The 60,948-nt window shown below is 38.8% G+C and overlaps 4 protein-coding genes and 1 pseudogene across 4 annotated transcripts in view; 1 reads left to right on the plus strand and 4 right to left on the minus strand.

The window, feature by feature from the left end:
* LOC115729282 (FCS-Like Zinc finger 3-like) overlaps window positions 1–118 on the minus strand; it is a 10,549-nt gene extending 10,431 nt beyond the window's left edge. The window contains exon 1 of the mRNA XM_048276021.1: window positions 1–118. This exon is cut by the window's left edge and continues 169 nt beyond it. The gene's annotated coding sequence lies outside the window, so the exon portion shown is untranslated.
* Window positions 119–18,073: 17,955 nt separating this feature from the next.
* LOC115729283 (ATP synthase subunit delta', mitochondrial-like) lies at window positions 18,074–21,894 on the minus strand. Its single transcript, XM_030659774.2, has 2 exons — window positions 21,488–21,894; window positions 18,074–18,622 (listed from the first exon to the last, which is right to left on the minus strand). The coding sequence occupies exons 1-2, from the start codon at window positions 21,758–21,760 to the stop codon at window positions 18,278–18,280; spliced, it is 618 nt and encodes a 205-aa protein (XP_030515634.1). The 5' UTR covers window positions 21,761–21,894; the 3' UTR covers window positions 18,074–18,277.
* Window positions 21,895–22,599: 705 nt separating this feature from the next.
* On the minus strand, window positions 22,600–26,642 carry LOC115729281 (annotated as a pseudogene).
* A 14,349-nt stretch (window positions 26,643–40,991) lies between these two features.
* Window positions 40,992–44,961, minus strand: LOC115733281 (ATP synthase subunit delta', mitochondrial-like). Its single transcript, XM_048276083.1, has 2 exons — window positions 44,609–44,961; window positions 40,992–41,531 (listed from the first exon to the last, which is right to left on the minus strand). Exons 1-2 carry the CDS (start codon window positions 44,885–44,887, stop codon window positions 41,187–41,189), a joined length of 624 nt encoding a protein of 207 aa, XP_048132040.1. The 5' UTR covers window positions 44,888–44,961; the 3' UTR covers window positions 40,992–41,186.
* Window positions 44,962–53,414: 8,453 nt separating this feature from the next.
* LOC115732799 (probable dolichyl pyrophosphate Glc1Man9GlcNAc2 alpha-1,3-glucosyltransferase) lies at window positions 53,415–57,832 on the plus strand. The gene is made up of 4 exons (XM_030663487.2): window positions 53,415–54,221; window positions 55,443–55,649; window positions 56,021–56,258; window positions 57,317–57,832. Exons 1-4 carry the CDS (start codon window positions 53,496–53,498, stop codon window positions 57,721–57,723), a joined length of 1,578 nt encoding a protein of 525 aa, XP_030519347.2. The 5' UTR covers window positions 53,415–53,495; the 3' UTR covers window positions 57,724–57,832.
* The last annotated feature ends 3,116 nt before the right edge of the window (window positions 57,833–60,948 follow it).

Below are 60,948 nucleotides of genomic sequence, written 5' to 3' on the forward strand. Positions count from 1 at the left end.
AGCAAGGAGCTGCTTTGAGAAGCTGAGCTGCGGAGGGTTGTCCAGGACTACAAGAGGAAGGAAAAGAGCTCCAGAACCGTGACGAAGAAGAAGAAGAAGATGGAGGAGAAGGCCGTCGGGAGATTGATTGATTTTGGAGAGCGAGCGGGGGAAGCGTAACGATGGAGGTCGGGTGGATTATATAATGACAGGAGGGTGAGGAGAAGAAGAGCTGAGTGTTGCGATCCTCTGTGTCGCGGACCACGCAAACTCTAGAAAAAGGAGTGCATTACCAAAAAAAAAAAAAAAAGTTACAACCTGCCATCATAGTATTGGAAATTACAATTTTTCTCATTCAGTTACTTTCTAACGAAATTCTTTTTTATTAATTAGGACTTTCATGACATTTATTGAGCATATTAAATAAGTGATTATTCGATATTCAAAAGCACGAAGATTTTTCGTGTCAAATTTCGCACCTCAATTTTTTCTATTGATTACGTAATAAGTGCCTCCTTGTACTTATTAATGAAATTCAAAATAAAATGGAAGGTGGTTTTTTTTTTTAATCCCCCGATTCCGAGGGATGGAATCCTATTGGCCCGAGGTTTTGAGGAAGTGCGTCATCCATCTGATTTCCTGGAGAAGTCCTCCAAGAATGTGGTATTTACTGCTAGGTCCTCCGTGTGCTTTGGCACTTTTTGCCAAAAAAATAAAAAGAAAAGTTAGATGGCGCTGTTATATTTTATTTATGTCCCCTTTTTTCGACCACTCGCTTTAATATCGATCCATGCAACCTAGACGCTCGCAGCGGAGCAATTATTGTAGTACTAGCTGTAATGCGTGTGACATAGTCCTAGAATCTAGGATTTAATATATATGCTTTGGAGCTTTTGACTCGATCCGACGTCAAAATGTATCGAGAAAGGTGTCGCCCGTTTTTTTTTTACATGACTCGGAGACCTTCATCCCATCCGTTTATTGCAATTGCGCGATCGAGACCCTAGTTCGGTTACGCCTGCGTCCGATTTCGGGTCGATCTGAAAAAATTACTGGGGACAAAACGCATTTCGACCGAAACTACAGGGGCTCAAAAGCAAATCGAATCAGGGGTTGGGGTTCAACGGGTTCACGCTGAAATGGCGTGTAGGCGAGAATTTCCCTGGTGGCGGGTTTCTTTCCTCGGGCCAATGGGGGGACCCCACGGAGCCCTGTCGGGGCCCCACAGCAACAAAACCGGGACTCGGAGCTGACGAGGATCGGGGCCCACGCGGCCCCTCCGACAAAAATAAATAAATAAATAAAACAAAAGCGAATCGAGACTCGAAAGTAAGAAAAGTATAAAAGAAGACGGGAGAGGGAGGGGCCCACCTGACGGGCGACCACGGTGTCGCCACTTGCCGAAGGTCCTTGTCCCGCGGGCCCGGGACCGCTGCCCGTGTCCCCCGGTCAGTTCCTGCCCGGGACACGTGGGAGCGCCAGCTCGAGAGAGGGGGCGCATGATTTTGTCGCACGTGCGACGTGGCCTCTGGCGAGCTAAGCCTGTTGGGTGCGTTGAGTGAGAGCGACCATGCTGTGGTGTCGCCTACCGGGCTCGCGTGGCGACCTCCAGTCGCGATCGGGAAAGGCCGCTTGAATTGACGGCAGATGATGATGCCACGTCGTCTCAACGTCCATTTAACGTCTTTGTATGTGGTTCAGTTCAGGCACTTATTTTCTTGGCCACCCGTGGAGTTCAATTATTTGCGAGACGACCCTTGACATTAAGGACTCGGCTGATAATTCATTTCGTTGAACCGGGCCAAAAAAGAAAAACACGTATTAAGTAACGTTACGTGTCCATCGTGCATCTCCGATTTATGAAATTAATCAATAAACTAAGGGGGAAATTAAAAATTATAAGATTAATCGATAAATAAAGGCAAAAATTAAAAAATGTATTACGTGTCCTACACCCTCCTCGATCGAGACCGATTTATGGAGTTAATCTATAAATTAAGGAAGGAAATTAAAAATTAAATATTTAAAGAAAGGTGGGTCTTACTTAAAATCTACAAAAAAAAAAAATTTTTTAACCCAATCACATATCATGTTGGTTTTCATAATTCAATTTTCAGTACACCTCTTTTAAAATATTTCCCTTTGCGCACCCTCCAACTACAAGCCAAAGCAGCCCGACGTCGAAGCACGAGCGGGTCCACACGTGCGGGCTGGGGAACGTGTCAGTGACTCGACGTCGACAAAGCATCACTCTCGGTCTTGGCACGGTTTGCCCAGTCAACCGACGCGAGTCATTAGTTTATTTTGTCGATGTTCTCTCAGATTTAATCACCCTTTTTAATTTCAATTTTTTTTTGGTGATTTAGACATGTGTAGCACCAAAGAAGAAGGCAAATTGGCCTTTGTCAACGAGACGTTTGATTATATGGCTGAGAAATGATTTTTTTTTAATGGTGACTAAGACTAAACGACACGTCTAAGTCTGAATAAACCGAACTACAGAAAACGAAGTTGACTAGAAGTAATACTCTGTAATGATTTCACCGAAAGCGTTCGACTCGACCAATCTTTAATAATGCACGTAATTCATTCCGAGACCAAAAATAGGACCTCTGAAACTACTCTAGCCGAAAGAACTTTATAGTAAGATATAGAATCTGATGCATTCACGTGATCGGTCTATAAGAGTGAAGTTAATGAGGTTGAAAATTGTTGATCCTAGGGCTCGAACTTTCAATAACAGCCATAACTTGGAATCCAAACTGTGGAAGTACTCCTTTTTCTGCTTAGTTCGAGCTGCCGCCTTCGTTGAGTTTTTCGACTTTAAGAATTTTGTTTTTGGAAATATGCTTTTACGTTAGTCTTATGCTATGCGTTGCTGAATTTGCGCTACTCATTCAAACATCTTGCCAAATTGATCTCAATATAGCAATTTCAAGGATTTAAAGCTACGTTTGGTGACCATGATAAAAGTTGGACTATTATAAAAATTTATCATTTATTGTGTTTGGTTCATGTTCAAGATAGAATATAGTCGGATATAATAGAGATATAGCCCGGAAAAAAATATCTCATTGTGGAGATAACATAAATGTGGATAAGATTTATTATCTTCATGGCATAAAAGCTATTTTTCTAGAAAAAAAAATTATTAAAATAAAAGACTAAAAAAAATTAATATAATATAGTAATTTAATGTAAAATAATATTTTGATTGTAATATAAAAAATAAAAATAAAAGAAAAATAATAATGGACAGTATCCTTTTTTTTTTCCTTTTTTCGTATATATATTTATTTGAATTTGTTTCTATTCTATGATATATATTCTCTATGTATATAAATATTCAGTATCTATATTAACTACATATTTTAGGTATATTATTATAGTTACCCCAATTTTAAATAATTTCAAACTTGAAACGACTATAGTAGTAAAAGCTAGTTGCAGAAAAAATTTAAACTCAAATGTGAATAAGATTGATTGTAAAAAAGAATGAATAAGATTGGCCGTAAAAAACAAGTTTTGTATGTATGTATGTATGTATGTATGTATGTATGTATGTATGTATTGTAGAGCTCTCAATTGAAGAAGGAAAATTAGCTAGATTGTCCTGATAATTAATATGATTGCGCCCATCATCATGAAATGAATTGTCGATTAAAATGGAATTCATTATGTCAAGTATTATTTTAATCAAATTTTAATCATGAATTAGGCAAAATTTTTTAATTATTTTTCCTCTGGTTCATCTCTATACATCTGTAGAAAATGCACAGTTTTATTTTCACTAGTCAAAATTCAAATAATGCTCGAATATAAACTCACACGAAGCTACGTATTATTAGAGAACTCGGTACATATTTTGGATATACTTTCTTCTCTCACATAATATATAGCTACTAAACGAAAGGGGTCCACACCACATGTGAGAGAGAATGAGTATGGTCCAGGCCACCTAGTTATTTTGTGTTTTATGGCGAATTTCTAATAATTTTTTTTGTTTTTTCTCTGTCTTATATCCGATATTCATCTTTCTGACTTTTAATCTACCTCTTTGCAGAGCACGAGAGTCGAACCCCGCACCTATTATGCTAGCGTCCTTACCCTCCCAATCCCTTGCCAGTAGGGCCGCATGCCTATTGGCATCCTTTGAAGTTGGGCATTGAGTGTTTGGCACATTCTCCTACATTTCATTTCATTTCCGAATAATGAAAATAACATTCTTTTTCTAACAAAAAAACATGATAAAATGGCGTTGTAATATTTCCCTTCTCCTTGGTGTATTTTGCACAATCCCTTGCATACACTGTTGTACAGAGCAAGTTGAATGTACTGATGTACCCATATAAGATTTTTCAATAAATAATTCAAGTAGACCACACTATCGAAAGGTAGAAGAGAAGCAATGTATTTATTAATGTTTCATATGTCATTGGAATTGAGCTCCCTGACGAGGGACGGAGAATTGTCACGCTCACCGAAAACTTGTCGGATGCTTAAAGAGCTCTAGACACTTTATTATTGAAAAGGAAAAATGATACAAATGTTCTATGAACTTTGGTCCAATGTTAATGTGGTCTTCAAATTTTTTTTTTTTTTTACGGTCCCTAGATTTGAGTCCAATACGCAATGTTGTTCCTAAACTTTTAATTTATTTAATGTGATCCCTAAATTTTTAGTCCATAAAGTATATGAAATTGTTTAAGGTTGTCCTTAAACTTGGATTGCAAAAATGACAATATTGAATATTTTCATATAGTTTAGGGACTATATTAAACATGTACCAAAAATCCAATGAACACAGTAAACAAATTAAAAGTCCAAAGACCATATTAAATATTGAGATAAATTTCAGGGACCACATTGAGCAATTGGAAGTTCACGGAGCATGTTGTACATTATGCCAAAGTTTAGAAACCATTTGTGTCATTATCCCTTATTGAGGCGATGGATCTAGCTTCTTTGTGTAAATGTATGGAATTCATGTACATGAGATTTTATGTCGGATCCTCAATTATGCCTTGTATTTTCGTTAATATAAGTGACCATTGGGAACGACTCAAAATTTTAACGCATGTGTATATTTGCTTTTGAAGTGGCATTTAGGGTACACTTGCTTCATTGGAAACTTAACGATAAGGAAAATATATTTCATGAAAAATATTTTCAAGAAAAATAGCTAGCTTTCATTTGTTTAGTGGTTTAGCGAAAACGATTTCAATCTTGCCAAAAGGAGAAATCGTTTTCCCTTCATCTAAATTTATTGTTTTCAACTCATGTAAACTTTTTTCATAAATCAATTAGTTTTTTTTTTTCTGAAATAGTTTTGCTTCAAATAAAGATACTCTCAATTTTTATGATTGCAAGATATGGTAACAAATTTTAATGAAAATTCAAGTAAAAAATTTACAAGTTTATGAATTTTTTTGAATGGCTTTTGCATGACTTCCCACCCCAAACATTTGGTTTGGAGAGAAGCCATAAGTTCAAGGAACATAGGTTCCCAAATTATGTTACATCTGAATCATTCATATATATATATAAGGTAACATTGTAATTCTAGATCTCTCTCTCGATTTGTTCTTTTTTGTGTTTTGGTCATACTCTCTCTCTCTATTTGTTCACTAATTTCCTAACTTGACATTTTCAAGTAAACGGTCTACCTCTCAATTCTCTCAAAATCATTTTTTTTTTTCCTTTGCATGTGACCCACTGAGTTTTCTACGGACCGAAAGGATGCCCACCAAGTTTAATTGCACTAAGATGGAATTAGTCTAGAATTCTTTGCAAAATCAGTTCCACTAGATAGAAGCCAAGTCAACCGTTAAATCAATGGAAGTATTTTCCTTTGAGATGCATTTTATGAGAATGCCTAGTTTCTTCAATTCCCAACATACAAGAGAAGCAAATGAAGTCCGAAATTGACACTTACACTATATTCGATCAGTTATCTTCATTTTCGAGTCCTGAACGAACTTAGAGTTACTTAAATGCAGAGGATGAGTGTGTAATAAGTCTTCAATGTCTCTCGAAACTTTCACAATTTTTAATTATTTTTTTTTGTAAATTCATAAGTAATACTTTTATAGTTTTCTGAAATTTAAATTAAACTTTTTTTAAAAGAATTTTCGAAAGAAAATAATATATTTTTTAATTTTATATTAAAGTATAAATAAACATGCCCATAACATATATGAAAAAAGATCAAAGAACTGTCACGAATAAATGCCACTTGGATCACGAATACGTCGAACCTTATTTTTTCCTACGAATTCTAGATGAATGGATCAGCTGTATGGGCAATCAGGTATGTGCCCACTAGTCTTATTTAATACCACGAAAAAGGAGAAACTTCAATTCTCGACAAATAATAATCATGATAGTGATTATTTCTTTAGCAATGATGAAACAATTATAATGATAATAACAACGTAACCACCTACATTCAAAGCTTCAATTTGATCCCCATTTTACTTGCTTATTTTATATTGAATTACGTGATCGTTCGTTAAATTTTGGAACTACTTTCAATAAACTGAATTTTCAAAACTCTTTTAAACATGCGATTCAACTTTTGCAATTCCATTCATGTCACTCTATGAATCATCCGTGAAATTTAGATAACACACTACGGGAGCTGTTATGACAATTTATCCCCGCGTGACGTGGCATGTCATGTCTCGATCCACAATATACTGACCTCTTAACTAGCTGATGACATGACTTGATCCAAATCATTTCAAAGCATAGCAGTGTCAAAAGCCCGAAGATCTGATTAAGCAAAATTTGAAGTGTGAATATTAACAAGCTTTACACCCAACACCGCGAATAAAATTGCTTACCTAATATCTACCTATATCTAGTGTCAATGAAGATGGAGACTGTACTGCAGGCAAAGGCGAGCAATAGATCGAACAATTCTAAAACCTCTCGATATTAGGTAGATTGACAATCTGTTAGAGAATATGATTACGTCTCGTTTAGTCGTTATTCCCTCTTTCTTTGGTTAGGAGAGTCGTCATGCAAGGAATTAATGCTAGTAAGTACATGAAAGGACTGATTTTTTTCTTTTTTCTTTTTGGCTGAGAAAAAGAACAAGGACATACATACATCGGCAACAATCTATTAATGACTAGTTCTTGCATTAACCCGCGACAGACTAGTAAAAAGCCTAGCGTGCTGTCAGTTTAAGATATTGTCGGCTCGCAATACTTCGTTTTTGCAAATATATTATTGTGGATGACTTGCCTTCAACTAGGATGAGAACGTGAATTTCACTTGATCGAGAAGTTAATATGAGAGAACAAATGGTAAATCATGTCGCGTAGAATGCCAATAAAAACCTCGTAAATACAGCGATGGTTCTTATTACATGAGCATGTGCAGCTGTAATTTTTCTGTTTCATAGGTCGACGAGACTTTTAATTGATTTAGAAAAATCATATCAACCGTTGTTTCATATGAAATCGAGATTGGTTTATACAATCAATCTACATGTTGGAGAGGCAAATTTAGAGTAAATGTTTTAACAAGTAAAACCTACTAAATGTTTTAACAAGTGGGTCGTACTTTTTTTTTTTGTCCAAACAAGTGGGTCGTACTTAAAACCTACTAAATGTTTTAACAAGTGGGTCGTACTTAAAACCTAGTAAAGTTCTACCAAAACACTTATCGTACTAATATTAATAAGTCAATTGTCCGTACACGTTCTTCAAAATATTTCTATTTTCGCCCCTCCAACTGCAAGCCAACAGCCCCCACATAGAAGCACGAGCGAAGGTGTCAGTGACTCGATAAAGCAATTATCAAATGTTCTATTATTGCCTCGCTTTGCCCGATTAATCTACGTGAGCCATTAGTTTATTTTGTAGATGTTCCCTCGATTTGAGCACCTCTTTCCTCTTAACTTTTGCGTTATAGACATGTGGAACAGCAGAGAAGAAGGCAAGTGGGCCTATGTCAACCAGTTGTTTGACAATTATACAAGTCGAGCTGATTTTATACAGAAAAGAAGGGGGCTCGGTCCCAATTAAGGTTACATGATCTGCATTTAAAAAGTAATTAGTTACAATCAGGATACAGAAGAAATATAGTTACAAAAACACTCCAAAATACATATGTACAAAACAAATGACAAATCCAAATAGTACCAACAACACAGTGAGCTACGGTACGATACTGCGCCTCTATATTAAAACAAGCTTCAGTGAGTTCCTTGGCACTCCATGAAACAGGACTTGTGCTTAGAAAAACACGAAAGCCCGAGGTAGACTGTTTGGTATTGGAACACCCGGCCCGATCTACATGCCCATAATCCGTCAATGAAGTGGGAGAACACCACTTGATGAGTAATCCTTGGATGATGTGTAGCTAAATACCAATATATACATTGATGGCCTGGAGATTAGATACTCTAGGTTGATGAATGAATAGACTAACCAAGTTCATGGCCAAGCTGATATCAAGTATGGTTACAGACGCGTATACTAGCACACCAATTATTTGTCAATAGGATGTCAAGAAGTGAGAAGCTCACCATGTGACGTCCTAGGCAATTCGTCACTCCATTGATAAGGCTTTCCAAAACCTCTCTCTCTTTGCCACTGTCATGTCCTCAATCCAAGCGAGGCTGGCGGAACATCCTATACAGAATTGCTTGTGACTAAGGCTTACGTTACCTACTTTAATCTTTCCTTAATCATAATAACTGGCATATGCAGAAGCTCTAAGTAAAAACAATTAAGCCACCATACCGGCATAAGTGCATGTCAAACAAAAACATCAATACGGCAGACATGCCTAATCAAAGGATATGGCCTTTTCATAGTTCACTAATCGGATGCAAACATTTCAAACAACGCACTTTTATTCAAAACTCACCATCTACTCCTTATTACACATTTACATAACTATTCACTTTATTTACAACAATTACATAGGATGAGTACTACGGAGAGTAATCTATCCACGGTCTCCAACATTCCAACCATCTTGGGTTAGCTCATCTAAAAAATAGTTAATCAACGGGAGTAATCCAAAACTCCTCCACAAGTAAAATCCCTAGGCCAAAAGATTAAACCAACTATAACATCACAGAATTGAGGATTGTCTAAGACAACCAAACATATCCCACATCAATGGTAGATATCATAATCCTACCAAAGCAAGTGTGATCCTCATAAACAGAAGATCTTAGAATCATATCCAAAGCATCATATCCAAATCCTCTACTGCAACTCATCAATCATCAGAATCTAACACTCGCATCCATAATCATAGAAAGTTTAATAATAAGGATAGAGATCTACTTGTCTCGACTAAGCGAGAATTCAAACGAACGATGAGACAGATAAAAAGACAGATGGACGGAGCGAGATGCTGGACGGCCAAAGGCGGTAATGGTGATGGCGTGGCCACTAAGGCGGTGGATGGACAGTGCGGGTACTATGCGAACGGCGATGGCCTCGGGCGGATAGATGGCAACGGAGTACGGCGATAGCAAACAGTACGGGTCTAGGGGCGGTTGGACGGTGGCCGGTGGTTCTAACGGAGTAACGACAGAATTTTTGACAATAGTTGCTGAATGAACTGACGACGATTTCTATTTATAATGGTCCGGTCGGCTTAGACCAGTCCGCGACTTGCAGCAGAATCAGCTTATGACATGTCATACTTAATCAACTACTTGCAATAGAGTCGCCTTATGACGTGACATGCTTACGATCAGTAGCTTGCATTTGCTTGCGGTGGAGTCGACTTGTGACATATCATGCTTAATGATTTGTTGTGCTTTCGCTTTGTCGTGCTTACATTAGTTGAATTCCAATTTTCATGCAAAATGATTCAAAACTGTCAAGCACTAACCTGCTCCTACTTTAAGCGGGTAAAAGTTGTGACCTACAACCGCCACGTGGTAAATCGCCTTGCCAGGTGGTGACACGAGGCCCCACGTGTCCTCGTGCAGCCATGTGTCCCAATTCAATCTTCGCTTGTCCCAATTTAGTACGTACTTGACCCGATGGGACCTAATTTCAACATGTCGTGTCCTCTAAAATAATACCAGGTCCATAAAAATTCCTTTAAAATCTCTTTAAAATACATTGGAGTCCGGATAAAAATCCTTATAACTTATCTAATAATCCGAACTCATTAAATGCTAATTCACCCATAAGCTGGTGAGGGTTTTCTAGTCATTACAGTTCTCCCCACCTTAGGAAATTTCATCCCCAAAATTTCGATCTTTGTCCTCTCAAAATAGGGAGATTCTTATGGTGAATTTCTATTTACTCAATCATGTGGCTTATTACGCCTCATTGTGCATTCTAATCTCAATTGTCACATCTCGCAATCTTAACCTATAAACAAGCTCATCATCTACCTCAACAATCCGGCAACATCTTCATGCCACTTTCATCCGTCTTTCAATCACAATTCCATAATCACTCTTTTAGATATTTTAATTACTTTTCAATACCATTATCATTTTCTCAACCCGCCAATTTAAATGGCGTCAACAAACATCAATGGACTTACCACTGTCCCATATTTCAAAATATCTAGGCAAGCTATCTATCACTCTGGACACAATCCTCTGTCACTTTTGATGTTGTTTCCATATGCCAAGCATGCGGTCTATTTGTTACGGTCAAAATATTTCACTCCATTTCACAAAACCAAGTTTGACGAAATTCCCGGATCTCTAGTAAATCAATCTCCAGGCATTCCGTGATGCAATCTAGACCTCTGCAGGACACATTACTACGAGCAAATACAAACCATACATCCATCACATAAACAGGATCTTTTCCGGCAACAACCTCTGAGGTATCACAACAAACTTTTACCAATTCCCACCATGCATTTCTGACATTTCTTGCCAATGGCATCTCAACTCATTCATCATCATTTGCATTTCCATTTTCAATATTCAAGTTGCAATGCCATGTTTATCATTTCCAGTTCATTTGAGTTTATAACTCAATAAATTCATTTCAAACATTGAAATCAATGCAATTTTTATTTCTAGAAACCATTTTGTTTCAAAAAGACAATACAACTCAAACTCAAAACCATTTCGTCTCAAAATCGAAAACGTTCCGAAATCTAAAAATACTTTGGATTTCAAAAGCTTAAAAATTAACTCAAATTTTCAAAATCGTTTTGATAAGTAATCGAGAACGAAATTAGACCTAACACAATACTTAAACCCACTCTTTCAATATATAACTCGGTTCATACCTGTTCCCCCGCCACTCTACTCCAAGATGGCAGCCAAGAACCGCCCATTGTACAAGACTTATCTCTGCGCCGGCGTACACTCCTAGAGTCGGACACAAGTCGAGTTGTACAGTTCATCCTTTCCCCCCACCACTTGGATCCAAGGCGACGCCCGGGAGCCACTCATTGCACAAGTCTTATCTACGCCCCGACATACACTTCTCAAGTTGGACACAAGTCGAGTTGCACAATTTATCCCTAAGTCATATACTTACGGAGCGAATCCTGTTTCCACACGTCCCATACCATGTTTCCACGATTTTTAAGTATCTCGCCAGGTGCTCATCCCATACCAAGCCGAGATTACTCAAGTCCGATATAAAAATAATGATATGATCATGCATGCATGTTTTCAAACTCAATAGATTTGATGCAATTAAATTCATGCAATGCATGTTATTCAATTTTAGACCAGGTACATCATAAATTCACAACTTGGACTCAACTATATCCATCGAGTGATCATCTCTCAAAGATCCATAGCCTATATTCATCTATACCACTTGATCACTTTCATATCAATCATATTTCACACCACTCAAGATCAATTTCTAAATTCCATCAAATATCCAGCATAGATTTAAGCCTATAATCGACAAAATCATTTGTCTTATTCCAATCCTCCTTAATCACATATCCAGAACTAATCTTTAACTTCAACAATTCATACTTAGAAGTGAATCTCAATAACTTCACTAGAGACAAACCATTGCCATCAAAGTCTATCTTCCAATTTCTAGTTGATTGTCTTGCTATATCCACAAATAGCCATAACAATCATCAAACTTAAATAATGATCAACAATATCTTATAAGTAGCATAAACTACCACTAATCCCCGACAAACATAATTACATGTACTTGTAATTTTAAACGCCTACGTGCCTACCAAATGCTTCATCCACTAGTGCCCCTTATCACTCCATGAAACGCTCCGATACCAAAAGAGAATGTGACACCCCAGGCGGTTTGCCACTCCATTGGGAAGGCTTTCCAAAATATCGCTTTCTTCGCCATTGTCACATCCTCAATCCAAGCGAGGCTAGTGAAATGTCCCATATCGAGCCGCCCACGACTAAGGCTTACGTTCTCCGCTTTAATCTTTCCTTAATTAGAGTAATCGGCGCATGCGTAAGTCCAAAATAAAAAAAATCAAGCGGCGATATTGGCACAAATGCATGTCAAACAAAAGCATCAATACGGATGGCATGCTTAATTAAATGGTATGACCTTTTCATGGTTCACTAACCAGATGCATACATTTCAAACAACACATTTTTATTTAAAACTCATTCATTCAAACTCACCATGCACTCCTTATTACACATTTACATAACTATTCACTTTATTTTCAACATTTATATGGGAGGAGTACTATATAGAGTAATATACTCCAGATTTTCAGAATCATCATCCACGATCTCTAGCACTCCAACCATCTTAGGCTAGCTCATCTAAAAAATAGTTAATCAATGGGAGTAATCCGAAACTCCTCCGCAAGTAGAATCTCTAGGCCAAACGACTAAATCAACTATAACATCACGGAATTGATGATCGGCCAAGACAACCAAACATATCCTATATCAACGGTAGATATTAGAATCCTACGAAAGGAAGTATGATCCTCATAAAGAGTAAATCTTAGAATCATATTCAAAGCATCATATCCAAATCCTCTACCACAACTCATCAATCATTAGAATCCAACACTCTCATCCGTAATCATAGAAAGCTTAATAATAAGGATAGAGATCTACTTGCCTTGACTAAGCGAGAATTCAAACGAATGATCAGAAGGACGAACGGACGGAGTGAGATTCCGGATAGCCAAAGGTGGTCACGGCGGTGGCCCGGCCATTAAGGCGGTGTACGGACAGGGCGGGTGCGGCGCGAACAACGACGGCCTCGGGTTGATGAACAATGATGGCTTACGGCGGTTGCGGACGGCACAGGTCAAGAGGCAGTTGGACGGCTTTCAATGGTTCCAGCAGAATAACGATAGAATTTTCGACAATAGTTGTTAGATGAACCGACGGCGATTTCTATTTATAATGGTCCGATCGGCTTAGACGACTTATAATGTGTCGTGCTTAATCAGCTACTTACAGTAGAGTCGCCTTATGACATGTCGTGCTTACAGTTAGTAGCTTATAGCCGCTTGTAGTGAAGTCAACTTGTGACGTATCGTGCTTCTGCTTTATCGTGCTTGATCGGTTTGTCGTGTTTACATTAGCCAAATTTCAATTTTCGTGCCAAATGATCTTAAACTGCCAAGCACTAACCTGCTCTTATTTTAAGCAAGTGAAAGTTGTAACCTGTGACTGCTACGTGGCAAATCGCCTTGCCACATGGTGGCATGTAGCCCCACACGTGTCCTCCCGCGGCCACGTGTCCCAATTCGGTCCTCGGTTGTCCTAATTTCGAACATACTTGACCCGATGGACCTAATTTCAACATATCGTGCCCTCTAAAATAATACTAGGTCCATAAAAATTCCTTAAAAATCTCTTAAAAATACCCTAGAGTTCGGATAAAAATCCTTATAGCTTATCCAATAATCCGAACTTATTAAATGCTAATTCACCCATAAGCAAGTGAGGGTTTTCGGGGTCATCACACACCATCGTTAATGGACAATAGAGTCTTTGAGGCTAAGGTCAAACTTGCGCAAAAAATCCTTGACATACTTGGCTTGGGATAAAAGCATACTGTCAAACTAGTGACGAGCCTCAATGCCAAGGAAATAATGAAGTGTTCTAAGATCCTTTATGGCAAATTCCTATGAGATTCAAGAAACCAAAGACATTTATAAATGAGGAATATCACAAGTAACAAGGATATCATCATCATACACCAAAGATACAGACAACTCAAGAAAAAGCAGAGACGAATAACAAAGAACCGATTTTACTCCTTATGAAACCCAAAGATGATAAAAAGCCGCTGAAGCAATGAAACCATGCATGCGGAGCATGTTTCAAACCATGGATGGCTTTTCGGAGATGGCACACGTGATTCGAGAACTAAATATGAGAGAAATAGGGAGGTTGGTGGATATAAACTTCATTACAAAGGATTTGTGCAAGAAGGTATTCTTGACATTAAGTTGATGTATGGCACATCGTAAAGAAATAACAATAGAGAGAATAACCCAAATTGTAGTGAGCTTAACAACCAGGCTAAAGGTCTCACCATACTCTAGTTCGACCCGATACTTAAATCCCTGTGCAACAAGGCAAGTTTTGAAGCGTTCGATAGTGCCATTGGATTTTTCTTTGACCTTAAAAACCTATTTGCAATCGACTAAATTCTCATAAGGATCAAGTGGTACAAGATCCCACTTGTGATTGGTACCAACTTATTAAATTTATATGCCATGATTGCTTTCCACCGGGGTCAAGAATGGCCTTAGAATAGCCCGTCGATATCTCTTCACGAAAAGAGTGAGAGAATTAAAAAAAAAAAACTTTGGGTTAGAAATTCCAGATTTGAAACAAGTCTGCATAGGATGAATGAGAAGAAGAAACGGAAGTGAAGGAGCTGAACATAGATGTAGAGAGGATTTCCGAGTTTATTGTGGGAGGAATTCTGTCAAAAAGGAGTCAAGTCGGGACCAAACCCGTCAAAATGGGTAGTAAAATTCATTTCTTAACCCATATATGATAAGCTGAGTTGTTATATAAGTTAATTATGTTTACTAAATGGGTCGCATAAATAGGTTTAGACATAATAAGCATGTTAAATGAGTCATGAAGGGGTTGTAAATGGGATCATGAATCGGTTTACAATTTACTTAGATCAAACTCACCTTTACGGCTCTATTTTCATTCTATCTTGATCTTGCGCCCACTTACACTACACCTTCACCTTAGTTTACATATGGGTTTTCCTACACTGGATTAAACATGGAAGTGCTCTAGGAATAAAAATCAAGCCGGGCATAGATCGTCAAATTTGCATGGCAATAAAACGGGTCAAATGGGTCTGTTTGGATTGGACCATTTATGGCCCCAATCCACCCCCGTTTGATAGACCTAGTTTTTCCTCTTTTTCTCATCTCAACATATGTGGAAAGTACACGGTTTTTTTGTCATGAATCGAATAATTTCGGATTGCAAACACATTCGAGGCTATGAATCATCAAAGAAATCGATATATATTCCGAGATATACTTTATTCTCTCACATAAATTACTACATAAGAGTGGTCCACATCACATGCGAGACAAAATATGTGTCGGGCCACCTAATTGTTTAGTGCATTATTGGCAAAATTCTAGTAGTCTGCCCGTCTTTTGGAGTTGGCTATCAAGTTTGGCAAATTTCTTCTATATTTTTCTTTCATTTCCAAATAATAGAAATTAGTTGGTATTTGTTTAGTCATTCAGATAGTGACTGGGGTTTTTTTAGCTCCCAAAGAAACCAAGCGGAAGAATAATTGGGCGGTGTAAAAAAAAAGCTTATCCTAGGATTTGGAAATGAAACTACAGCCCTCGTTTTCTATAAACCACCCCCCTGCAAAAAAAAATAAAATAAAATAAAAAGAAACATGATGAAAAGGTGTTGCAAATCCTTCCCCTCTCGTGGATGAAATTACAAAATTCCTTACATAGACGGGGCAATTTGAGTACATTGATGTATTTATATACGATTTCTGAATCAATAATTCGAGAAGACAAGACAATGGAAAGGTGGAAAAGAAGCAATGTATTGTTATGTTCAGTGAAAATTAAGAGCTCTAAACACCTTATTATTGAAACAAAGAATCTAGCTCCTTTGCGTAAATATATGGTATTCGAGTACATGAGATTTTGTGCCGAAACCTTAATTATGCCTTCTATCTTTTATTAAAATAAGTGACTATTTGAAACGACTCAAATTTTCAAAGCATACAAATGTCTGCGTACAAATTGACCGGTAATTTTCATGATTTGGATCTATTAAAAAATTTTAATAAAAATTCAAGTCAAATTTCAAAAGTTTATGAACTTTTTGAATCAATGCTTTTGGAGAGAAGCCATAAGTTGGAAGGGACATAGGCTCCCAAATTTATGTTACATTTGAATTATTCATCAACACAAAAAAGAAAGTATAGGAGAATTAAGTAATTTTGTAATTCTGATATTTATATTTTTCATATCCTTCTTCTGTTATGTTTGCCCAAGAAAATCATAAAGGCAAACCTTCAAGTCAACAAGGTTGAGTCAATGATCACCAGTCTTTTGATTTCTCTCTCTCTCTCTCGACCATTTCAAAGTAAACGGTCTACCTCTCAATTCATTCAAAATCTACTATTATTTTCTTTGGTGTACGACCCACTGATTATTCCCTTCGTCCACGAATGATGGCCAGCAAGTTTACGTGCACTAAATAGAATTAGTCTAGAATTCTTTGCACAATCAGTTCCACTAAATAGAATCTGATGAGATAAATTCGATTGTTAACAACAACAACAATGTAATGACGTAAATCAGTAAAATAACCTGTTTAATTTTAGTAAGGTTTCAAGTTAATCACAATTTCACTTGCTTACTTTTTAGTGCATTACATGATCTATCATTCAAATTTGGGACAACTTTGAATTAATTGAACTTTCGTAACTTTCTAATCATTAAGCACAATTTGAAGTGGGAACGTTAACATTTCAATATCTCATACTAACAGTTATGGAATATTTATATCTTGGTAGCAAATTACCCGCAAAAAGCACCAAGTCTCCCTATAGAAGAAGGGCTGATTACAAATAAGACCACTTATTTTGAGTTCTCAATTCGACCTTAAGTGTTAATTGCACATGAAATGAGGGATAAACATGAACAAGCCTTAGACCCAACGGCGCAAATAGAATTGCTTACCTAACATCTAACTTCTTCGAGGAAGGAAGAAGTCCCGATCTCTACCTCCATCTAGACTCGATGTAGATGGCGACTCTACTATAAACAAAGGCAAGTAATAGATCGAGCAATTCAACCTCTTGATATTATCCGGATATAAAATCTATTAGAAAATCTGATTACATCCCTTTCCATTCCATTTTCAGTCCAAAGGAAGATCCCTCTTTCTTAGGTTAGGAGAGTCGTCATGCAAGGACACACATAACATTGAAAAACATCGGCATATTCTAATGATAACATAAATTCAAGATTTTGGATCTTATGTTATAATTTAAGGTTACACGTTTGGATCTTATGGTGCACCGAGATTGAAAGTAGAAATTAAACCCTTTACTTCTGGCCACTTTATATTTTCATGGCTTTTCTTCAAGGGGACAATGATGTTAGGCGAGAATTCATCCGTTGATTTGAGTTCATGCATCAATTCGCCACAATCTATTACTGACTAGATTTCTTTTTGTGGTCAGAGAGTTACTGAAGACTTTGATTTGAACTGTCGCAACCCACGAGAGGTCCGCTTGAACTCTCTTCGTTCAAGTTTCCGCTTGGAGTTGTAAGTTCTGAGACAACAAAGAAGAGCTTGGTATTCATGAACTTGGATAATCTACTCGCTCAATTCACGGATTTACATGGTGAATTCAAGCCCTAGAGTCAGGTACAAGATGAAACGAAGACGGCAAAAACAATGGAACCTTACCATACTACTGCTGAAACGGTAAAGGAAAGAGTATCCTCTTACAGCATTTGAGCGTCTGTCTTTATATTCACCATTTCCTAGTTGACATGCTTCAACCATGAGCAACCCATAATAGCTTCACCTCTCATTTATAATGGCGACAGTTCAATCAATAGTCTACACCATATCTGGGAAACATCCGTGGCGATGTGCGCATGCACACATCCATAAGTGTGAGAGCCTCAGAAATGCCCTTTTTAAATTGTGAAAGCTAAAAAAACAATATACTTCAGGATTATTTCATCAAGGAAATTTTCATGCAGGATTAAACAGTCCAAAATGTCAGAAACATCTCTCCTCAAGCCAGATCTAGATGTCAATCAAGCACATAAAACAAAAGGATAAATGCTGAAAATGACCAACCAAGAACGGCCCTAAGGTTTTGAAGCCTTAACCGGTTAGAGCAAAGTTGAGAGCACTATGCACATCCACTCCAATTTGTGCTTCAGCCTTTTCCAAGTCGGTGGAGGCTGAGTTCAACTTCTGGGTGAACTCAGCAAGCCCCTTCTGGACCAGGCTCGCATCAATTCGATCAATCGGCACAGCCTCAACAGCGATAATATCTGCATACGAGTTAGCATGGATGAAAGCAAAGCCACTGCTGACAAAGTACTTTGTCACATCATTTCCATCATGAACCAACATTAGTCCAGGTTTCAGTTCTGCAATAGTTGGCACATGTCCAGGAAGAACACCAAGTTGTCCTGTTGTTGCTGGTACTATGACCATGTCCACCTGAAACAAACAGGCAAGGAAGCTTATTCACAACCACATCCCTGTTAGGAGCGTTTATGCACGTGGAAGTAACAGAAGCTTTGTTGAGTCAACTATTGCTTTGATTTGGCACTTCAAAAATGTATCAACAGCTTGCAGCAGTGCAATATGATGTATACAACATTCAAAATTAGTTAAATTTGTCATCCTAGAACCTCACAATAGGAGCTATCCCTCCCCTTTGATACTCCCTACTTGGATTGCCACTCCAAGCTTCACATCTTTATTTTCCTCGGTAAGGTGTCATGGGATTGAACAGGTTAAATGACTGTGACCATGACCTCTCAAAGAATGGGCAACAGAGAAGATGGTCCATCTTTGCAGATCATGTTTAGTAGCAGGTGTCATGTTGTCAGTACAAGACAAACAATGGGAAAAAGAATATCAATATCACAGAAAATAAGTTGTTCAAAGGATCCAGACTGACCAAAATAAAAACGGAATCAACTAATGACAGAAACCCATGGAGTCCCTATAACTTTGAAAAATAAGTGCCAATGGCTTGTCCTCAGCCTATAAGTTCGGGCATTATTCAACTTAAGATGAGCAAATAGAATCCAGAGAAGATATATACATAACAGTGCATATGGTGGATTTAATTAGGCAGGAAGAGAGGATATTAAAAGTGATTGGGATTTGATGCAGTGAGCAACATATTCTCATGTAGTTTCTTAAATCCCTCCAACTCCATCCATAAATGGAGGGATTGGGATGGATATAGTGGATAAACAAAATTTTTCTTCTTCTCGCTTATACCCTCATATAATCTCTATTCCTAAATACATACAAGGACATTTAGGTCACGACGAATTTGTTTCTATTCTTTTCCCTTACTAGCCTCCAAACAAATTAATACTTAAATCCATCCATCTCCCTGCTGTACTTTTCTCTAGTAATTATTTCTAATCATCTCTACCAAATACAAGAAAATAAAGAAATAATTCATTGATTGTTCAGGGATAAGTGATAAAGTAAGGGTGAAAATACAGTAGAAGCAGTTTCTAAGCTTCTAGGCAAGGAAGCAGCGCATCTATAAACTGACCTACCACAATGTACCCGCTGAGAAACAATGGAAAGAGTGACATGCAAACAACTCCTGAATTATAAGGCTGAGTTAGAAACCACCAAAGAAGCAACGGCAGATGAATGCTTTTAGAAAAAGACGGGGGGCAAAAAAGCTATTTCCTCACCACCACCACTAGTTGTGTTGTTTGTGTATTAATATTTATGTTCACAACCTTGTCTCTCACTCACTGGTTTCATTACTTATTTTCATTGGATCATTATAAGCTATATGAGAATCAATTGATTGGAAAAGGAGATGACATACTTCTACGGAAATGGAGTAAATTAAGGGTTTGTTTTCACAGTGAAATACTTCTGCATAGCTCGATGTTTATTGTCTAATCATGACGCTCACTCACTTCACCCGTGAACTACTTATATTACAAAATTGAAAAACAAAATGCAGCTTACCAGTTACAAAAGCCAAAACTTAGGACAAATTGGACCATAACTATTAAATGTGACATCTAGCTGAATCCTTGGTTTGGGCTAGAGAAACAATTTCACTCTTATTTTCCCTAGAAGGCAACTCAGGAAAAGAAATTTTCCAGCATAAGTTACTTTCATTGTTTCAAACTGTGTGGGACACATTCTCACTCTGAGCTCCTCCAAGGAAGGGGTAGATTTTTTGGGAAGTGGAGTTCATCGTAGATGAAGAGGAAACTGCTACTCATCTCCTTCAACGTTGCCCTTGGATGTGCTGATTCTACAACAACACAAGATTCTGGAATTGATAGGGTCAGAGAAGGTTAGGCAAAGCAAGAGAGTGAAATCAGTGTCCCCTCCACCAAAGAGAAAGTCTGTCTTGCTGGACCTTCCAGTATTGTCACCATGTTCAGAAGAAATGAATACATGGGCTTTTGAATGGAAAAGTGCTTCTACTAACATTTTCCAGAGACTTATAGTTTAAAACTTCAACGCTTTTGGTATACTTCAAAAAATTTCCAGGGATGTCAATGCTTTGACCGACATAGGAGATTCTCTCTCTATTTGATGAGCTTGTTTTCTGGGCTTCATCTCTAGTTTTATATCGGTTACATTCCTTAGCACCTCCATAGTCAAGTTTCCTTTCACTTTGCTCTTAGTGAACAAGAAACAGAATGGAACAAGGATCAACATGGCGAACAGAGGCACAAAAAAACAACTATAGAAGAAGAAATCACAACTACAACAAGAGAAGGCACCATTTATATTTATAGTCTTAAGCCAAACAATAGATATTCAATCTTGAAGTATAACTTCAATCTATGACCATATCTCGAGTATGTTTACCCTAGACCACAATGGGAAGTCCTTGAGCGGGGGGGGGAAAGATTTCAACTCGATTACTTACACTAAATCACTCTGTAATACAAGCTCTCGACATGTAACTCTATGCGTGCCGAATCATGCGCTTCTAATTCACAGACCATCCAATCCTATCGCACTGAAAGCAAAGTGAAAGATACAAAAACCTTCCAAAAGCACATGTAAATTGGGGCGGCAATTCAATTCGCCAAACACGAATGCAATAACCGTTAAATCACCTCAATATACTACAATCAACACAAAGAACGCACTGTAAAAGTATGACCATGGGCATCGTATTCCACTACATAACAAACACCGCCGTAGAACTAACACCAGAAACTCTACTCATCTAAAATCCCGCGATCATCCGCACACAACTAATCCACAATCAACCGAGAAAGAGAGCGCGACAAACAGAAATGACAACGGATTCAGCTAAAACGAGCTCCAGAATCGATCGGGAGACGGTACCTCCTTTTGGGACAACTCCGAGGCATATGGGAGGACGAAATTGACCGTGAGCTTGGACGGGATGGAAGACGGAGTGGCAGGCCTTGGTAGCATGAAGGAGAGGGGGGTTTTGGGCGGGTCGATGTTGGGAACCAGCTTCTTCCACGCCTCGACGAATGCAGCGTCCGCGGTCTGCTCCGCCGGGAGATCGGCAGAGAAAGGGCGGGAGGAGGCCCTCATCGCGGAAGGGGTCAGGATGGGCCGGTGGAGGAGCTTCGCGGCCTGCCGGAACATGGCGGAGGAAGGTCGGAGTTCGCTCGGCTCTCGCAAGGTCGGAGAAGCTGAAGCGGAAGCAGCAGAAGACGACGAAGGAGGTGCGATTTGCTTGGGGTAGAGAGACAGGGAGAGCGTGAAAGGTCACAGTGATTTTCTTTTGGGTACAAACATGGATAAATAGTCCTCGTACTCTTGTCAATATTCAATTATGCCCTTAATCTTTTCATTTTGTTCAATTTCATCCTTGTACTCTACTCAGTGGACACGATTTGGTCCTTCCACTAATCTGATCGATTGGGTTTATGCCGCCACGTCAGCAATTACCCGCGAAGAAGTACGACAGAAAGGTCAGATCGCGCTTGCTTATATGTGCATAATGACGAAATTAATAAAAGTTTAAGGACGAAATTGATTACCAGCAAAAACTTATCTCCTTTGTTTTCCCTATTTCGTCCTGTTTGGGTCATTTTAGTGGTCTCATTTCTGTGCTTTGAATTATCGTAGACACGTTACTAATTAAGTGGCTATTAATCGAGAAACTTGAGGTAATTACACTAACGCAATGGTAGGAAATTAGGAAATGCAAAGATCTCTCCCCAAAGATTAGTGCGAGGAGCAAATGGAGTCAGCTCGCATTAAACTAGTCTTGACGAAAGGCTAATAGGCAACAATGACAACGGTGCTTAGCTATCCCCATATTCTAAGTAGTGCCGATTGCATGCAGAAGACTTTCCTTTACCGCCGCGGTAGTTGGCGGTCGATCTGTAGCGAAATGGATGTGCCGATTACATTGCGCATTTGAGGTAGCATCGTGACGGCATCCTTTGGTCTGCCCGGGGCGGCAATTGCTGTCGGAGTACTTGAGGATTATTCTATCCAAGAAAATTCCATGCAACATCAACCGGTACGGAAATGTCACGGACATCTCACCTTAAGTTGGATCAAGATTCGAGCTAATATGTTAAGAACCTAGAACGGCTCTTGAGGACTGAAGCCTTAGCCGGTTCGAGCTGAATCGAGAGCACTATGCACATCCACTCCAATCTGTGCTTCAGCTTTTTCCAAGACAGTGGAGGCTGAGCTCGGCTTCTGGGTGAACTTGGCAAAGCCCCTTCGGGACCAGGCTTGAATCAATTCGATTGCGGTACAGCCTCAACAGCGACACCATCTGCTTATTGAGTTCGCATGAACGAATGCAAAGCCACTGCTAACGAATTACTTTGTCACGTCGTTTCCATCGTGAACCGACAGAACTCCAGGTTCTAGTTCTGCAATAGTCGCCACATGTCCGGGAAGAACACCAAGTTGTCCTGTTGTTGCCCGTACTATGACCAGGTCCACCTGAAAGAAAGGGGAATGGAGTATTATTATATTACAACAGCTAATGAGACATTAGAGCCTTCACGCGTGCAGCAGCAACAGAAGCTTTCAAAGCAGTGTTTCTGTGATATTGTGTTTCAAACATGCAGTAACAGCTTGCAGCGAGACATTATTAAGCGTGTAGCATTCAAGATCGGTCAAATTTTTCATCCTAGAACCTATCATACTCCTTCGACAAACCCCCTACTTGGATTGCCACTCCACGCTTCACATCTTTATTTTCCTCATTATGATGTCATGGGATCCAAAGCAGATTAGGTGACCTTGACCTCTCAAAGAACCGGACAGCAGAGAATATAAGCTGGTTTAAAGGAGTCACGACAATACAAACAATGGGCAAAAGCATATTGATATTCACCAGAAAACACATTCTTCTAAAGGACCACTGCTGACCAAAGTAAATATGGAACCAACTATCAAGTTTGTCACAACCATGAGAGAAACCCACGAAGTAGCAGGAAATCAAATATAAAACTGCCAATGGCTTGTCCTAGGACTATAAGTTTGGGCATAATTCCACGTAAGATGAACAAACAGTATGCAGAGGAGATAGAATCACATTTCTTTCATAGCTCTCTGTGGATCAAGTTGCACGGAGTTCCAGCTAGTAAGTGAAGAAAGAGTCACTGATTTTTAAAAGTGATGCAGTAAACTGTTAAGGTGAAAATACAGTGGAAGCAGGTATCAGCTTCTAGACAAGGCAGCATCCATCCATAAACTGACCTGCAGCAATATACCCTGTTACAAACATTTGAATGTGTGACTTGCAAACGAGTGTGGAATTGCAAGTCCAAGTTCAAAACCAACAAAGATCATAAATATGCAACAAATATATACATCCCTTTAGAAAAAAGAAAAACTAAATTGGAGATATTTTCTTCACTCCACAACTAGCTGACTCTCTAGTGAACTCTTAACTTCTGTTCAAAAACTAATCTCTCACTCGCCTTTTCGATCACTTACATAACCACCTTCCAAGTTGCAGCTTTCTGAACTTGCATCTCTTACACAAGCATGCTCGTATCAGCAACACCGGCAGTTAACGGAATCCAAATGAAAATTCTGATAAGAGTTGCTTTCGTTTCTCATTTCAAGAAGGGTGAGTAAAACGGGGAAGGTAAAGTTGCGGGGACCCAACTTAACAATATCTCGTGATCCACTTTGAAAGCAATAGGTATTTACGCTACAATTCTGAGAAATCCGACCTTTTAAATTACTTGCTAAGCATTTTACTTGGATTTTTCTTTGGCAATAAAAAAGTAAGTGCCTTCAATGAATTTCAGACAAATCACATAGGAGAAAGATGGTGGCAGCTAAATTTGACTCAGGAGTTGGATGTATCTCAAAAAAAAAAAGAAGATGCCTCATGACCAGGGGGCTTGGAGATGGATTAGAGAAGGCCGAAATGACTTCCCCAATTAAAAATGACACTTAAGTTGTGGGAACGGTTTAAGAAATCAATTCCCTGATTTATTCTGTATAAAAATAAAAATAAAAAGAAGAAGCTTTTTTAGCCGTAATATAACAGCATGTGAGAGCAGGGTGGTTTGCTCCATTTATTTTTCCAGACAAGCCATGATCAGGAATTAGAACCACTGACCTATCACTAGACCTTCTCTAAGCTATATGAGAATCAATTAATTGGAAAAGGATGCAACGAACTCCTATCAAAATGGAGTAAATCAAGGTGCTTTCACAGTGAATTACTTTTGTGGAACCTTGATATTCAATGTTGAATCATATGATCCTCACTCACTTCATGCGTGAACTACTTATATTCAAAAAGACAGAACTTAAGGACAATAATATCTAAGTGGATCATCTGTCTGGCCAAAGAAGGAATGTCACTCGCATTTTCCCTAGAAGCCAACTCGGGGTAGGATGTGCTAATTCTACAAAATTTTCAGATTCTATGCGGATCAGTTGGGTCATAAAAGTTTAGGTAGAGTAAGAGAATTGTAAGAGTGTCCTCTTCAGTTTAAAGGTCTGTAGTTGCTGGACCTCTCTCCATATTATTGCTAGTTTCAGAAGAAAAGAGTAACAGTCTTTCCACGGGAAAAAATGCTTCCATTAGTACCATTGTTTGAAACTTAAAAACTTTGGCATACCCGAAAATTTTTCTGCGTGAAAAGCACTTTTATTAATATATCTAGAAATGGGTTATCTCTGGGCTTGATTTCTACTTGTATATGTGTTTGCATTCCCTACCACTTTTGGAGAGAAGTTTCCTTTCTCTTTGCTCTTAGTGAACGACCGAGAGAACAAGGATCGGCATGCGGAGACGACACAAACTCAAACATGAAAGGGAAAACTAGAACTACGAAAAAGCATCACCTATAGCCAAGCTCATCCAGACAATAGATGTTCAATTTAGAAGTGGAACTCCAATAGTCGAGTCTTTAGCCGAATGATAGAAGTTCAATTCTGAAGTGAACCTTCAATGCAACACTATATATCCAATAAATCGCTTATCCTAGACCAGAACAGCAAGTACTTCAACAGGGAAAAACAATTTCGAGTTGATTACTTGCACAAAATGAGTCTGAAAAACTCTCAGATTTGTGCTACTTGTGCGGGCGAGCACGCATGTCATATCATTCTACACTAACAATGCATCGAAAAAGCATAACCACCGTAGAACTAACAGTGGAAACTCAACTCATCTACAACCCCACAATCATCCGCACACAACTAATCTACGATCAACAAGCAAGCAAAGTGCAGCAAACAGAAATGATCAAGAATTCAGCTGATCGAGCTCTTTAATCGATGGAGAGACAAACCTCCTTGTGGGACAACTCCGAGGCGCAAGGAAGGACGAAATTAACGGTGAGCTTGGATGGGATCGAGTACGGCGTGGGAGGATTTGTTTGCACGAACTGGGTTTTGGGAGGGTCGATGTTGGGGACCACCTTCTTCCATGCCTCCACGAACGCTGCTGTGCCCGCCGTCTGCGCCACCGGAGATCCGCAGAGAATCGCCGGAACGAGGCCCTGGCGGTGGCTGTGGCGGCGGCGGCGGCGGCGGCGGCGGCTGAGGAGGACGTCAGGATGGACCGGGAGCAGCTTCGTCGTTCGCCAGAGCATGGTGGAGCAAGATCGGAGTTCGCTCGGCTCTCGCTAGGATGGCGGATAAGAAATGGGAATTAGCGGAGGGAGAGAGAGCCAGAGCGAATCGAAGTTTTATCTTTGGCCGTCGATATGTTTGTACATTCAACTTTAGAAGATATCATTTATTTATTTATTCGCGAAAAATAAATAATTATTGAAAAACAATTACATTTTGAAAAATTTTAAAATAAAAATCTAAAATCAACCTTATTTCAAATAAAAACTTAAAATGCCTTATTCTTCTAAAAAAAGACCTGATCGATGGGTATTTTCGTCCTTTCCTTTTTTTTTTTTTTTCTTTATTTTTTTCTTTCTCTCCCCTCCTTTGGCCATCACTGACCTCGGGTGAGGGCTGCCCTCACCTGCGTTAAGTGACCCTTGCTAGCATCGGGCAAGGGTGGCCCCAGCATTACTTGGGCTAGGCAGATGAGAGGCGCCCTTGTCGGATCCGGTGAGGATAGCTCTTGCTTGAGTCCGACGACCTTCGCCGGTGGTCCGAGGAGGGAAGACGGAAAAAAAATCAAAAAAATCAAAAAAATCAAAAGAAATAAAAAAATCAAAAAAGTAAATGAGAAGAATGCCCCCGGTCGGGTCTTTCTTTGAAACAAGGGTTAATATCGCAAAAAGCTCCAAACTATTACACATGTGATAAATTTATCCTAAATTATTTTTTTTATCTCAAAAAATCTCAAACTAGTACACTTGTGACAATTTACCCCAAACTAATATACATACGACGATTTTACCCTCAATTAGTTTTTATTAAATTTTATTGTCAAATTGATGAGTTTGATGACGTGTGACAATTAACGAGTGTACCAATTTGGGATTTTTACCATCTATTTGTCACATGTACATTAGTTTGAGATTTTTCACGGTGTTAACCCAATTTAACGGAAACTAACAGAGAATTAATTTGTCACAAGTGTACCGATTTGGGATAAATTTATCACATATATACAAGTTTGGATTTTTGATAGTAAAAAATGTTTTTGGTAAATTTATCACGGGTGTACCGATTTGAGATTTTTTGTGGTAAAAAAAAAATTCATGGTAAATTTGTCACAAATGTACCTGATTGGGATTTTCGTCGTATCATCCTTTGAAATAACGAGGACATTTCGAGCCATTATTTGAAATAAATTTCACTTTAAGCCTTTATTTGAGAAAATGATGGCACTTCAAGCCCTTATTTGAAATTTTCTCTTATATTTTTTAAAAGAAGGTCGTTGTATTGTTTAAAATAATAAATCAACAAAAAATATTATTTCATCTAACATAAAATTATTATTAATAAAAATAATTTATACTAACTAATTATTTCAAGCGATATAAACGATTATTTTTAAAAATATATATTATTTAAATAATTTTTTTTTTACGAAATAAATAGAGATTTATTTGGTTAGACATGAATGTCTACGTGGTTAGATCATATAATATTAAGAAAAGCTGAAGGGAGCTTGAAAGAGACGAAAAGACCATAAAGAACGACACGAGGAAGGGGAGAGATGTAAGCACGGTGGATCTTTAACGGCATCATGATACAAAAATTTGACAAGGTCACATTTGATTGCCGACTGAAAATTGATGCTTTCTTTAGGAGACAAAACGAAATTCGGGCCATAATTTGGACCCAGCCTAAAATTAGTGCCTTTTAAGGAAATTGGACCCATAAAAATAGAAAGCTCTCTTCCATTTTATATAAGTGAATCCTTGTTTAGAACTAGATGGAACTTATATTTGCAAGATAGCAAAAAAAAATTGTTGCATCCGAATTCTTTAATTTCCGTCGGTCGATTAGTTCCAAACCATTGTTAATTATAACTGACATGATAAAAAAAATTAAATAATGTCACATGGTGACTCCAATGACTAATGAGCAACATGTTGCGGGCAACAAAGTACAACTCATTGATTCTATTTATTACTCTAACATAAAACTGAAATTTGAAATTTAAATTGCATGTAGAATATATTCTATGAAGCGAGCAAAGTAGAAGTATCTTTGCCAAGAAAGCACAATATACTCTACATACAATAATTTTCATGAAAAAATACTAGCATAGGTATATAACAAGAAATTTTTGAAAAAGGCATGCTTTGGAGAAATTCGAAATAGGCCATAAAGTGAACCTTGTTTCAAATAAGGGTCTGCAGGCTTCTCATTCTTTCAAAGAAGAGCCTAGCTAAGAGCATTTTCTCCATTTGCTTTTTATTTTTATTTTTTTCCTTTTTTACCAAGGGCATATCAAATATTAGGAGAAATTTCCAAAAAAGTGCCCCGAAATCCTTTCATTTTTTCAAATAAGGGTCTCAAATGAACATTGTTTCAAATAAGAGCTTGAAATGGCATAATATATTTCAAATAAGGGCTTGAAATGGCCATAAAGCTTCAAAAAAGGGGCCTAACCTAAATGGCATTTTCGTCATTTCTTATTTTGATTATTTATTTATTTTTTCTCTATTTTTTCCTTTTTTCTAGTTTTTAAAAATGAAAAAAAAAAAAAAATAGCCACTTTGGCGGGAGGGGTGCCCTCCTTTCTGTGGCGGTCGGCCCACCTCTAGTGGTGGGTCGACGGCAACGACGAAGGCCGACGGGGTCGCCGACTCCTGCTCGGGGAGCGACGACCCCGCCAACCAGAGGCGATGGCCGGTCTAACCCTCTCCGGATCCGGGCAAGGGCCGGCAACCCCCACCCAAGTGCGGGTGGGGATCAATAGCCACCGCCCGGGATGGGGCAGAGGTCGATCGCCCTAGCCTTGACCGGGGCGGGCTCTCCTCCCCTTTTCGGACGGCGGCGGGTGACCCCGGTGGCGTTCGCCCTCCCCCCCGAGCGGTGGGGCCACGACCGGAGGCTCTACACGTTTTTTTTTAAATTTTTTGTTAAATTTTAAAGAAACAAAAAAAGAAAAATTTAATAAAAAAGAAAAAAAAATCAAATAGAAAAAAAAAGACCGAAATGCCCTTGAAATCAAGCCCTTTTTTGAAATTTCATGGCCGCTTCAGGCTTTTATTTGAAATAACGTTCAATTCGGATCATTGTTTGAAAAAATAAGGACACTTCGGACTCTTATTTAAAACAAAGTTTATTTAGAGTCATTATTTGAGAAAATAAGAGAACTTCATGCCATTTTTTGGAATTTTCCCCAAATATTAGCCATGATTTTTATTAAGGTAATATCAATGTAGTTGGATTTCAAATTAAAACATTAATTTCTAAGATTAATATATTGGTAGGAAACTGTGCACATTTCTACAAAGAAAACAAGAGAGTGTAGTATTAAAAAGTCTTGTCTTGTCTAATTTTAATTGAAAAAGAAGTTTAAATGTATTGAAAAATCTGAAATTAACATCTTAGCGGGGAGCTCTCTTCATATTGTCCAAAAGATTAGTTTGTTTCTCACAATTAGATTGAAGTTAGGTGAGCAAAATAGAGAAAAAAGCGTTGCAGCACAACAAATCAAATTTGAGTAATAATATTATGGCATCATGTGATTAAATAATAAAAATATTTTGCGTTACAAATATAAACAACTCATAAATATTTCATTGCTCTTTAATATAAATAGAATGATTTTGTATCGATCATTTTAAAACTAATGCATTTCAAAGTAAATTAAAATTACTGGATCTTCTTGTTAGGGGTAATATTTAATAGTGAAAACAATATTTTCCATTCATATAGGAGCCACATATTTTCTTTGAAAGGTAGTCGTTTAATATGCAAAACGTAATTTGCACGTGCATAATGAGTTTAAACATTGTTGGACATCTTTTCGATCAATGGTAAATGAAAATCTTTCCAATCAATGGTAAATGCAACTACAATATTAACGTAGTATATAACTTGTAGCATTTGAATAGTGGATTATCTAATTACTTTAAGATTTGGGAAAACTATCAAAAAAGTCTTAAGGTTATTGTTATTATGTCAATTTAGTCCTAAAACTTTTTTTTTTGCCAATCAATCCTAAACTATTTCTTTTGTGCCAATTGAGCCCATTTGTCTTGCCAGTCTTGACGTAGCGCTGCCGACGTTGACATAACCAATTTTTAAAAAGATTTTAATATTTTTTTTACTCTGTTTCTTTTTCTTTTTCTTTTACCTTTTTTTGTTTATTTTTTTTTTTTCTTTCTTTCTCTTCCTCCTTCCTCCAACCGGCCAACAAGCCCGACGAGGGTGAGATGCGACCTTGTGAAATTGCCACTGATGTTTCCATCCATCACAACGAGGTCTAGATTTGAGTTTTCTCAAATAGTTAAGTAGATCATGAGGGGGTGTACATGGTCGCACTTCTAGAGAAACCCAATTTTAACAAAACTTGCCATGGATGATATTCTCTTTGTATCTGAATGTATTAAATGCAAATTATGCGAGTCTATCCACAACAATAATGAGCATGCCTAAGTATTTACCTATTTATAGAGCCTTTCATCTTTGCTGTTCCTCGCCTTAGCCGACGGGATTTCTTCTTTCTTGCTAGTCCTTGTGCTTCAAAGCAAGGCCCTAGTGATGCCTACGAAACACAGCATCAAGCATCATATCTCACTCACGTCTTGGAAAAACTCTTTTGACGTGCATCCAATGATCATGTCTTGCTTATTCGAATCTCGCATGTAAATAAGTGTCGGATCAATGACTTACCAGAAAGAATGCTTCATCCTTGGTAAGATCTCTCTCTCTCTCTCTCTCTCTCTCTCTCTCTCTCTCTCTCTCTCTCCCTCAAATGATGATTCTGACATTAGGGATTTCTCTTTATTAAATGACAGCGTGAGGCATTGAGATGGCGGGGGATTGGCAGAGAACTCTTGCAGAAGCTCAATCTGCAATTGCAATAAAAGAGAGTGTGGAAACAATCTAAATGGCTGATAGGTTGAACGATTGATTATCCTATGTAAAATTGCATGAGAGCCGGGTATTTTGGATGTTGTGTGTCAGAGGGAGATGTCTCGAGCCGTATCTTAGGTTTCCAAGGAATACCTTGTCTCATGGTGGCAAGCTACCGTTCTCCCTCCGGAGACAATCACAAGGGAAGAGAATATGGGAACAAGTTAAATGGTCAATAGGTTCGACGATTCATGTATATTATGTAAAACTGTACGAGAGCAGCTCACTTTGAATAGTGTCTTGTGTGGAAGCTTTCCTCGATATTATGCAAAAAGTTAATCTTCAAAAAGACAAGCAATTGTAATTCCAATTAGAGTGACTTCAGTGATATGCAACTCTATCTTCAGCAACTCTAATGAAGTAATTCAAAAAAAAATTCTGACATGATGATGCCTTTACACAAGTTATTTCAACCAAAGAACACCCAAATTCAAATGATGGTAAACTTTCTCTTAGTTCGACAACTAATCATAGTTTTGCAATGATCGATGTGATTATATTCGTGTATGAATTCATTTTGATTTCAAACCTTTGGCTCTATAGTACTTAATTTCGTTCCTTCGAATGCAACCTCACGTAAGAAAATATAGGCAGATGCTTGCCATACTTGTAGTTCCTACAGCCACGGTTAGAGCCTCAGGTAGAAAATGCTCTCAATACTCATTATGAATAATGACAATATTCCATTTAAATTTTGAAGACAATGGTATTCTGTGGTTTCTTATTTTTTCTACTCTCAAAATTTGGGTGGATTAACATATCAAACACTCCGTTACAAAATAATGGAAAAGGGGTAAATACAATCTATGCACTGATATGGAGTTACTCTTAGTACATACATTTCTGGTGGAGGGAAGAAAATATTACAAGAAGTAGAACAGAGACGACATAATTAGTATAATTGAATTTTCTTGTTAAGGGAAATATTTAATTGCGAAACGGTATGTCCATTCATATAGGAGTCGCATATTTTCTTTAAAAGGCAGTCGTTACATATGCAAAACGTAATTTTCACATGCACAATGAGTTTAACCGTTGTTGGAGATCTTTCCGATTAATGGTAATTGCAACTAACGATATTAACGAACTATAACTTTTGGCAATATATAACGGATTGTCCATGTACTTTCAGATTTTATCACACACATCTCGATACTGTGAAATCGCCATTGATGTTCCCATCCATTTCAACGATCAACAATCTAATGATCTAGATTTGAGTTTTCTCAAAGAGATAAGTAATCACGAGGGGGTGTACATGGTTGCGCTACTCGAGTAAGTCAATTCTAACAAAACCTGAGGGATAATTGTCAAAAAAGTCTTAAATCTTTTGTACTTTTGTCGATTCAGTCCTAAGCCTTTTAAGTTTATCAATTCAGTCATAAACATTTTCATATTTTGCCAATTCAGTCCTATTGTCCGGAAATCGCAAGCGTCCTAACATGGACAGTTTATAATAATATTTTAGTGTTGTACTCTTTCTGAATATTTTTATCTTTTTTATTTTTTTTCCTTCTCTCTTTTTTCTATTTCCTTTTTCCTTTTCTTTCCTTTTTTCTTTTCTTTTTTTCCCTCCGGCCCGACCTCCGTCTATGTTAGGCGAGGATTGCCGTTGCCTTAGGCCGGTCACTGGACCTCGGCGATTGGCTAGAGGAAGAAAAAAAAGGTAAGAGAAAGACAAAAAGAAAGAGAAATAAAAATATAAAAATATATTATAAATATTACAAATATCATAAATATTATCTACGTTAGCACTGCTCGTGCCACGCCAGCAATTTCCGGCCGGTATTGATCGAATGGACTGAATTGATACAAATGCAAAAGGTTTTATACTGAATTGACAGAAATGCAAGTTTTAATACTAAATTGACATAATTATAATAGGTTTAAGACTTTTTCGGTAATTCTCCTTATGGGAACGTGTTAAATGCAAATTGTGCCCGTCTATCCGTGACAATAATGAGGATACCTAAGTATTTACCTATTTATAGAGCCCTTCATCTTTGGTGCTCCTCGCCTTAGCCACATAAATTTCTTCTTCTTTCTTACTAGCCCTTCTTCTTGTGCTTCAAAGCAATACCTCGTGATGCTTACGAAACACAACATCAAGCATCAAAGCTCACTCGCGTCTTCGAAAAACTCTTTTGACATGCATCCAATGATCATGTCTTACATACTCCGATCTTGCATGTAAATAAGTGTCGGATCAATGATTTACCAAAAAGAATGCTTCATCCTTGGTAAGATCTCTCTCTCTCTCTCTCTCTCTCTCTCTCTCTCTCTCTCTCTCTCTCTCTCTCATGATGATTCTAACATCCTAAAATGCTTTTTTAAAATTACAGCGTGAGGCACTAAGATGGCGAGGCGATGGCAGAGAACTCTTGCAGAAGCAAAGTCTCCATCGATAAGAAGCCCTGCTTTGTTGCTGGACGATGCAGTAGAGTCTCATCCAGACCCATGTAGTCGCTATACCCACCATCCTCTGCAACCAACCGCATATGAAGTCGAGGGAGATGTCCTGAGCCCTATCCTAAGTTTCCGTGCTATCGTTTGCACGGAATACCTTGTCTCATGTTTGCAAGCTGTTGATCTCCCTCCTCAGAAAATCACAAAGTAAGAGAACATAGCAACAATTAAAATGGTCGATAGGTTGAACGTTTTATGTATCTTATGTGAATTGTACGAGAGTCGGTTATTTTGAATATTGTGTCTGAGGGAGATGTCTCGAGCTCTGTCCTACGTTTCCATGCTATTGTCTACTTGGAATACCTTGTCTCACGGTGGCAAGCTACCATTCTCCCTCCCGTGACAATCACAAGGGAAGAGGACATGGGAACAAGTTAAATGATCGATAGGTTCGACATTTGATGTATCTTTTGTAAAATTGTACAAGAGCGGCTCACTTTGAATAGTGAGTCACTCTTATTGGAATTACAATTGCTTGTCCTTTTGAAGATTAACTTGTTGCATATTGTCAAGGAAAGCTTTCACACGACACACTATTCAAAGTGAGCGGCTATCGCACAATTTTACAAACGATACGCAATGAAGTAATTCAAAAAAATTCTAACATGATGATACTTTTACATAAGTTATTTCGACCAAGAACTCCCAAATTCAAATGACGGTAAATTTTCTCTTAGTTCGACAAGGAAACAAAGTTTTGCAATGATCGATGTGATCTCATATTCATGTATGTTTTCATTTGGATTTTAACCCAATGGCTCTACAGTAGTTATTTCGTTCCTTCAAGTTCAACCTCATATAGAAAAATATAAGCAGATGCTTGCCATCCGCGTAGTTCCTACAGCCACGGTTAGAGCCTCAGGTAGAAAATGCTCTCAGTATTCCTTGTGAATAGTGTTTATATTCCATTTAATTTTGAAGACAATAACCTTCTGTGGATTCTTACTTATTCATACTCCTAATATTTTGGGGGATTAACATGTCAGAAACTCAGTTACAAAATCATGGAAAAGGAGAAAGTACAATCCATGCACAGATGTGGAGTTACTCTCAGTACATATAATTCTTGGTAGATGGAAGAAAATATATAAGAAGTAGAACAGAGATGACATAATTAATCTAATTGTATTATCATGTTAAGGAAATTATTTAATAGCGAAACGGTATATCCATTCATATAAGAATCGCATATTTTCTTGAAAAGGCATTCATTACGTTTGCAAAACGTAATTTTCACGTGCATAATGAGTTTAACCGTTGTTGGAGATCTTTTCGATTAATGATAAATGCAACTAACGATATCAATGAACTATAACTTTTGGCGATAATATAATGAAAAGTCTACATACTTCAAGATTTTATCACACTCATGTCGTAAGTACTTTTGATACTGTGCAATTGCCATCACGAGGGGATGTACATGGTTGAGCTTCTAGAGGAAGTCAATTCTAACAAAACCTGCCACAGATGCTATTTCTTTTTGTGGGATGTGTTAAATGTAAATTGTGCGAGTCTATCCATAACAATAATGAGCATGCCTAAGTATTTACCTATATATCGAGCCCTTCATTTATGGTGTGCTCCAAGCCTTAGCCAACGGCAATTCTTCTTCTTTCTAATTAGTCCTTCTTGTGCTTCAAAGCAAGACCCTAATCCCTAGGAAACACAGCATCAAGCACCATATCTCACTCGCATCTTGAACTCTTTTGACATGCATCCATAATCAGGTCTCACATACTCCGACCTTGCATGTAAATAAATGTCGGATCAATGATTTACCAAAAAGAATGCTTCACCATTGGTAAGATCTCTCTCTCTCTCAAATGACGATTATGCCATCTCGGATTTCTTTGTTCTAAATGACAGCGTGAGGCACAGAGAGAGATTGGCAGGGGATTGGCAAAGAACTCTTGCTGAAGCGAAGTGTCCGTCAATAGGAAGCGCTGCTTCATTGCTAGATGATGCCGTGGTGTCCGATCGGTTCATATGCAGTCGCTATGCCCGCCATCCTGCGTGGCCGAACGCATGTGAAGCAGAATGAGGGAGATGTCCAGAGCACCATCCTAGGTTTCCATGCTATCGTCCGCATGGAGTACCTTGACTCATGGTAGCAAGCTACCTTTCTCCATTCTGAGAAAATCATAAAGGAAGAGAACATGAGAACAAGTTAAATGGTCGTTAGGTTCGACGTTTCATACATCTTATGTAAAATTATACGAGAGGTGTGAGTGTGAAAGCTTTCCTGGATATTATGCAAAAAGTTAATCTTCACAAAGATGAGCAATGGTAGTTCCACTTAGAGTGCCTTTAACGATATGCAACTCTGTTTTCAACTCTAATGAAGTAATTCACAAAACTTCGTGACATGATGATGCTTTTTGCATAAGTTATTTCAACCAAAGAACACCCAAATTCAAATGATGGTTGAAAATGGGATAAACATCCAGAAGAGACTATTCGTGCATGTTTTCATTTCGATTTCAAACCTTTGTTCCTTCAAATTCAACTTCATATGTGAAAATATAGGATGCAAAGTTCATGCGATTCGCCAATCATCTCTGAATTAGTTTATGATGATTTGGTTTAACATGACCCTCTACATGGTTAGACTCATAACACTAAATTAAAATATTGTTGCAAGATCAATGAGTTTGATGGGTGTTGCAAGTGCGTCTAATTCATTAAGTTGGTACTCATTTATATAATCGAAAAAGGGAATGCGAGTTTAGCGATAACTAAGCGTATATGACTTTGGCTGCATGTAGCAACCTTTAGGTGAAGCATGCGCTTTTAGGCGTGATTTCGGTACATCCAATAGATCATTTCGAATATCGTCGAATTCCCACATCCACAGTGATTCCTCGAAATCTTTAGGTTGGTAGTCAAATTTCCTTAAAACCTCAATAATTAATTAATGAATTAATGTGCAACCCTGTTTTTGGACTGAACAATTCTGACCAGACCTACCATTTGTGATATCTGCTAGTATGGTAATGTGTATTAAATGTAGATATGCAATTGTATCCACAGTAATAATGAGGGGGGCCAACACATTGCCTATTTATACAATCCTTCACCTTTTTTATGCACCATGCTTCTTCTTTTTTACTATTGTAATTTATTATATTTACAGTCTCATCAGCAAATTTGGAAAACCCAAAACAAGAACCAAAAAAAAAAAAAAAAGCTTATTATTTCTGCTGTAAAATTCAATCAACACAAAAGTATGTCAGCCACTCAGCATGAGATGAGAAATCCTTTCACAAACTTTGCCATTTTGAAGGAGTGATCCAATGTTTCATTCATCGTCTCTCCGTATTCGCATATTCTCTTATTCCTTACCCCATTCGATTGGTGGGAAAGGTCGATTTCATCTCCGTTGAAGCTGCGGACTCGGCCAACTAGAGAGTTCTGTAGGCCACTCTAGCGACTCACAATGCCGGGTCGGCGTCGCAATTTTGTTCAGCCCCGTCTCTCACCACCCGCTATCCTATCGAGCAAACGGTAAGAAAGTGCATCACGAGGGCTACCACACAAGAACATAACCAGAGCAACGACGATCAATCGAGAATGAAAGGTTGCAAAATAAGGAAGCAATGTTGCAGGTGACAGATACAACGTGTAAAGAAATGCTGGTCAATACACAGTGATGCATACGCATACGCTTCAAGACTTCAGAATTCTTCAACACATTGGCACTTGCGAACAACTCAAACTCCATTCGATCTCCCGGAATCAGATCAACAAGTCGAGACACTCGTGGGAAACTGATCTAGAAATATCAACATAAAAAGTTTCGCTGATTCCTGTCTCATCCTCGAACTATGCCAGATCAAATTTTCAAATCGGTTTTGTTTTTGAGTTGGCTGCCATCTTTATTGTTGTTTTCCTTCAAAAGCAAGGTTTGACCCTAATGCTTTTATCTATCTGCTGGGACTAGGACCACTTCACCAGCCTCGAGCGCAAAACTAAAATCCTGACCATATATAGAACAGGTGATATTTGCTTTTAGGTTAATTGCTTCTTTTGGTTTAAGATTTTTTTTTTTTTTTTTTTTGGTAAGGAATAAGAATTTGATCTTTCCTGATGCTGATTATACTGATTTTTCCCTTTATGCGTATCGAAATTAAATCAACAATAGAGCACGAGATCGTCGGACAAAGTCTAAGTCCATATAAGTAAATGAACTTGTCCTATGGCTCTACGCAACTTAATTTCCATAATTCGGATTAGACGTAAGATGCTGAATCAATTGATGGCGATGCAAATAAGGAAAACATCGGAAAAAAAGAAGAAGGAGAAACTTCATTGTAACCTTAAAACCAGTCTGAAAATATTTTGTAGCCCAGAATGGAAAGATTCTGGCTAGAGCTCGCTTTGATCATCTCTCCTCTGTTTCTGTGACTAACCAGTGCCTGTTCATCGCTGCACATTCTCCCTCTCATCTCTCTCAGCCGATTTTCTGTCGTTTTCTTCTCTCTCTCTTAAAGTCTCTGTCTTCTTCCCCCCCTTGCCTAAGGAACGTCCTCCATTCACAGGGATTAAAAAAGAAGTCTTTCTCTCTGTTTTTCACCCTCTTCAAGGTTCTTGCTGTTTGTCATGGCTCCTCAGTTTCCTGTAGCATCAAGAAGCAGAGCTCGAACGAAGAAAGGAGATCCCTACGCCAGATATTTCTCCAAGGCGGAACCTGGAAGAAGGAAAGGCGGTTCAGGAACGGATATCGGTGGCAGCAGAGCTCGGCCAAGAGCCTCCTCTGTTTCGGGTGGCTTGGGAGCCGGAGGCGTGGCTGGGGATGACGGTCATGAGGTCATCATCATTACCGACAATGAAGACGGAAGTGACGAAGCTATTTCGGTGAGTGGGAGTGTTGAGGAGGAAGAAGAGCCCTGCGATTACAGACTTCAGACAGTGCGCAGGTTCGAGCCTAACCAGATTTCACTAAAAGGTAAGGACATTGTTGTTGTTGATGACGTTGGTGGTGATTCTGATAAAGAGGAGAGCACAGACTTTCAGTCTGATGATGACTTGATATGCTGCGGTGAAGTGAGAAGTGTTGGCGAACAGGGTGAGGGAAATGGCAGAAGTTTCGGATCCGAGGGTGACCATTATGCGCAGAATCTGTCCCGGAAGAACACTCCATCAGTGACCAAAGATCCTGAGGCTGTTCTTAGCTCAGGTCATTTGACCTCTTCAACCGAGAGCTCAACTGCAGCTGATGATAGCAGTGATGAGGATTACGTTGCGTACATGTCAGAAAGATTGAGCACAGACGGAGAAACTTCCTTGAGCTCAGAAGAGTATAGCGAGCGTGAGGAAAATATGAAGAGAAGGAAAAAAAGAAAACGTAAGGACAAAGGCGAATCAAGCCGTTTATACAGTGCAAGGAAGAATAATAAGAAGGTTGCTATTGACTGCGTAGATGATCCAATAATTGACGATGTGGGAAGAAAAGAGAATGCGGAACATAGAGTTTCGTGGGTCAATGAATGGTTGCTGGATGATGAGGAGGAGAAAAAAAAGGAAGAAACGATTAATATCAATCGATTGAATGCAGAAATCGACTGTCCTTACAATAACGACAATGGAAAGACTGAGTGGATGGAGGAAGGAGGAAGCTCTAGGGTGTCGGAGCGCAGAAGAGGATCGAGGGAAACAGAAGAAACAGGACGCAGGGGTGAAGATGATGATGAACTGTTGCAGGAGGAAGGCAAAGCAGCAATTGAGTTGGATGGAGTGAATGCTGAAACAGATGTCTCTTTCAGTAATGAGAACGAAAAGACGGGGAAGATGGAAGAAAGAGGAAACTTTAGAGCGCTGGAGGAGGAACAACTGAAGCAGAGCCGAGAGAAGTCAACTTCCCGTAGTAAGGTCTCTGGCATTGACAGAAGAATGGAGGAGAAAAGATGCAGAAAGCATGTACAGTCAGGCTCTGCTCCTGTCATTCGAAATTCGACTTCATCGAAAGTAGAAGGTCGGAAGGAGAGGGATTCAGGCATGTCCTGTAGCAGCCAACATCTGCAAAAGAAGAGGAAGCATGAGGATTGCAGCAGAGAGAAAGCGTCTGCGAATGGAGTTGCCAAGAATGATTGTAGGGCCAATTGGAAATCTAGGACTAGGAGGGAGAGAGCTAGGGAACCATGGTTAAATAAGTTCTTCATACTCGCCGATTGCCTATGGGGCAAGGATGATCTTCAAGATGATAAAGAGAAAGAAAATGCGGATGAAGACAAACAGTGTGCTGGTGACAGTACCGTGAAGGCGGAGAGAAGAGAAAGCATGGAGTGTGGAATCTTGACTAAGCCGGAAGAGGGTGTTATGGCGAATCAAGCGGAAGCAAGCAAAGATAGTAGGAGCACCCGAGACTATGGAATCCGCCGGGAGAGATCCAGCAAATCGAAAGAATTCAAATATTTCAAACGTCCTGCTGAGAAGTTCAGCAGCAATTAGGATGATGCTGGTCCAAAGGAAGTTGTACAGGAGATAGCAAGTAGGACAGAGCCATGGGCGGATGCGTCTCCGCTTCCTGTGAAGGTCTCCGCTTCCTGTGAAGTTCTCCTGAATAGATGAGGAACCGGAACCGACAGATGGACAAGAAGTGGGGCGACACGGAATTTTATCTTAGGGCTGGTGAAAATTGGATGAACACAAAATGAGGTTGTATCAGGAATTACACACAGTGAATCAAATGTCTATAGTAAGTTGTATCAGGAAGCTGAGTTGTAGTAAAAGTGTACATGGCAACGTACAGAATGAGGTTGAGTAGCATTGTGTTCGAAGAAGTCAATTCACATCAACGGTCCATGATCATGTCAAGTGCATGGCATAAAACTAATCCGGTGAAACCACCAAGATGAATAGTTTAGTGATAAGTGATCTTCTATTTTTCACGAGATCACGAGTTCAATTCACTTCTTGGTTCTTCAAGTTGAAGATGTTGCAAGTAACATAACTTGTAGCTTTTATCCGCGGAATGTGACATTCGCGATCATTTAAGCAAAACCAAATGATTCAGAAAAAGGTCAAACAAAGATCTAGGTCCTTTTATTTGTCACTTTAAGGAAAAAGATCAAGGTTACATATCATGTAATCCAGGAAAAAAAAATATACTTGAATATAGATCACCCCCAACTCTCATTCACTTGCTTTTCCCTGTTCGCTGACCGCTAAAACGGTGAAACAAGATTATCCTCTTACTAAAATTGGATTACCAATGGTGTATAGAGGTTCTGTTCCTTGTCCTAGTTGACATCCTTCAATCATAAGAAACCAGCATCTCCCTTGCTACTGTTTACATCATTCAAGATAAAGTACCCTTCCACTTGCGTGTGTGAGAGAGATATAGAGAGACACAGCCACATAGAGAGAGAGAGAGAGAGAGAGAGCTTCAAAGATGTCCATTTTCCCATTCAGAAAGCCGAAAGAATTTCACTTGAGGATTATTTTATCGAAGAAATTACCGTGCAGGATCGACCAGCACAGAATGTCGGAGAAATCTCTTTTCCCGTCAGTTCCAGATGTCAGTCAAGCACATTAAAGGGGGAAAAAAACGGGTGATGCTGAAAATGACCAACCAAGAACAGGCCCAGGGTTTGAAGGCTTAGCCGGTTAGAGCTGAGTTGAGAGCACTATGCACATCCACTCTGATTTGTGCTTCGGCTTTTTCCAAGTCCGTGGAGGCTGAGTTCAGCTTCTGGGTAAAATCAGCAAGCCCCTTCTGGACCAGGCTTGCATCAATTCGATCAAGCGGTACAGCCTCAACAGCAATAATATCCGCATATGAGTTTGCATGGACGAACGCAAAGCCACTGCTAACAAAGTATTTTGTCACTTCATTTCCATCGTGCACCAACATAACTCCAGGTTTTAGTTCTGCAATTGTGGACACATGCCCAGGAAGAACACCAAGTTGTCCTGTTGTAGCTGGCACTATGACCATGTCCACCTGAAAGAGAGGAAAGGGAGATTATCCACAACAGCAAATGTAAGGATAGCATGATATTCATCCCGCAGCAGCAACAGAAGCTTTATTGATCCAAGTAGTACTTTAATTTTGTGCTCAAGAAATGCATTAAAAGCTTGTAACGACATAATACGATATATGTAGCATCAAAAGACGAATTTGTTCCTCCTAGTACTCCAAAATAATAGTAGCTATCACACTCCTTCGATAAATCCCTACTTGTATTGCCACTCCAAGCTTCCAATCTCCATTCTCCTCAGTAGCATTAATATGTCGTGGGAGTGAATCAGATTAAATGAGCATGACCAATCAAACAATGAGACAGGAGAGAATATAAGGTCTATCAGAGCATGAACAATATCAGGTTTAAAGTAGTAACTACTATCAATCAGGAGAAAAATACCAATATCCCAGGGAAAAAAAAAAAACATCTTCTAAGGGATTCTACCTGACCAGAGCAAATCTGGAATCAACTACCAAGTCTGCCACAACAGTAAGAAACCCATGAGGTCACTAGAAATCTAGACAACAGAACTGCTAATAGCCCATAGACTTGGGCCATAACTTCAGGGATTATTCTATTCTAGAAAAACAGATCATATAGAGAGGAGATAGAGTTATCTTCTTTTAATAGCTCTCCGTGGACCAAGTTGTACTGAGTTCAAGATACTAATGGAATAAGGGAGGAATTGTATAGCTATTTTGTTGGAATAGAGTAGGAGTGGAATAGTAACTCCAGGACTATTACTTCTTTGGTTCATTAGAATTGCCCGAGATCAAAAAATTAGAGAATCACATCAGAATACCAAAAATTCACTCTAGCCAGTTTTAATCCATAAAAAACTAAAGCCTAATAACCTATACTACTGTTGCAATTTCTTTTGATCACCAATAGCAGCAATCTTTTCTTTCGTAAAGATATTTCTGTCCAAAAGTTAATCTCCCTTTCACCTTTTTCATCACTTATATTTGCACCTTCAAAGCAGCAGTTTCTTGAATTTGCATCTCTTATACAAACATGCTCGTATCACCATTACCAGCAATTGATAGAACCGAAATGAAATAGGATATTTTTTACGAGTGACTGGATCAAATCAAACAATACAAATTATATTCCAAAATCTACGCAACACTAAAACTGACTTCTTTTACAGCTTGCAAAGCACTTGACATGGACAACTTCTTTTGCTTTAATAACTTAAATGCTTCCAATGAAATTCATGCAAATCACTTTGGTTACAAGTGGTGGCAGCTAAATTCGGCTTAGGAGTTGGATGCACCCCAAAAATGGAAAGATGTCTAACAACCAGGGGCTTGGAGATGGAAAGAGAAGGCTGGAAGGACTTCCACATTTCCATGGCATGTAAGATGGGGGGAAAGTGGAATGTATTTATATTCCAAGATGGGTGTGGTATTGCACCTCTAAGAAAACAATCCTGATTTATTCGTTTCTACCAAATTACAAGAAGCTTTCCCAAGATAAACCATGCTTGGTAATTATAAACATTAGCTTTTTCCTAAACCTTAAGCTATATCAGAATCATTCAATTGGAAAAAAAAAACAACGTACTTCAATGGAAATGCTGTAAATCAAGGGTGTTCACAGTGAAAACTTTTGTTGACCATTGATATTATTGTCTAATCACGATTCTCACTCACTTTGTCCGTGAACTACTTAGATTGGGAAACATAAAAACCAAACATGGTATGTGAGCCACAAAAGCCAAAGTTAACTGTTAAATATGATATCAAATGTATTCCTTGGTTTGGGTCGACGAAGCAATGCCACTCATATTTCCCAAGAAGACAACTTGGGAAAGGAACTTTCCAGCATAATTTTCTTTCACTGTTTGGAAAAGTGCAGGGCAGATTCTCACCCCCGACTCCTTCAAAAAAGGAGTAGAGTTTCAGAAAGAGGATCTTTCTTACATGGAGACAAAAATGCCTCTATCTAGTTTTACACTACCCTTGAAAGTGCTGATTCTACAACATTTTTAAGATTCTGTGGGGATTAATTGGCTCATGGAATATTGGAAGAGTATTAAAGAGTTAAATCAGTGTACCCTTCGGTTTCGAGCAAGTCTGAATTTGCTGGATTTCTGTTGGCATTATGCTAGTTGAAGAAAAGAGTAGAAAGGCTTTTGACAGGAACAGCGCTTCTATCAATCTTCCCACAGATGGATTATCAGTGCTTTGATGGCCTTTCATATTCTCTCTCTGGTTAATGGTCTCTTTCCAGGGCTTGATCTCTACTTATATATGGGTTTGCATTCCTTAGCACCTCTACAGTGAAGTTTTCTTTCACTTAGTTCTTGATGAACAACAAGCAGACTGAATAAGGATCAGCATGTCAAAGAGATGGCACAAACGCAAACCTAGAAAATGAAACCGGAACTACAAAAAACACCACTTATAGTTGAGTCTACAGTCAAACAAATAGGTGTTTAATCTTGAATTGAAACTTCAATGTAGCACTACCTCCCCAGTAGTAAACTATCCTAGAACAGATTAGCAAGTTCTTGAACAGGGGAAAAATAAATTCGCCATTACTTACACTAAATCACTCTACAAACCCTCAGAATTGCGCAACTTGCATGCTTGTCAATGCTTGTCCTTCTAATTCACAAACTATCCAATCATATCCCTCCACCATCAGCCCTTCCCCACGCCGAGAGCAAAGCACAACACTAGAGAACTATCTGAAACACACAAATAACTGAATAATTGATCTCTTAGACATTGGTCAAGGTAGCAGCTTTCAAGGTTTGAGAATTTACACATAACAGCTATACCCAAGCTGCCATCAGATCCATGCAACTAGCCATTAAAACGCCTCAATACCCTACATTCAACACAAAGAACGCATTGCAAAAGCACGACCTTGGACATCGGAAACACTACATAACCAACTCCACCCTAGAACAAACACCAGAAAACTCAACTCATCCGCTATCCCGCAATCATCCATACACAGCCAATCCACAATCAACCAAAAAAAAGAAAAGCAATGCATCCAAACAGAAATGACTGATTCAGTCAATCGAGCTCCAGAAACGAACCTCTTTTTGGGACAGCTCCGACGCATAAGGAAGGACGAAATTGACGGTGAGCTTGGAGGGGATCGACGACGGCGTGGGAGGCCTCGGCTGCATGAAGGAGAGAGGGGTTTGGGGAGGGTCGATGTTGGGGATCACCTTCTTCCACCCCTCCACGAACGCCGCGTCGGCCGTCTGCGCCGCCGTTACATCCGCAGAGAAGGGACGGGAGGGGGCCCACCTCGCAGCGGCGGAGGTCAGGATGGGCCGGTGGACCAGCTTCTTCGTGGCTTGCCGGAACATGGCGGATCGAGGTGGGCAGTTCGCTCGGCTGTCGCGGGGCCGGAGAAGATGAAGAAAAGAGATTTGAGAGAGAGAGAGAGAGAGTGAGGTCGCAGTGATTTTGTCACTCTCACCGGAGATTGACCTTCTTTGACTCAGTATTTATTTTTTTAATCGAGATTATCTTCTAGTAAATGTTTTCGTACGTCGCATATAAATAATTTGTAAATATTCAAATTTGTTCAAATCGAATGTCAAAAAATTACAATACACAAATTATACATCACATGACATGGTCAAAACGAATTATGTAAATTACTCACGGAGCACGTAAATTGAGTGCGGCAAATTGATTATCAATTTCCCGAGCGATTCTAGCACTAATACAATCATGGACCCAATATCACTAGTTCCATGTTAACATCTACTGTATTGTACAACATAAAGATATATAAGCTCGATTGGGCCGATAAACTTCTTCAGCTGTATATTAACAAGTTGGAACTTGACTTGACAAGATATTCAAATGATATCGAACTTAAATTGGATTAGAAATCGAGCGAATTAGCGTTTGATGATCAAGGTAATCTCGGGTAATTTAATTCGAGTGATCATCGAGCTAAGCTCGAGTTATTTGCGAGTAACTTCACTCAACTTTATCCTTACTTTTTTGGTATAAAATAAGTGTCTGTTGGGAATGCCTCCTTCGTTTGCGAAGGGTTTAATCCTTCTTTTGCATGTCGAACTAAAATTGTCATCAACACATATTAAGTGTTTAATGGATTTTCAAATTATTAATTGTGCACATAACGAGTGCAGTGAATGCACTAGAAATTATAATATTTCCTCATTTGATAATGGCAAATTTTTTTATTGTTTTTGTTTGTTTGATTCTATTATAGAAGTCACGCTATGTGTGCTAAGTGTCATGTGTAGGATGCGAAACATATTCCCTCCTCATGCATTTCCATTCCACACATCCCCAAGGTGGGGTCCCTCTTCCTAAATAGGAAGAGTGGCCACTGGGGCAATCCCTCAATGACTTTTTGTAGTTAAATTTGTTATCGTCTAAGTTCGTATAAACAGAAAATAAGATTAAAAGACTAACCTTTAGCCAATGTAAAATGAGTATGCAGAAGATTGATCCGAGCCCAACGAATGTCTTTGTCTCCTTAAGACAAATTTGTCCCCTCAATTCAGAAAAATTTCGTACGCGAGGACGTTGGACAATTGTCTCCCGGGATAGAACGGATCGCGTTCCTCTCAAGCGGTACTTCTTCAAAGGACTCCAACGAACGTAACTTTGCGGGATTATCGCACAAAATGTATGAGGGGAAAACATGTATGCAAGATTTGGAGGAAACCGAAATGTATGCTCGGGAATAAAGAAAGAAAAACCGTTTCCCAAAATGGCCTATTCGAGGACTATTTATTTTAGAAGAACGAAAAGTCACGAAGAGTCACGAAGCTTGAATTCGGGCGGTAGTTTTTCATAACCGATCGACTCCTTACGAACAATTGTATTTGTTCGTTATTCTCCGAACAATTGTAATCGTTCGTTCACGAACGAATGTCCGGAAATTTCCGAACAATTGCAACTGTTCGTTCGCGCACGAAATTTCTAGACAATTACGTTCGGCTATGTGTCTGTTCGGCAAAAAATAAAAGATTGATGGGCAAAAAATAAAAAATGGAATATAAGAAGCCCGGACCCGAACCGAACCGAGCCGGCCGGACGGACGGACGGCGGCGGCGGCAGGCGTATGGACCGAAATCCATTTGCGTAGGTCCTCCCTCCTCCACAAAAGTGGGGTGCCCCTTGGGGCCCAAACCCATTTGTGAGGTTCCAACTTAATAAACCCATCTCCCATCTACCTCTCATCCTATGTGGGACTCCCACATTTCCTTCTCATTCACTCTAGAGGGATAAATTCCCCAACAATCCCCCACATGAATGAGATATTCGGACATCACGACTCTTCGTATATGCATGAAATGCAATGTGCGATTATTCCTTGAGAGATAGTTACATCGGGATAAGTAGTCTCGAAACTTTGAACTTTCCCTAGTGAAACCTATCGGACTTACTCGGTCAATCAGTAGACTTGATGTCTTTGAGCTGTCGACCTTTGGTGTAATCCTAAACAATAAAAATCACATAACTTTCTCTCGAACAAAGTTAGTTCTCACTTCGTTGTGTTCGTTTTGGCCATGAACACCGCTTTGGTCTCATGAGTGTTTTAGAGAATTCGGCCTTTTCAATTCTCACGAAAGCGGCCCTCACTTCACACTCACATAGGTGATTTACGAACATATAGTATATCACATACTCAATTCGGAATCATTAAAACCTTTTCGCTTAACCTTCACATATTAGTCTTGTCTTCATCTAGGAATGAGTAATAAATTACGATTCTCTACACGAGTCTTCATAACTTGGTTGTCCCTTTGAACCTAGATATTGGGATCTCCGATCAACAAGGTAGGGTATCCGCTATGAGGACTTAGTTATAGGCCTTAAACCCATTCCTTTCGATGTTTTTACAACTATCTCTCTAGTTGAGCCTTTTGTTAATGGATCTGCAACATTATCTTTTGACTTCACATAGTCAATGGTGATAATTCCACTAGAAAGAAGTTGTCTTACAGTGTCATGTTTTCGACGTATGTGTCGAGACTTACCGTTATACATGACATTCCTTGCCCTTCCTATTGCCGCACAATGTATGCATACAGCAGGCACTGGTTTAGGCCAATTAGGAATATCTTCCAAGAAGTTTGAAGCCACTCTGCTTCTTCATAGGCTTTATCCAAAGCTATAAATTCGATTCCATAGTGGATCTAGCAATACAAGTTTGTTTGGATGATTTCCATGACACTGATGCCCCACCAAGTGTGAATACATATCCACTTGTCGATTTTGTGTCTTTGGTGCCAGTTATCCAATTTGCATCACGGTATCCCTCAAGTACCGTTGGATACTCCGTATAATGCAAAGCATAATCTTGAGTATGCTTCAAGTAGCCCAATACACGCTTCATAGCTTTCCAATGATTTTCATTTGGACTAATTGTAAATCGGCTTAGCTTGCTTACCGCGCAAGTTATGTCTGGTCTAGTGCGGTTCATGATATACATTAAATTGCCTAGTATACTTGCATACTCATTTTGAGCCTTACTATCACCGGTATTCTTTGAAAGATGTAAATTAACATCTATCGGTGTACTTACTGGTGATATGCCTAAATTCTTGCTTTTTTCAAGAATTTTCTCAATGTAATGAGATTGGGATAGAGATAGTCCTTCAGATGTTTTACTGATTTTAATTCCTAAAATGACATCTGCGATCCCCATATCTTTCATATCAAATTTACTTGTAAGCAAGCATTTGATCTTCTTGACAATCTCACTATCACTGCCCATTATAAGCATGTCGTCTATATATAGACATAAGATGGCAAAGCTATTATGAGTGTTCTTAACGTATACACATTTATCACATTCATTAATTTTGAAACCATTCGACAACATAACTTGGTCGAATTTAGCATGCCATTGTTTTGGTGCTTGTTTCAAGCCATATAGTGACTTGATAAGCCGACATACTTTATTCTCTTGTCCGGAACAATGAACCCTTCAAGGTTCTTTGTAAATATATTTCTTCTTCCGGATCCCCATTTAGAAAAGTTGTTTTGACATCCATTTGATGAATTTCAAGTCTATACAAGGCTCTTTATAGCAATTAACATCCGTATAGATGTAATTCTCGTGACAGTGAATAAGTGTCAAAATAATCCGGACCTTCACGTTATGCCGTAACCTTTTACGAAAAGCCTAGCCTTATACTTATCAATAGTACCATCTGCTTTCATTTTCCTCTTAAATATCCACTTACATTGTAATGGCTTATTGCCAGGAGGAAGGCCAATCAATTCCCAAGTATGATTTGACAAGATGGATTCAACTTCACTATTGATAGCTTCTTTCCGGAGCGAGGCTTCTGGAGATATCATAGCTTCCTTATATGTCCGAGGTTCATTCTCTAACAAATATGTCAGAAACTCGGGTCCAAAAGACGTAGAAGTCCTTTGCCTTTTACTACGTCTAGATTCATCCTCCATTGGATCACTTCTAGATGTAGTATCTCAAGACCTCTTATTATTTTCAATTGGCTCATATACTATGTTATACGGAAATATATTTTCAAAGAACGAAGCGTCCCTTGATTCAATGATCGTATTAACATGTATATCCGGGATCTCTGACTTATGAACAAGAAAACGATATGCGTTGCTATTACGAGCATATCCGATAAAAACACGATCAATAGTCTTTGGTCCTATCTTAACCTTTTTAGGCTTAGGAATCGCAACTTTAGCCAAACACCCCCACACTTTGAGATAATTCAAGTTAGGCATTCTGCCTTTCCATTTCTCATATGGAGTTTGTTGTGTCCTTTTGTGGGGTACTCTATTTAAAATAAAGTTTGCTGTCAAGACAGCTTCCCCCCACAAATTTCTGCGGTAAACGGAACCTGTTCAACAATGCATTCATTGTTTCCTTTAGGGATCGATTTTTCCTTTTCGCCACATCATTCGATTGCGGTGTATAAGGAGCGGTAATTTGGTGAACGATACCAAATTCAGAACAAATTTCCTCAAAAGGAAATTCATATTCACCTCATCTATCACTTCTTATTATTTTTATTTTCTTATTTAAGCGATTTTCAACCTCACACTTATAAGTTCTAAAAGCATTCACGGCTTCATCTTTACTATTAAGTAAATAGATATAACAATACCTCGAACAGTCATCTATAAACGTGATAAAGTACTTCTTACCACCTCTAGAAGGTATTGCTTTCAAGTCACAAATGTCTGTGTGTATTAAATCTAAAGGTTACGTGACTCTATTATCTACAGAATGAAAAGGAGGCTTAGAGAACTTAGATTCGACACACACTTGGCACTTTTCACTTGGACAATCAAACTTCGGCAATAGTCCCATACTAATTAATTTCTTTATCGACTTATAGTTAACGTGTCCTAGTCTAGCATGCCAAATATTAGGAGACTCAAGCATATAAGTAGAAGCGACTTTATTCATATCATCTTTGGTTACAACGGTCATTACATTCAACTTGAACAAACCATCACTCAGATAACCCTTTCCTACATACATCTCATTTTTGGAGAGTACAAACTTGTCGGATACAAACACCAATTTGAAGCCATTCTTGCTAAGGAGAGATCCGGACACTAAATTCTTGCGAACATCTGGCACATGAAGAACATTATTCGGTGTCACAATTTTCCCGGATGTCATCTTCAGAGCAATCTTTCCAACACCTTCAACTTTAGAGGTCGATGAATTACCCATATAGAGTTTTTCATCACCCCCTACGGTTGTGTAGGACGAGAACATCGTTTTGTTTGCACAGATATGACGAGTTGCTCCGGTATCAATCCACCACTCCTTGGGGTTTCCCACCATATTACACTCGGATATCATAGCGATCTGATTGATATCATCAACACCATTAGAAATCTCTTCCACCACATTTGCACGAGTTTTCTGCCTTTTCTTGGCTCTGCAGTCTTTGGCTCGATGTCCGGACTTTCCACAGTTAAAGCATTTGCCAACGAACTTCTTCGGACCTTGGGTGAATCCCTCTCCGGACTTGCTAGGCTTTTTCCTCTTCTTATTGGGTTTCGATCTTTCTTCAACAACATTGGCCCTTGAGACCTCCGGATATACGCCAACCTTCTTCTCGGAAGATTTATTATCTTCCTCTATCCTCAACCGAACAATCAAGTCTTCAAGTGACAATTCCTTTCTCTTGTGTTTGAGATAATTCTTAAAATCTCTCCAAGAAGGTGGCAATTTTTCAATAAAAGCGGCCACTTGAAATGATTCACTTAGAGTCATTCCTTGAGCATGAATATCATGCATAATCACTTGAAGTTCTTGAACCTGACTTAAGATTGTCTTTGAATCGACCATCTTGAAGTCTAGAAATTTGCCAACAATGAATTTCTTCAATCCGACATCTTCGGTTTTGTATTTCTTGTCTAGACTATCCCATAACTCCTTAGCCGTTTTCAAGGGACTATAGACGTTATAGAGAGTATTATCTAGACCGTTGAGGACATAGTTACGACACGGGAAGTCGGAATGCTTCCATGCATCCACAGCAGCAACCTTTTCTTTATTTGTCTCTCCAACGTCCAATTTAGGACCATCCTCATTGAGGAATCTTGCCAAGTTCAAGGTTGTGAGATAGAACAACATCTTTTGTTGCCATCTCTTGAAATCAGACCCATTGAACTTCTCCGGCTTTTCTCCATGATTCGGAATAGGAGTAATCGGAGTCGAAGTCGAAGCCATTTCTAAAAAAATATAAAATTTACTAATAAACGACGTAACAAAGAAAACTTGCAATTAAAAATATGGAGAACAAATTATATCGGAGAACACGTGAGTATATGAGCGACAACAATTCGGGAAAGACAACTATATGAAAGTTGTATTCAACACAAAAGCCCAACCGAACGCTTTCTTCAAATTGTAAGCATTACACGAAATATACAACCACACAGAATACTTGCAATGCTCAATACAGATTCGGGTAAGCATGAGAAACAAAATGCTGACGACGTTCACAAAAGAAAAATACGTTTATCTCGAAAAACAACTCTTATAAATGTTACGATTGAAGTTCGAGAATGATCATCATATCAGAAAATCAATACACCACTGAACGAACGAAGAACATATTGTTCACAACAAAAAAAATATATACGAACTAAGCGCAAAAACAAGAAGTCCAATACAGAACGATTTGTCTAAAGATTGTTGTCGTCTAAGTTCGTATAAACAGAAAATAAGATTAAAAGACTAACCTTTAGCCAATGTAAAATGAGTATGCAGAAGATTGATCCGAGCCCAACGAATGTCGTTGTCTCCTTAAGACAAATTTGTCCCCTCAATTCAGAAAAATTTCGTACCCGAGGACGTTGGACAATTGTCTCCCGGGATAGAACGGATCGCGTTCCTCCGAAGCGGTACTTCTTCAAAGGACTCCAACGAACGTAACTTTGCGGGATTATCGCACAAAATGTATGAGGGGAAAACATGTATGCAAGATTTGGAGGAAACCGAAATGTATGCTCGGGAATAAAGAAAGAAAAACCGTTTCCCAAAATGGCCTATTCGAGGACTATTTATTTTAGAAGAACGAAAAGTCACGAAGAGTCACGAAGCTTGAATTCGGGCGGTAGTTTTTCATAACCGATCGACTCCTTACTAACAATTGTATTTGTTCGTTATTCTCCGAACAATTGTAGCTGTTCGTTCACGGACGAATGTCCAGAAATTTCCGAACAATTGCAACTGTTCGTTCCATGACGAAATTTCTAGACAATTACGTTCGGCTATGTGTCATTTCGGCAAAAAATAAAAGATTGATGGGCAAAAAATAAAAAATGGAATATAAGAAGCCCGGACGGACGGCGGGGGCAGCGCGCGCGTGTGGACCGAAATCCATTTGCGTAGGTCCTCCCTCCTCCACAAAAGTGGGGTGCCCCTTGGGGCCCAAACCCATTTGTGAGGTTCCACTTAATAAACCTATCTCCTATCTACCTCTCATCCTATGTGGGACTCCCACATTTCCTTCTCATTCACTCTAGAGGGATAAATTCCCCAACAAAATTTACATTAAACGAGTTTATAACTTATAATCTAGGGATGTGCAATAGAATTGGATTTACTTGGAACCCGAATCGGACCACCGAAAAGTAGGGTCGGGGAATCGGTTCATGCTCAAACCGATCATGGAACCGGTTCTAATTTTTGGGAGCCGATTGAAACTGGTTCGGTTCCCAATTTTAGGTGAAGACCCACCTGAATAGGTTTTAGAACCAGTTTTACCTACTGTTTAAAAAAAAATATCTCGATTCTTTTGCCAACCTTGCAAGTTTCGAAGTGGGCTTCGAGTCTTTTAACTTGCAAGACAAAAAAAAAAGAGATTATTAGTGGATTTTGGTGGTAGTGAGATAGGAAGAATTGCACGTGTTAATTTAGCGTTTTATAGAATCATTTTTCCTTTTGGTGGATTGTAATTTCTATTATTATATTTTGAATTGTTGCTTTTGACGAATTATCATTTTTATTGCTTATATCAAGGATTGTTGCTTTTGGCAGATAATGAGTTTTATTATTCCTCTTTTATTTTGGATCATTTCATCAATACTCATATTATTTTGATGAAAAAAAGAAAATCAAAAAAAGAAATAAAACAAAAACAGGTTCTCGGGTAGACCTTGAAACATGATCGAAAAAACGGGGTCGGTTCTAAAATAGGTTTTAAGATAAACAGAGTCAGTTCTCGATTCCAAAAATTGAGAATCGGTTATAACATGATCTGTTTCAAGGTTTAGGTCTTGATCCTAACCACCCGACTCATGTTCTCCTCTATTATAATCTAAAGCAAAATCCAATATTATATTTTTTTTTATAAAATTCCAAGTTTTCTTTTGGCCATTTTCCAAACCACTTCTCCATGAGCTGCTTCTTCTGTACACCAGACTCGACCTAGACTGTCGCCGGCGATCCACAAGTTCAACACCCCCATGACGAATACCCCGCCGCCGCCCATCTCGGAGCTCCGGTGGCACGTAGCCGTCGCCACCTGCCTCAAGCTCCTCTTGATCCCCTCCTACCGCAGCACCGACTTCGAGGTCCACCGCCACTGGCTCGCCCTCACACACTCCCTCCCCCTCTCCCGCTGGTACACCGACGAGACCAGCCCCTGGACCCTCGATTACCCTCCCTTCTTCGCCTTCTTCGAGCTCCTCCTCTCTTACGCCGCCCGCGCCGTCGACCCGGTCATCGTCCACCTCCATCGTGGCCTCAACTACCGTTCCGACTCCGTCGTCCTCTTCCAGAGGATCACCGTGATCGCCGCCGATTCGTGCCTCTTTTACGCGGTGTACCGCCTGACTAGGAAATGCGAGCCGCGTAAGGGGAGATTGATCTGGGCCTTGGTGATCTGGTCGCCGATGCTGCTGATCGTGGACCACGTGCATTTTCAGTATAATGGGTTCTTGCTGGGGATTTTGCTGCTGTCGATTTCGTACTTGAGCGAAGGGAAGGACTTAGCGGGTGGTTGTTTGTTCGCGATATTGTTGTGCTTTAAGCACTTGTTTGCTGTGGCTGCGCCGGTTTACTTTGTATACCTGTTGAGGCGGTGCTTCCGAGGCACGTTTGCGAGAGGCTTTGGTTTGCTTTCGGCTCTAGGGGTGGCGGTCATCACGATTTTTGCGGCAGCTTATGGTCCATTCATTTACCATGGCCAGGTTAGTGCCTGACCTGATTTCCAAAATGCTGAAGTTGTTGTGCAATGCTACTTTATTTCTGTTTTTTATTTGGGGGCAACTTCTCGTGCAATGTGGAATCGCAGAGATCACTAGCTAATTATGTGAACTGTCAGATGGTTTCTTCATTTATTGGAATGGTGCAATTGGTGTAAGATTATAATTTAGAGGTGATGGCTCTTAGGTGATGTTGCTGCTGTGGGCTATTCATTTAGTGGAAAGGACAGGTCCTCTGAGGAGTTTTCGGATGAAGGCCATTTTATTTCCGTTTTGAGTGTTATATTGGCTTTTACTTGGTGTTCTGGTCATGAAAGTTCATAATTTCGCCTTTTCTGGCAGTGGAACATGGAGTTCTCTTGAGTTTGCGTTTGAATATTGACATAGGAAAATGGAGAACTTATCCAGAAAGTCGGGACTATGTTTCGCAGCAACTGCTGTTTTATCTAGAAAAATCTAAGGGATACAGGAATGCGGCAATGTTGGGTTCTCAGGGTCATTTGAGCCTGATTGTAGAGCACCTATCATTCTTTTAAGTTTTAACATGTCTATGGGGCTTGTGTTTGGTACCTATCATTCCTAGAAGTTACGGTGACAAGATCTACTTGTGTGTTAGGATTTGTAATACACCTTAAAACGGAACCTTTTCTCTTCCACCTGTGGTTACTGCAATATCTGGTTGCCGATGCAGCTATGTTTTCCAGTTCATGATGTTACAAGCACAGTTGCTCCCAAGATTCCTTATGGAAAAGCTTGGAAGCTTACTTATGCATAGCTTGCTTATGGTTTAGATTATAGTAAATTATATTGCGGACACTGTGCTGACTGAAGCTTGCTTATGCAGACTTAAAGCTTGCTTTTATGTCTGGCAAATATGTTCTTAGAATAGTCAGGATAGAATCATTTATCCATTCAATGTAGGAGCCTCCTCTTTTGTGTCAACTTTAACTCCACGGATGATCTCTTGGGCAGACGCTACATGCATGTGGCCTGTGTAATCTGCTTTAAGACAGGCCTTCTATCACATCTTCCTAAAGCTTATTTTGTATCATTCGATCCTTCTTGGAGAATCTAGATAGCTTTTATTGAATATGTGCTTTTCACCAGCCGATTTTATGGGTGCCACTCATATTTGACAACTGATTTTGTGCTTGTGTTTGTTAATGCAGTTGATTAGTGCATAAGTATTGAACTCTATCTGTGCAGATGCAACAAGTCATTCGCCGTATGTTTCCATTTGGCAGGGGGCTTTGTCATGCTTACTGGGCACCAAATTTTTGGGTTTTCTACATCGTAATGGACAAGGTGCTGTCTTTTGTGCTAAGAAGATTGGGGTTTGACATTCAAATGCCTGCAGTGTCGTTCACTGGTGGGCTCGTGGGAAATTCATCGCCTTTTGCTGTACTTCCACAGGTAATTTCATTAAATTTGCAATTAATCTGGCACTTAAGGCTCTGCCAAACTGATGACTCATGTATAGTCAAGGAGGAGTTGATTAAGTTGCTTTGTCGATTTGTATTTTCCTGGTAATGTTCTAAGCAGTTCAACTGATTTCTTATTTTCTCCAAAGAAACATATTATGGCAGAGGGTTGACCAAATTTCATATTCTTAATTCCATGTCTCCCACATTTTTACACTTGGGAAATGCAATTTTTGACAAAAAAAAAAGATGCATTTAGCACACATTGTGGGGACCAGAGTCATTGATCTTTTGAGTTTTCAGATGACCAGTAATTTCCCTGTAGCATTGCCATCTGATGTTGCATATATATGTTAACTACAGATCACCCCCTTGACAACCTTTATCATGGTTCTGCTAGCCTTATCTCCTTGTCTTATCAAGGCCTGGAGAAACCCCCAACCAAAGAACGCTGCAAGATGGATAGCATATGCCTACACAAGCGGATTCCTGTTTGGGTGGCATGTTCATGAAAAAGCATCTCTCCATTTTGTCATCCCCCTAGCACTCACTGCTGTACAAAGTCTGGGAGACGCAAAGCATTATTTCTGGCTATCAATAGGTATGCTCTTCAGGATTCTTTTGGCATTGCCTAATCAAGTTATTCAGCTTATGTCCAATCTTGTAAATTCTTCTTTGCTACCACGCTCATCGTATAATGTGCTTGTTGCTCGTTGCTATAATAGCCTTATTTGGTTTGATGAGTTACATTGAAAAGCTCGTTGCTATAATAGCCTTATTTGGTTTGATGAGTTAAATTTCAGTTTTCAATGTGTGTGTGTGTGTGTGTGTGTGTGTGTGTGTGAGGAAGGAAGGAAAAGGAAAATTCCAGATTTTGTCAAAATCCCCTCTTTGGTTGTCTTATTGCCTAAAGGCATGGTGTAAATCAAGTTCTGAATCAACTATCGATCGTGGAGCCAAGTGTGTCTGGTGTGCTATTCCACATTCTGGCCATTTAATTGCTTATTCTGTTGAAGAAGAAGAGGAAAGGCAGTGGAATAATAAAAGGAAAAATTAAAATGAGGGGCATTGAGAGACTTTCCTGGCTAGTGTTCGTATGGTCTCTTTAATATTCTTAGATTATGCATAATTTACATACATTTCTACATACATATACATACTTTTTAATGTGCATATTTTGATCCCCGACCAAACAAAATGTGCATATTTTGATGATTCAGAGCTGGATCATATCATCCCAAGAAAGTTTGTTAGAACACGAACCAGATTGTTGGACAGTAAATCCGTGCACTGTGATACATGTTTCTACTTATTTCCAGTTTAACCTAAATGGGTCAATACTGTTATTATGTCAATTTCGCTTTAATCATGCTTATGCAGTGTTAGTGTTGCGTTCCATTGAATAATTTCTATTAGTCATGACATGTACTATCTGTTTTTTTTTTTTTTTTTTTGGGTCAGATGTACTATCCGGTTGAGTTGTTCTATTGTCTTTGAGTTTGCGAGCCCTTACATATTCGTTTTCTTGATTCTGCATCACTTGCGAATAATCAAATACTTTTTGATGTCGACAAAGGATAGACGTATCTAATGTCTTTTATGAATTAGCCAAACCTCTCAAATGCCTTGTTCTAACAGTCTTGTGTCTTTGCCATGCAGTATCCTGCTATTCGCTCTTCCCGCTTCTCTATGAAGCCCAAGAGTATCCCATAAAAGTGTTGCTGCTGCTACTGCATTGCGTGGCGATGTTCCTTGGCTTCTCTGCGCTATTCAATGGGAGTGCAAGAGCAAAAGCAACTGCTCCTGAGTCTAGAAAAGGAGATCAATCCGGAGAGAAGAGAAGCTCGAGTCTGGCCAAGGGAGGAGGTTTTACCATTGGTTGGATCACAAGGTGTTATTTGTTCGGTATTTTACTCGTCGAGTTATGGGGTCAGTTCTTGCATCCTTACATTCTCGGCAATAAGCTTCCTTTTGTGCCCCTGATGATGATATCCGTATATTGTGCATTCGGCATCATGTACTCATGGATTTGGCAACTGAGATCGATTGTGAGATGTTCTAGTTGATAGCACTAATTCTTCCAAATTTGGTGTTTCTCTATCTTGAGGAACTCTCTGTTGTATTGATCTAATAGTTTGACTCCCAATTGAATGAGAATGGAAAAGCTGTTTTGCCACATCCTTAATCCATTTGACTGGATTAAAAGCTTGGTAGTCCTTCAAGGGATGAATCAGCAAACAAAACCACCACCTTGATTTGTGGTTTCATTGTCTGTTAGAAAGTCAGTAACTTCTCTATGAAGTTGCTTGTGAATGGTGAACATGACATGATGTTATTCTGTTCTAAGAAAATTATTCAAGAAATTGGCTAATCAAAAGATTGCTGTTTTTTTTTTTTTTCATTTGTCTTGTTTCTTCACATTAGTTATAGGAGAAATCCATTAGTCGTAAGTTCGACGATAAATATAAGCAAGTAAGACATCATTATTGGTGATTATGCGGTTGAATAATTGGTAAAATATTTCTTAAGGACAGGCTCCAGAAAACATCGGAATCTCGATGAGCACGACCTGGGGCAATTAACTTGGATTCTTCAATTTTGGACTGTGTATTAACCATTCAACTCGTGAAATAGATCCAGATCATCTCTTCGCGGATTTCTTCCTTTGCAGAGAAGAGCTTAAGTTTGGAGTGAAGCAGAAGCATAATCAGACCAAATACTAGCTGCATAGAGTGTGATTCAAATCTCCTCTTTTGAGTCCATTTAAAGACAAACAACCCTAATGGCTGGATTAACTTAATCCGAACTTAACAGAAAAATTTGTGAAAGTTTCTGAAACAGGAGACATGGCCCTGTTTCTGTTCCTTTCTGAGAGAGAGAGGACATGATAGAACTCCAACTCGATCAAAGGAAGAAATGTCAAAAAGCTGATGCACGCTCCAACCCAAGAACACATGTACTTTATCAAGTGACATAAAACATACACGTTCACCAACAAAGAACAGAAACAGAGGTCGTGCATTGCAGGAGCACGCCAAGAGTAAAAAGAAAGGAAGAGAGGACTCTGTGAGAGAGAGACTGCACCGGCCATTCCACCTTGCTATCACCTGATGCCATCTCTCTCCCTCTCTCTCTCTCTCTCTCTCTGTGGGTGAGTCATTCATGACATTTTGTGCAAGACAGTCTCAGTGTCTGCAAATGTTGTCTTCCTTGGACAGAGAAAGCAATTATGCTTCACCTGTTCCTTGGTACACTGTATTTAATCCCCAAAGGCCCTCTCTGACTCCTTCAAAAGGTTTACAGTTAGCATTTTCTAATTTTTAATTTTTTTTCTTTTTTGTATTTTCTGAGTATGAACTTCATTTGTTCTAGATAACCTTTCCATTATCAATTTGCCAGAGCTCTCTGGATGACCCACATAACATGGAGATGAAACTCTCGAGGACCACCGAAGCGATGATATCGAGAACGATTTTCTTCTGTTGTGGTGTTTTTGTACGAGTGAAAGAAGTTTTTGTGAATCAATTTTTTCGGACTTTTGCGCGTTTTGTTTGTTGAAAATGATGAGCCGTCGGAAAATCATTTACGATCAAAGAAAATATACATGCTTAAAAATTTTAAAAAAATGAATTACTTAATCTAAAAAAGGGAAAATCATTTTCTCGAAGAATTATTTCTCACAAAGTATTTTCCTTTACCATGCACTTTTCTCCAAAACAAACACATCTTGATTGTACCTTTCCTTCTCAATGATCAACATGTCGACAGGTATTTATTAAATGCATCATCAGAAAAAGTTAGTATCCGGAAAATCGAAAGTTTTTCTTTTTTTGATTTATGAACAAGTGCTCCGAGAATACCCATTAATAAAATCCTTAAATCTTATTTACCCTCGTCCCATCACTTAAAGACAAACACATCATAATTCGAAGTATCTTTCCACAATATATCGTAACGAGTCATTTACACATTATCACGTTCTATCAAAATTCTTTTTAAATACCAATTACAACAATCTTGAAACTCCTATTCACTCTTATCCAACCAAACGAAGACAACACATCAAAATTCGATATATCTCGTCGAAATACATCTTCTTCTTTGTGTTATGATCTCTCCGATAACAAGTGCAAACCCTAGATGCCAAAGTCAAAGCAGGGTTTGGGGTCAACGCAATAATATAGTACCTCGAGCATAGGGCGTGCTCCATATGTGCATGCGATTTGCAACCCTAGAGCTGGAAATCATGTGGGCATGCGATAATAACGCAAATTAAGATTTATAAAGTAGAGATAATGAGGCTGTCGTGCATATTCCATCTTTATTTTTAAAAAAATTGCGATTTATCTTTGTGGCTTCGGTAAGACATTATGGTACTTATGTGGGACAAAAATCATTCTCTTTGATCATAAAGAAAGCATAACATTATCCTCATCATTCAGCAAGTACAGCTATGTATGTTTTAAATATATATAATAAAAAAAAGGTTTGACTTTTGGAAGCTTTAGGAGGTGGGTTTGACCGTCTTATTCCCTGAAAGTTTTGTTTTTGCGCATGTCTGTAACTCTCAAGTAGCCTGGCATTATAAAACTATGCATTATAACCCAATCCTGGACTTCAATTATTCGTTGCATAATTACATGAACATCCAATTCATATTAGGGCACTTTCCTTTCACTAAGTGTGTGTGTCTATATATATATATATATATTCTTGATAGGAGGGTCCATCGGATTGTTTCAAAATCTCTAAAGTTCTAGGTGAAAAATAATAGATTCAAATGAAAGGAGCCTGGAATTTGTTGAATCCAATGCATGTTTGGTCATATGTAGGAAAGAAGAGCATAGGAGAAGACTTGTGTCTTCTAACTTTGAATATTATGTTACAATCTATGCGCGATCCGTTACTTAAAAAAAAGAACAGTTGTTAGAGAAGTAGTAATAGTAGTAGTAGTAGTAGTAGTTGTTGTTGTTGTTGTTGTTAATGTGGTGTATCGGAATCCTTCTTTATAAGAATAGATGAGTTCTTATTGGTATTTTATATGTATAGAACACTTCGAATCTCGTCTAAAAACCTATATGCTTGCAAAGTCACAAAGACATAGTCCCAAATTATTTTATATCGCGTGGAAAATTTAATTGGTAAGAAATATTGCCATAACAATTACTTATAGATGTTTTCATTGATGATGAAAATATTTTTCATTAATTCATTTGTATAGGCAATATGAGTTATCTCTTTTAGATAAATGTTTTCCAAACCGTTGATTTTTTTTTGGAATGATCATACAC

The sequence above is a fragment of the Rhodamnia argentea genome, chromosome 3, assembly GCF_020921035.1.
Source record: "Rhodamnia argentea isolate NSW1041297 chromosome 3, ASM2092103v1, whole genome shotgun sequence".
NCBI lineage: Eukaryota > Viridiplantae > Streptophyta > Magnoliopsida > Myrtales > Myrtaceae > Rhodamnia > Rhodamnia argentea.

Bases quoted from the DNA above. Each gene is read 5' to 3' on its own strand.
- LOC115733281 (XM_048276083.1), bottom strand. From the start codon at position 44,887: ATGTTCCGGCAAGCCACGAAGAAGCTGGTCCACCGGCCCATCCTGACC. The intron at 41,532-44,608 runs GTTCGTTTCTGG...CCTCTCTTTCAG, and splicing joins CGGAGCTGTCCCAAAAAGAG to GTGGACATGGTCATAGTGCC.
- LOC115729283 (XM_030659774.2), bottom strand. From the start codon at position 21,760: ATGTTCCGGCAGGCCGCGAAGCTCCTCCACCGGCCCATCCTGACCCCT. The intron at 18,623-21,487 runs GTACCGTCTCCC...TGTTTGTTTCAG, and splicing joins CGGAGTTGTCCCAAAAGGAG to GTGGACATGGTCATAGTACC.
- LOC115732799 (XM_030663487.2), top strand. From the start codon at position 53,496: ATGACGAATACCCCGCCGCCGCCCATCTCGGAGCTCCGGTGGCACGTA. The intron at 54,222-55,442 runs GTTAGTGCCTGA...CTATCTGTGCAG, and splicing joins CATTCATTTACCATGGCCAG to ATGCAACAAGTCATTCGCCG. The intron at 55,650-56,020 runs GTAATTTCATTA...TGTTAACTACAG, and splicing joins CTTTTGCTGTACTTCCACAG to ATCACCCCCTTGACAACCTT.